Source organism: Triticum dicoccoides, chromosome 6B (genome assembly GCF_002162155.2).
Source record: "Triticum dicoccoides isolate Atlit2015 ecotype Zavitan chromosome 6B, WEW_v2.0, whole genome shotgun sequence".
NCBI lineage: Eukaryota > Viridiplantae > Streptophyta > Magnoliopsida > Poales > Poaceae > Triticum > Triticum dicoccoides.
The window spans coordinates 153,932,424-154,004,512 of NC_041391.1; the positions used below are offsets into that span (position 1 = coordinate 153,932,424).

Below are 72,089 nucleotides of genomic sequence, written 5' to 3' on the forward strand. Positions count from 1 at the left end.
CGCCGTGCTCACGCCGTGCCCGCGGACACCACCGCTCCGCCCGGTGCCCCGCCGTGGCCGCGTCCCGGCTCCCTCCGCCTCCCTACCATTGCCGGCCCCGCCCCGGGCTACCGTGTCTGCCACTGCCATGCTGGCCGCCTCCGCCGGGGCTCCTCGATGGCTGCCGCACCGCGGCCGTCCGCCGGTGGCGCCCGGTGGCCTCGCCCCATTTTTTCCCCTGTCGGGCTCGCCCCCCCCTACTCGGGCCATCGCCCGTTCGGGTGGCGCCCGTAACCCGCACGCCCGCATAGGCTCCAGTGGCCCTATGACAATGGGCCCCACTCCAAAACGTTTTAAAAAAACGAAATAAAAATAAATATATAAATAATTAATTAATTAATAATTAATTAATTAATAATTAAAATAGTTAATGAATTAATTAAGTTAATTAATCATGTTTAATTAATCTAATTAAGCAGATAGTTTAATTAAACCCTAATTAGACTAATCAGTCAATGACGAATGGGACCCATAAGTCAGGTTGACCAGTCAACTCTGTTGACTGCTGATGTCAGCCTGACATCATGCTGATGTCATTAAATCATTTTCGAATTAATTAAATAACTAATTAAATTCCAGAAATTAATAAAATCTTTAGAAAATCATATCTTTTAATCTGTAACTCAGATTAAAATATTTTCAACATGAAAGTTGCTCAGAATGACGAGACGAACCTGGATACGTAGACCGTTCGTCCACCACACACCCCTAACATATCAAACCCGCAACTTTCCCCCTCCGGTTCATCTATCAGAAAACACGAAACACCGGGAATACTTTCCCGGATGTTTTCCCCCCTTCACCGGTATCACCTACTACCGTGTTAGGGCACACCGAACACCGCGTATTGTCTTGTTACGCTTTGTGATGCTTTGATTGCTCTGTTATTTATTGTGTTCCCTCTCCGTTACTTCTTTCCGATAGACCCCACGACTGCCGGCGACCCCCAGTTCGACTACGGTGTTGGTGACTCGTCCTTCTTGCCAGAGCAACCAGGCAAGCCCCCCCCCCTTGATCACCAGATATCGCCTATTCTTCTCTCTACTGCTTGCATTAGAGTAGTGTAGCATGTTACTGCTTTCCGTTAATCATATTCTGATGCATAGCCTGACATTGTTGCTACATCTGTTGATACCTTACCTGCAATCCTAAATGCTTAGTATAGGATGCTAGTTTATCATTATTGGCCCTACATTCTTGTCAGTCTGCCTTGCTATATTATTGGGCCGTGATCACTCGGAAGGTGATCACGGGTATATACTATACATACATACTATACAGATGGTGACTAAAGTCGGGTCAGCTCGTTGAGTACCCGCAAGTGATTCGGATAAGAGGGCTGAAAGGACAGGTGGCTCCATCCTGATAGAGGTGGGCCTGGGTTCCCGACGGCCCCGACTGTTACTTTGTGGCGGAGCGACAGGGCAGGTTGAGACCACCTAGGAGACAGGTGGGCATGGCCCTGTTCGGCGTTCGCGGATACTTAACACGCTTAACGAGATCTTGGTATTTGATCTGAGTCTGGCCATTTGGTCTATACGCACTAACCATCTACGCGGGAGTAGTTATGGGTATCCCGGCGTCGTGGTATCAGCCGAAGCCTTCTTGATGTCAGCGACGGAGCGGCGCGCGCCGGATTGGACCGCGTAACGTGACTTCCTTTGTAATGGAGGTTGCTAGGTCTGCTTCCGGCCGCCCTCGCAACGTGCAGGTGTGCAATGGGCGATGGGCCCAGACCCCTGCGCGCATAGGATTTAGACCGGCAGGCTGACCTCTCTGTTGTGCCTAGGTGGGGCTGCGACGTGTTGATCTTCCGAGGCCGGGCATGACCCAGGAAAATGTGTCCGGCCAAATGGGATCGAGCGTGTTGGGTTATGTGGTGCACCCCTGCAGGGAAGTTAATCTATTCGAATAGCCATGATCTTCGGTAACAGGACGACTTGGAGTTGTACCTTGACCTTATGACAACTAGAACCGGATACTTAATAAAACACACCCTTCCAAGTTCCACAGACAACCCGGTGATCGCTTTTCCACAGGGCGACGAGGGGAGGATCGTCGGGTAGGATTATGCTATGTGATGCTACTGGAGATGCTACTTGGAGATGCTACTTGGAGGACTTCAATCTACTCTCTTCTACATGCTGCAAGACGGAGGCTGCCAGAAGCGTAGTCTTTGATAGGACTAGCTGTCCCCCTCTTATTCTGGCATTCTGCAGTTCAGTCCACTGATATGGCCTCCTTACACATATACCCATGCATATGTAGTGTAGTTCCTTGCTTGCGAGTACTTTGGATGAGTACTCACGGTTGCTTTCTCCCCCCTTTTCCCCCCTTTCCTTTCTTTCTGGTTGTCGCAACCAGATGCTGGAGTCCAGGAGCCAGACGCCACCGTCGACGATGACTCCTACTACCGGAGGTGCCTACTACTACGTGCAGCCCGCTGACGACGACCAGGAGTAGTTAGGAGGATCCCAGGCAGGAGGCCTACGCTTCTTTCGATCTGTATCCCAGTTTGTGCTAGCCTTCTTAAGGCAAACTTGTTTAACTTATGTCTGTACTTAGATATTGTTGCTTTTGCTGACTCGTCTATGATCGAGCACTTGTATTCGATCCCTCGAGGCCCCTGGCTTGTAATATGTTGCTTGTATGACTTATTTATGTTTTTAGAGTTGTGTTGTGATATCTTCCCGTGAGTCCCTGATCTTGATCGTACACGTTTGCGTGCATGATTAGTGTACGATTGAATCGGGGGCGTCACAGCTATCTTCTGACCCTCCGCAATGAGGGCGAGGCGGCGTGCCTCCAGCGTCTCAGCGTCGGCATCGGCCGGGATGGGGGCGGACAAGTCGTGCAGCGCCGCTTGCAGGGCGTCATGGGCGTTCTCGTCAGAGGTGACACCGTGGCTGATGACTAGTACCTCGGTGACGGTGTTGCCACCGCTGTTGGCTCGAGGAAGAGGGTCGTCGAAGATCACCACGTTGGTGGGGAAAACATCAAGCGATGTCGTGTCGGAGTCGACAAGCATCGGGTCGGTGGAGCCAACCGACTCCAAATCCGTAGTAGGCTCGCTGGAGACATGGAGTTGGTTGAGGAGGCTGATGAGGCGGCTCTTGGGGCAGCCTGTGCCCGCGTCGGACGCGGGCTCGTCGGAGATGCGGGCCTCGCCGAGAAGATCGGCGAGGTAGCTCACCACGCAGGAGTCGTCGACGCCTTGCAACACTTCGGGGCAAGCGCCATCGGGCGTGCCGGGCTGGCTACGCTCGCTGGGAAAGAAAAGGGTTCCCGTACAGAGCAGGTCTCTGGACAACGCTGCACCTGGCCCCACGGTGGGCGCCAAATGTCGGGTGGTAGGTGCGACATATGCCAACGGGTGGCTTATCATTGTGGGAGCCAGTAAGACATCGCCGGTGCCTAGAAACGGGATGAGGTGAAGACATGCACGCCGGCGGATCTTACGCAGGTTCGGGGCTCTCCGTGGAGATAACACCCCTAGTCCTGCTCTGCGGGGTCTCCGCATGATCACTAGATCAACAAGTGGCTACAAGAGGCTCCTTGAGCTGTTTGGCGAGAGGAGGAGGAAGGGCAGGGCTAGCTCTCTTCTCCCCTCAATGTAGTGTCTAAAACTCTCAGAGATCAACCCTTTGCATGGGTGCCCTAGGGAGTTTATATAGGCCTACCCCCAGGGGTACAATGGTAATCCGGCTGGGCATGGGCCCTAGCCGTCAGTGTCTATGTTCACCGGCTTCTCTGCTGGCCGCTGGGCCCGCCGACTGGTGGGTCCCGCAGGCTGCCGGCCTCTTGGTCGACAGGCGGGCCCCACCGCTTGGGTGTCTTGTCGGGGGCTGGTTATTGTTGCCTCACTCTTGATGACGAGGGCTTTGTCGAGGTAAGCATGGCTACAGTGCCGCCACCTGGCGGGCTCTCACTGTAGCCTTACCTCATCTTGTCTCCTTAATGGTGCGCGTGCTTCGAGGGAGGAAGCAAGCCGGCTATTGGGAGTCGGCCGCATCTCAGGCCGACTGGGGGAGGCCTGGCCGCCTTCGGGTGTCTCTCTGACTGAAGGGGCCCGCCGCCTGAGGGCCGTACTGACAGCCTGTCATGGGCGGCGTCATGGTCAACATGGCAACAGTGCCACGCCGGACGGGTGATGGCTGCCCCATACGGCGTACTGTGGCCATGCATGCTCCGGGATTCGGGGGTGGCAGGCTTCACTGTTGCCACGCCCTGTCTCATCACCGTTATGTGGGTGCAGACTTTGAGGGCACGATCTTGGCCGCTTGCCAGGGGGCGACTTCTTGGAGTCGGTCTTCTCGTGGCCGGCTCCTTGGAGTCGACCCTCTCGTGGCTTCCTTTATGAGGGTTTTAGAGCCGGGCCGCCTTCCGATAGTCGTCCTGTGAGTTAGCCGGCCGAGGGAAGGCGGCCCCACGTCTTGGGTGCTTGAAGGCTCGATGGGCCTGTCATTTTTTCGATGGGCCAAAGGGAGCCGGCTAGGCTACTCGTGGTCATTTACTCCGACACCCACCATCATTCTTGAAACAGTTACATCACATGATCTTTGGATTTGGCACGCTTTCTTTGGCATGCCCGAGTCTCACAATGACATCAATGTGTTGCAGCGATCACCATTGTTTGCGAGGCAGACTGAAGGAAAAGTTCCTCCTTGCCACTATACTGCCAATGGACATGAGTACAACATGGGCTACTATCTGGTTGATGGTATCTATCCTCCATGGGCTACCTTTGTCAACACCATCTCAAACCCAGTTGGACAGAAAAATGCTTACTTTGCCCAAAGACAAAAAAACAACTAGAAAGGATGTCGAGAGGGCATTTGGAGTTCCGGGGGGCCGTTTTGCAGTTGTTCATGGACCTGCAAAACAATGGGATCTGAAGACCTTGTGGGAGGTGATGACATGTTGTGTGATCATGCATAACATGATCGACGAGGATGAGGGTGACGATATTGCCACAACTTTGGAATTTGAGAACATGGGTGATCATATCCAACTTTCGGACCAGAATCCGACCACATTTATAGAGTTTATTCAAATGCATCAATAAATTCGGCATCGACCAACTCACGAGCAGCTGAAGAAAAATCTAATTGAGTATCCGTGGGCGGTAAAAAGGGACAACAATGTTGGGACGTAATACTTAAACTTTTTAAAGTTGAACTAGTATTGCATGTGGCTATTTGAACGTCTGTATCCTTTGCATGCGGCTATTTTATCATGCGAACTTGGAAAAAAATAAGGAAGGTCGGATGTATGATGGTGTCCTTCGCATCCGTGTTGTGGATTGGCCCCCTTGTCCGCAGACGGATGCGGGAGGATTTGTAGGTTGCTGTTAGAGATGTTGTAATACCACTTAATATTTGCTCCCTCCTTTAAGAGCATCTCTAGCAGACCCCTTAAAACGCACGGAACTGTAAAATAATCGCCGGTTTACAGTTTTAGGCAGAAAAAGCGACCCGAATAGAACCCGTAAACGATTTCGATCTGTAATTTCTTTAAGGGGCACGGAAAACATCCCCGCCGAACCCGTGAAAATAAGGATTTTTGAGCCAACCCGAGGGTGTCCTGTATGCGCGAAAGAACGTTGGCGAAAATCCAACTGCCATCGGAACCTTCATGACTCGCCGGTCGGCCGTCCCACGCCCTCCCGCGTCTCTCCCGACGGAGGAGCTAGCAGCTAGCGAGCCAGCGAGCTCGAATCGATTCGGCGGGCGAAGGAGCTAGCTAGCTGAATCGATCGATTCGGCAGACGAAGGAGCTAGTTAGCTAGCTAGCTGAATCGATTCGAGCTCGCTAGCTCGCTCCTGCATTGATTCAGCTTCTGTGTTGTATTTGGTCGCCGGGCGGCTTCGTATTTGGTCGCTTCGAGCTAGCTGGACGCTGCAGTTTCGTACTTGCCCGGTTCGTGTGCTGTCCGTCAGTTTCTTAGGAGCGAGCTAGCTAATCGTGTACCCACGTGAAAGAAAGAAGACGTAGAAAAAATATAAACGAATACTTAGTTTTACAGTTTAAGTCTAAGGTGTCTATTCGGCCGCACCCCAAATCGATTCTTAAAACACGTTTTTCGTGAATTGAAAACGCGGTTTAAGGGGTGTGCTAGGGATGTTTTAATATGTTCTAACTTTTTCTCTGATATACACAGGTGAATGTGAAATGTGTTCCATGAACCAATCTGAAAAAACCGTAATCCCCACATCCTCCCGGTCCCAGCAGCCCGCGCCTCCCGGCGGCGCGTGCTCCCCGTCGGCGCACTCGCTTCTCCCCGGTTCCTCGGCGCCGCTCGCTCCACCCCGTTGTCTCTCGGGCGCAGCCTCGCTTGCCTCCCCCCTCGTCGCCCTAGCCGGCCGCGGGTGCGCCCGCGCCCGCGCCCCCACCGTTGCTGCGGCCTGCTGTCCGCACGCGCCCGCGTCCTGGTCCCCGCCTCGCCGTCACCGGAGTCGCGCTGCGCCGTTCGCCTCCTCGCCTGAGCCCTCGTGCCCTCCTCCTCTCTCCTGCCTTAAATCGGTTCTGCGGGTTGCGGATTTCGCATGTCGTCCACCTCCTGCCTAGCCCCTCTCGCTCCGCGGACCCCCTGCGGTAGGGTTAGGCTCCCACCTCCCTCCTCCGCCGCCGAGAGGCCATCACTCAGATTTAAGCCTCGCGGAGCTGCTCCCACCAAGGTAAGGCCGAAACGACCCCCTGCTCTCGGGTTCAACCGTTTGACTTTGTTTCTGCGTAGCCGGTCGTGGTTGTCTGCCGCAGTTTCAGCAGCCAAGCCTTGTATGGGTATCACAGTGCTCGGTTCTGTAGCTGCAACATTGCTATCCACATGGCCAATCTGAATGTCATGCCCATCAGTTTGCTCTGCTAGTGTCAAAATGGCATGCTGCTTGCGATTATAATTTGAATTTTTTTTGTTTGCTTCTTGTGCTCATGTGCATTTAGGGATGGAGGCTGGTTCACATCTCGTGCTTCAGGCAGGAGCAAGACGTGTCAACAACATCTGATGATGGCACCGGCTTCAAGTACAATGAGCAGGCAGAGATCTCAGGGGACCCTGATCTGAAGGAGGAAGACGGTGGAAGCCCCAACAGGGATGATCAGAGTTATGTAAATGGAAACTGGTTTGTTAGAGCGCAGAAGGTTCGTCTGGTTTATTTTTCGCATTCCAACTTCATTGTGTTTTGACAAATAGGAATTTCAGATGTAAATTATATTACGTATTACGTTGATATATTGCAAAATGAAGCACAGTATGCACAATACAATAGAAGTAAAACTGCCAGTTTCTATGCTCAGTTGCTCACTTGCTCACTTGAAATACTATTTGAGAGCTTAAGAGATGAGATGGCAACACATTTTTCATGATCGATAAAGTAGACATCGTGAATTACTCCATCAAATTGAGTTACTGAATCACATTGTTTCTACTAGCATTAACTGGAGGCGTCCTGATAACAAAATTAGTTGTTGCACTTGAATTGATTTTCTTACCGATATAAACATGTGCTTTTCTCTGTTTGTGTGGTGCCAGTCAATGTGTGGACCGAAGGAAAATAGATATCGACATATCGTTGTGCATGTTTTTTTCCCTGTGCTACTGTATTGGGTTGCATGTCTATCTGAGTTTGTAAGGAACCTTTTGGATGACCAATTGATCATATCAGTATTTAATAATATATAGGAAAAAGTGCTTGTTGTTTATAAGTTTATGAATACCTGCCAATTTTGGGCTGCACTACACTTTCTCATCAAGCCCAGTTATTGTATGATATGATATCTTGCACGGTCTCTCACAAGTATATCTAAATCCTAATATCCTCACTGCCCAAAAACTAAATAAATTATAATATTCTCCTTTTGTGTTACTCCCGTTGCAAAGATTGTGGGATGTGTACTTATTTGGCAGAATATTCTCATCTTATCATTAATATACTTTGACATTAGTTGCAACTATCATTGGATATTTGATTGGTTAAGGCGTTCATATTTGTTCAGTGCCAGTGTCTAATTTGCTATCACCTCTGTTCAGAATTATAAGACGTTTAGGATATTTCAATATGGACTACATACGGACTGAAATGAGTGAACAAACACACTAAAACGCGTCTATACATCCGATTCAGAAAAAAAGTTAGAACATCTTATAATTCGGAACGGAGGGAGCAGATATTAACTATTGGTCCTTTTCATTGTTATAACTTATAAGACTTTGATTTTGTCCTATGAATCAATGAGAATTCTGAATTTATGTCACAGATAAAGGAAAATCTACAGGAAACAATATTCAGATTTTGGAATGGGCGCTGGGCGGTACCTTGGACTGGACAAACAATTGCCCAGGTTAGTTCTCTACTTATTCTATTATGTTTTGGTGTTATCAGACATCCATTTTGCTAATTCAGCAGATATCTTCTGGATATCCTACGGGATGTAGGGCCGGCTGTTGTTTTTCTCATAACGTAATTCGTTCATGTTCTGTCAGATTTTCTGTATATGAACACAGACATATTAAATGTGAACCTGATCTATAAGATGCCGAAGCCACGTGGAGACTTTATTTTGGATATGATATGAGACATCAGACAGATATTAATATTGCCCTTATGTGTCCACCTATTATTTTCTTACTCCGTAGGAGATCTTATAAGTTATAACAAGTTACTCTGCATTACCATAATGTTCTGTTTAATATTTTGTGTGGTCCCCAACTCAGCTCCTGCTTGGGACATGCTATTCATGCATAGCACCCTGCTTAGAATTTTGCCGCTTCCTCTTGTTAGAGGGCTACAGGGATGGGGGACGACACAACAAGAATTACATAATCATGTCACTCGCCTTTAGGCCTCTAATTCTAATGTGGGACTAAAGTCACAACCACGACACAGGGGCCACTCCAAACAGGCTGGGTATAAAAATGTGTTCCCCTCTAAAGAAAAATAAGTTATGTTGCATGTGCTAGGATATTATGTACACATATAATAGAAAGGAATGGATGACTGTTCCTGCTGGTTATTGGTTGTCTTTGTAAAGATATCAGTTAAACAGGGAATGCTGATCGAATATAATGATGTCTTAGCAGTTTACATGAATTTGTATTAAGGGTAACCAGTTAAATTTTTTGAATACAGGTCATGTTTTTGTGGATTGCGACATTTTGGTTTGTGGGTTCCTGGATAGTGCCATTCTTGGCTCATGCTGCTGGCTTTAGCAAGGAAACATTGACGCACAGAGGACAAGCATTATATAGCCTCGTGACAGACATAACTGAAGGCCTTGCTGGGATTGCTATCCTTCACCAGTGCCTTGGTAGATTCCGTCCCCTTCCTCCAGGCTGGTTTGAGTTCAAATTAAAGGGCAGATGGCATTGGGATGTAGCGTTGGGGTGCCTGTTATTCCCACTGGTGAATTTGCTTTCTCACATCAACATCAGCCTAGTTCATATGTCATCAGGGCCAGTCGCAGGGGTATCCAGTGTAGAGCAATCCATTGTGGCCCGTGACCCGGTGGCAATGGCCTTGTATGCAGTGGTAGTCACTGTATGTGCACCTATATGGGAAGAGATTGTATTCCGTGGTTTCCTTCTCCCATCTCTAACACGATACATGCCTCTTCCGTGGTCGATCCTGCTAAGTGCCGCGGCGTTTGCGCTGGCGCACTTCAACGTGCAAAGGGTGTTGCCGTTGATATTTCTCGGGGTTGTGATGGGAGGCGTCTTTGCCAGATCACGCAACCTATTGGCATCGATGGTGCTTCATAGCCTTTGGAACGGTTTTGTATTCCTGGATTTGATGAAATGAGCTATGAAGCTATTGTTGTCCAGCTTTCGATGTCTCCTGTGGAGTTTTCTCCTTCCATTGTGTTCTCATTTTGCATGGAGAGTATATAAAGAAGCTAACGAAGGGTGGCGGTCAGGTTGTTTTATGTGGAGAATAGATAAACAGAAGACAAGATTTTGAAGATTTTTGTGTAGGGGTCAGATAGCCATAGGAATTGTGCCCAGAAGCATGTTTCTTACTCGTGTAAAATGTATACGCGTGGGAATAATTGGCTCGTGTATATAATTCCCTATTCATATGTAATTGTGCATTTTAATCTTGATTATGTGCCAAGAAATACAAATTCCTTGGTATATCTTGTCCAGTGACTTGCCTAGCTCTCATGATGTCTCTGTCGTGAAAATTGTACCACGTTTTGAGCTAAACAACCATGACAAATTCTAAATTCCAGATAAATTATAGGTACGCGTCCGCCGGGTGATCCATATGAAACATCCGCCACCTCGACGGCTTCTGGCGCGCGGCTCGGTCTCCTCCCCCGACCCATTAATTTTTGAAACAACGGTCGAGTTGCAGAAACAAGCATCTCGTGAGCCATTCGATGCGTGACACTAGCCGTTCAATCCTCCTCTCTAATTTCCTGCAACGATGCTCTTGTTGCAAGATCGGGTCTTCTCTGATTACCTGTAACAAGACCTTGTTGCGAAACCTCACCTTCTACAATTTTCCTGAGACAACGGTGGAGTTGCAGAAACAAGCGTCTAATTTTCTGCACATCTTTCACGCGTCTAATTTTCTGCAACAAGATCCTTGTTGCAAAAATTGCAACAACAACTTTCGTTGCGTCTAATTTTCTGCAACAAGACCCTTGTTGCAAAAATTAAAAGAACATCTCTGCCGCATCTAATTTTCTGCAACAGGACCCATGTTGCAAAATTAGCACGGCCATGGATGGGGAAGCGAGTGCAGCCATGGATGAGGGAGGCGAGCGTGGCTGCGGGGATGTAGAAGCACCGTTGTTGCAGAAAACTTGTAGCGGGAAACTGAGCTCGAGGAGGCGGCAGCCATGGCTGTCCACGCCGGTGCTCCCCGAGCAGCAGACACTAGTGCTCCGGGGGACGGCAGACGTGGCTCCAGATCTTGTTTCAGATGCGGCGGAGAAGGAACTTGGGCGGGATGGAGGCAGGAGAAGAAACGGAAGAGCGTGGCTGTGGGAGGTCGAGAAGATAAGGTTGAGAAAGGGAAGGAGATAGGCTTTGCATACCCTCAGCGCCACGTGTAGCACGGAGAAGGCGGCGGACGCAGACACTGTTTTCAGCCGGTTGAAGGTAAGTTTTTTCCTAAATTATATTTGGTCTATCACAATACTGAGAGAAATGTTGTACTCCCTCTAGTTTAAGTAAAGCTATACATACGCGATAATTCAAAACGGTACTCAGGCTCATATGATCCCGGTGAACAGTAAATATGGAGAGAAAAAAGCAAACGAATTTAAAAATTTCTGAAACTTTTACACATAAAAAATGAGAATTTTCTGAGTGCGTGCAAAGTTTCAAGGTGTTTCGACATTTGATGAGCTGGTGGTGAAAAAGAAACAAAATCCGGTCTACACAGTGCACTGGTTGAAAGTTTCATTGACAAGCCAAATTTGTTATTTTTACCACGAACTTCTCAAATGTCCGAATACCTTGAAATTTGGCAGACACCTAGAAGATTCTCTCAACTTTCATGTGCAAAAATTTCAGACTATTTTGAACATTTTTCTTTTTTTTTATTTTACTGTTCATCGGCAAGTGCAGCTCAAGCCTGGGTGCAGAATCGTTGCACTCATACGTACGATTTTAAAATTTCCAATCAAATCATCTAGAACGATATCGACAACCAAATTTCTACTCCGGAGTAAAAGTTTTGACCAAACCCCTCGAAAAATGTTGACTGAAAATAAGCTATGCCCGCTCCCCAACTTATATTCTAGAAGTCTAACCTATAATTTGGGGGCAACTTAAGCCATGTTTGGTTCATAAGTCTTAGGAGTTTTTTTAGTCCCAACTAAAAAGTCACTAGTCCCTAAAAAGTTCCTACCTGTTTGGTTCTTAGGAGTAAACATGGACTAAAAGACCATGTTACAACTAAAAGTCCCAAAAAAACTCTCCCTCAAAGTCTTTTTTCATAAGTCCCAAATGCCCACTTTAAGTCCCTATAAGGCCCTCATGTTTGGTTTAGATGGGACTAAAAGAGACTTTTTTAAGTCCCTACACTAATAAGTCCCTGTAAACAAACACCCATTATTTCCACAGCCAGCCATAACCAAAAAGAAAAAAAATGGCCCTTAGCACCTGGAATCAATTGCCATAAACTATAGGATCTTCTTTCAAATTCTGTAGATACAAATAGTTAAAATATGTCATTTTTTGGCGACGTTGTGTGACTTTTAGTTTTTTCTGCCGATGAAAGCACTGAGTGGGGACATCATTGGCTAACCATCTACGTATCTGTCATCAACCAAACGACATGGAACTTACCATGCCATGCATATTCACATTACAAACGGAACATCAGTCCGTCATCTACAGAGACGAACGTTAGCAGCTGTCGTAACCATTTTCTGTCAAACGTCTCGCATAGACACTATCAGCCATACAGAGCCTACGGTTCTGAAAAGAAAACATACAAAACCCACATACAAGATACAACAATGCTTGGACTGTGTAATCCACGACCACCGTGATCTCAGCTGCTTTGGCTCTCCACTCCTTGACCTCCTCCAACTGATGACAGTACGTCTTCTGAATCGACGACCACCTAATAAATGCCATGCAAACAAAATAAAGTCAGCACCGAATATGGCTAGAATTGGAGGCACCTTACTCGAGATGCACTAACTTGTTGCAGGTGGTTCATCAGGGCTCCATGCAGCAACTTCTTGAGCCTATCACATTGATCAGCACTGTGGCCAGCACTTTGCATCTCTTCAAGCTGACACCAAAACCTCTCGACAGTGGTGTACGGGAACCAGGCGGCAGACATCTTTTTGCGGTGCAGCACGTCCATCGGTCTCTGGAAAAAGAGAGATTCCAAAGGGCATAAATTTCTACATGCACTCATTAAGGTCTTCTATTTAGATATTTCGGGCCATCAATCCATTACCGATGAAGCAAAAGAATCCAGGTACTCCACCAACAAGTTGGCTGCTTCTGTGTGCCGGCCATAATTTGTATATAGTCGAAATAATGCAGCTGGATCTGCCTCTTTGCCAGACATTCCCCATGAAATCATCCTATTTCCACCCTTGGTGGTCTAAAGACACAATGAGCAAAACAAACCGAAGGTCAGCAGTGTCAAACAATAAAGTCAACCAAACTAATGGTCTATACAACAGGAAGTCACCTTGAACATCTGAACCAGCCAAAGAGGGAGCTCAATCTCAGGATCAGTGTAAAGAAGTGTTTCAGCAACAATGACAGGCAGCCTCGGATGCAAATCTTTATATTTATCCTGCACAATGAGGACACAAGTAAAATAACTGTAATATGTGCAGTTCATGGACAAGCTGCATTCTTACATTTTTTTACTAGCACGGAAGGCCTGGCCTAGTTTCAGGGAGAACATATAGGCAAGTTTCAGCAGTAGAGCGTAGGTTAAGCAGGTGGCAGTTTGTTTTCTCCAAAATGAAAGTTAAATTTCAGTATGTCAGATTTTCCAGTTATGATTGCTGACAGAACAATTACCAACCAACAATGGTGGTTAGTAGGTGGAAACAAGGTCAGGTGGTGGTCTGTTGTGTCAATGCAGCAGCACAAAAGTAGTACTTTTCATTTTGCTGTTGTGATCATTGTTACCAGGATACCAGGTTAACCTGGCCAATGAACGGGGTCACAGAAAGCAGCAATCTCTGAGACACTAATTTTAAATGAGGAATTTGACGCCAATGAATCCAAGTGGATGACCCAGTTACTGAACTATAGGGGTACTAAGTGTATCTAAAAAATAAAGGATAAACGAAACGAAAGAAGAATGTTCTCACCTTCTAGGAAAAGTAATGGAAGTAAAATGAAATAAGATTAAGAAAAGGAGAATAATCTTGCAGCTGGGCTTGCTTGGCCCAATTTCTCTTCCCTCCACAACACAACAGACCCAGACTGCTCCCTGCTCCCTGCTACCCAACAAAACCGCTGCACGGCACCAGGCAGCAACCACCCCAGTCTGATGTTGCTGCCGTGCCAGTTAAGGCCTGGATGGTCGAGGTCATGTGACCATTCCAGATATGCAGCTACGGCAACAACTTGAGCAACGGTGACAACTAACAGACTTATATCTCTTCCTCCCAATCATCCTGTCCACTCTGACAGGGATGCACCGCGGAAGAAATCTAGAGTGCCATTGACCCATGCCATGACACAGGAAGCACGGATCAGGTCAGGGTCGTGGGTCGCAGCGTCAAGTAAAGATGACGGTGACTTTGGTTAGACTGCTCTCAGTGGTCAACAACAAAATAAAGTTCCATGTAATACTTAGGAGGTTTACTTAACCTAGTAATCTAGTATGGGATGAAGCTCATTTCCTTTGAAAAAATCACTTCAGTTATACAAAATAAAACACAGGCAGAACAAAAATACACATACCAAACATAGTTCAAGAGTTTCCCACTGGCAACTTCCCTGCACTTGATGGGCCACAGCAATAGTCTTGTTATTGTCATCCCATCCATCATCCTCAGAAGAAGGCAGAAGTAGCAGCTGTTGAGTGTCAGTCAAATTTCTCCTGTAATAAGGTCAAAAGTATTTTTCTTAGTATACAGCAGTTACTATAATCTATAGCCATACATTGCCGATTAGATGAAAAGTTGAAAACCAGAAGAAGAAAAATACAGCTAAACGCACCCTGAGTTGCCTACTCTGTTTGGGCAGCATTGCTGTGCAATAGCTGCAAAGACACGCTCCAATTCTCTATCATAGAAAAGTACAAACATCAACAGTCAGATTAGTTCACAGACATAAAAGTGATGAAGAAGAATTTACAAATACACAGCTACAAGTAAAAGGCCAAGGGAAAAGAAGGTTATGTATCAGAGTACAATCCACCTTTTCATTCCTGACTCCTTCCAAAATTTCAGCACGATGGTGAATGCCAGGTCATACAAATTCTCAGTTACAAGAATGTCCGTCAAGGCTTCGATAGAATAGCTTTCTGCAGTACGACAAAAATGAATTGGCCACAGCTTGTTTAAATATTGATCTTCAAAATCAATAAATTTGTGTGTGATTATGGGCACGTACCAGAAAATTTGGATTTAGAATTTACAGTACTAAGCATATAAAGTGCTTCTGTTAGTGTGTATTCCTTTTCAAGAATTTCAATGTCAACACAAAATTGCAATGTAGAGAGTTCTGAATCTGTGCCAAAAGCAGCTGTATACAGGAAACAAAGTTTAATCAAGCTCATTGTTGTTGACAGGTATAAACTAAACAGGGATTGAGAGCTTAAGTCAACATACAGTTCTCCATCAAAAGATTACGAGGCTTTTTGCTTGGCGAAATTTGATCATCAGCTTCACAAACCGAATCAAGCCAGGCACATGAGGGTTCAACAAGCTGCAACGAGTTGATAGCAGTAGACAAAGCATGCAACTTCTCTTGTAATACGTGAGTGAGTTGGCGGCCTCCACCTGCTTCCCCCTCTCTACCCAATCTAACAAAATACCTGTACATGCATCCAGCTGCCTTCCTCCAATTGTTCCTATAAGCTTCAAATGAATAAAGGACTTTGTATAGATTTGGTTTAGAAGAAAGATCTGAGCGCTCAGCCTGGCAAACAAAAAAACAAACAAATGACCGTCTGTGCTAGACAAACATATGTTGTGGTTAAAATGGTAATTATATGCACCAACCTTCCAGAAGAGCTCTTGCTCCACCTTTTCCACCAAACCAGTGAACGGTATCTCACCATTGCAAATGACCTTGATTAGACAAATCCAAAATAAGATATGATTGCACCAAATGTCAGAACAGGATGTGGCACACAGTTCGGTGTACTCAAATGTGCAATAACCAACCTACAAGTCTTATAGCACATATACATGGATGGCTGGTTAACAGCTGTAATGTACATTAATGGGTGTATATGAACATCAGGCAGAAGAAGTGGTTAATTTTATTCACCAGGTGCAAGGAAGAATAAAGGTAAACAAACAATGAAACAATGTCAAACCTTAGTCTCGCCGAGCTCACAAAGAACTATGATGAAACGCCTCAAGCAGACATACTTGCTATCATCATCTGGATTTGAGATTATAGCACAATACGCATCACGAAAGTTTTTCAAATCTAAGCTGTACTTGAATACATTGGCCCATAGCCGTCCTTTAATCATCGCTGTAGTCTCTGGGAGATCCTCGACTTCACTTCCATTGTCCAAATCAACAATACTATCAACTTGTTCAAGAGCAGCGAGAGCAAACTGGCATGCTCCCTCCCTCATTGAGTTTTGCTCAAAAATTTGCATTGCCCACTCGTAGTAATGAAGCCTCCATAAAGAAATAGATCTGCACTCCCCTGGAAAATCCGATAAAAAGTCAAGATATGGTTGAAATGGATTTACACTGCATGAAAGGTCAGGAAAATGAAGTCACCGGAAATTTGAAACCCTGTTTCTGAAGAGAACTTCTTCAGCGCCTTCGGAGCTTCTTGCCCAGATGCAGCTCTGTTATTCTCCCCAAGCACGACATTAACACAATAGAATTAATTAGTCAATGGCCCAATACAGCACAAGATATTAGAAATGTGAAAGAGATAAAACCAGATACGTATATATATTTAAGCATTTTGCTCATGATGATTTTTTGCCTTTTCTCCACGGTTTCCTTCTTGAATTTTGGATTCCCATCCCTCCCCTCAAAAGCCCCCCAAAAAATTGCTGCAATTTTTATCACAAGGTGATACTAGCCATGATATTTGATCTGATGGGAGAAACTAATAGTTGGTGCTGCCTCAGTTCTACATTAATTTACCAGCTCCATAAGATACTGCATAGTACTCTCTCTGTAAACTAAGACCTTTTAGATCACTGAAGTAGTGATCTAAAAGGTCTTATAGAAGTTTACAGAAGAAGTAACTAACAACCAAGAACATCACAACTTCACAAGTAATAAAGATTTCCTCGTAGTATTGAACATATATCATCATGAAACATGTGCCCTTCGGAAATCTATTCACAGGTCCACAGAGTAAATGCCCTAAGAAGTAGCATAGCAGAAGGTAGTACCTAAAGAAACATCTGATAGCTTCCTGAACCTTGGATTCTCTCAAAACAATGTTTGCTTCATCATGTGCAAGCATCAAAAGGCAAAATCCACTGAGATGTAGGCGAGCCAAACATGCAATATCAGTATCCTGATCAGTTTGGGATGCTCCCGCATAGCCCAAGTATGTTTCAAGAATGCCCAGCAGATTCTTATGTAGAGAGAAAATCGTAGAAAGATAAATTAGCATTAACATCACGACAGATTAAATATATCTAATGACTTTCAGGACCACAAGCAGAAAAAGTAATACCTGAGCAGCTTCATATTGACCATGTCGGATGAGAACTGCTGCCAGATTTATTGTGGAACCCAAGAAGCTGTCTACACGGTCAACACTATTTCTGCACATAATCGAACTGCTAAACCTCCTGACCAAGTTGATCACCTCGGTTGGACTAGGAAAGCAAGGTGACAGATCATCCCCTTCCGCAGATTTAGGAAAATCAAGCAAACAAGCCAATGTAAAATCAGAGGATCCAAGCTTTCTGTGCAAAGAGAGCTCATCGGCTATACCTGTCAAGATAAGCAAAAACAATAGTTTCTTAACTCGAAGTTACATAAACAATGTGCCCGACTACCCATATTTACAACATATGTATAGACTGCAATACAAGTTGAAGATGAAAACTGTAACCTACTTGCAGAATGTACAGTGCCTCTACTGGCAGAAAATAATTAAGAGCTAGCCCCTTTGCAAGCAAAAAGATAGAACAAAATACCTACTTAAATGATTAGACAAAATCATCTAATACACACTCCCTCCGTTCCTAAATATAAGTCTTTTTAGTGATTCCAATACTGACTACATACAAAGCAAAATGAGTGGATCTAAACTCTAAAATACGTCTATATACATCTGTATGTAGTCCTTACTGAATCTCTAAAAAGACTTGTATTTAGAAACGGAGGTAGTAGTTTCTTAGCAATCTATCTGCAAGGTTTATGCTCCAAGTCATCTCATCATATTCCAGTTATTCATATGGAATTATAAATGTTAGGTTGAACCGTTGAAGGCGTATTTCAACACAATAAGGTTCTGATCGTTAGTTTAGGATTTGCAGGGAGTTACATGCTTAATAGTGTAGTGCTGGTGTTAAAAAGGTAGAATGTGTTAGCAGTAACTATGTCTTTTCTGCATATATAAATTTGTGATTAACCAAAAGCAGAACATTGCTTCCCATGGCACCCTCGTCCTCAATTTTGATCTACAGTCACACAAACATGGATAACAATTCATTCTTTAGATGGATAAAAGAAACAATTTTCTGATCACTTGCAAAGGCAATACATAGTAGGCTAATTGGCTTCGCAGTCTTCTAATGCAGAGTCCTCAATAGCAATAAAGGCTAGGGTATGCATTGTCCCATTAAACACAGCCACTATACCCTGAACCTTACACGTATGCCATTTTTTACTTTAGAATAAATCCAAATTGCATACCCATAGTCCTTTTACATGTACTTCTTATGAAGTTATTATTTTGTCATAAAAGAGCAAAATGGAATACTCATGATTGTGGAAAAGCCACTGACAAAAAAATCACCACGTTAAACAAAGTGTAAGAACACAACTGTTTCTTTTAAGCAACTCTTACCTAGCTGGAGGGAAGAAAGTTGATAGCTGAAATCCTCGATGGTTGGTGGTGTGGTTGGTGAAATTCCCACAAAATGGAGAACGATCCACCGTCCCAATATGTCTTGAATCATTGGAAACAACTGCAGTTTGATTCTAGCAACATCGCTTTGCAGCAAGGAGACCTGATTTAAAATTTACCTTATCAAAGGTTGCTCACATTCTTAATAGCTTGTACTCTGCTTGATTTGTACTTCAACAACACAGAGACCAACAGATCCAAGAAATTAAGTGCTCGTAGTCTCAGTAACAAAATCTATTCAAGAACAGATGACTTTTGGGATATGGCAAGAGTGTCCAAGAAGCAATTTTAACCAATACTCTTTTTGTATGAACATGCAAGCAAAACAATTTAAATTCATGTATTGTGAAAATGTGTTTAATGACAATCAAAGTAACTATTTTCTATATTGCTAGTCAAAGTTGGACATGTTTGATTGCATGCTTTGTAAAACATCGTCTATTCCTGAATTGAGGTAGTATATATCTCCATACTATACGGCAGTCAATTGAGTACTTAGCGGAGGTTGTTGTTTTGTGATACAAAGACTAGTTGCAGAGGTGGCAAAGTTGAAAGCCGCATATGTACAGCAGACAGAAATGTTGAGACCCTAAAAAGATAGCATACCTGCCCACCGACGCCAACCAAATAACTGAGGAACAGAAATAGATCAAAAGCAGCCTCAAACATGGTTCTTGCAACCTGTGAAGTAGCCTGAACCACTAAGGCAGAATTTACATTACAAAGTCTTCTCAATTCAAACTCTTGTATAGTGATCTTTGTATCCAAACACTTCATGAACTTATCAATCACATCAAATACAGCCGACCAGGATGTGGATCTTGATTGCAACTTATGGAAAGATAGTAGCATCTCAACAGAAAACTTCCTTTGGCTTTTGTGAGCCGTCTGCCTTCTTTCTACATAAGCATCTGTTCCAAGCAATGTAATGAGGGGCGACGAAGATTGAGGACTGAACCCACTCTCTAGAATCTTTAATATCTGAGAAGTAACTTCATCTGGTGATATAACAGAACTGATGAGGGACTCATAATATATTGCAGCAGAAGATCTCCCAAGCAAATGGTTTATATGGCCCATGCACCTGAGAACTTCAATAAGGGTTTCACCGTCAGTATCATCCGATAAGTTCATCCCAAGGCCAATGAAATTTCCCAAGTCATCAGAGGAACCTGATATGTTAAGCTAGTCAGTATCCCCTCATAAATGATGGGTTGAAATTTCAGTAAGAGGTGTCAAATGCTAGGGCAGAAACATACCATAAATAAGTTGCTCCACACCCTCCAAACAACGGAAGAGAGAAAATGAACCCTTTCTAATTAAACCAAACACTTCACTGTTCGTATCAAGAAGCAACCCATATGGCCTATTATTCCAGCACCAGTTGTGGAGATACCGTGCAGAAAACTTTTTCCAGTGATAAACAGTAGAACTTGCGACCTGTGAACTTCCCTACATAGAAAAGGTGATTGTGGAAATTCAGCTATACACTACAATCAAAAATTAGGAGGCCTAAATCACAAAATAGAAAAATAGAGTACCTCTTGTTCTATAATGGATAATATTTCTTTCCGTAGCCCACTAGTTGTAAGCGACTGAAACTCAGAATCGGATAGAAACCTTTTGTACTCCAATAAGGTTTCGCGGAGAGCAGAACAGTGGTTCACTCCTGGTTGCAGCAGCCTCCGCAGAAACATGGATGAGATAAAACTGAAACTATGCTCCTACAGGTACCAAAGAAAACTACATGGTTAAAGAACATTGGAGAGCTCCACATAGGCATATATCACAAAAGAGGGAAGGTAAATACAAGAAAGAACTCTACATAGCCAAAGAATACTTAAGTATTATGGTATAGATCAAAATACTCTAGCCATGCGAATATGCCATATCAACATATGACATAATCCGAGAAAACAAATTCAAAACTTGCTAAAAAAATGACGAATTGCCACATGAGTTAAACTTGTCATGATTGATAGTGGATAGATTTTTTAGCCATTGTCAAAACACAGAAATTGTAAATAAATTGCCTGTAAATCTGTGACTCTAAAAAAAGGTTTAATAGTTGAGACTGTTTGGGATGTTTGGGAATCTCTAGTGTTGATATGACCTAAATAAAGCTTTGGTACTTGGGAGCAACTAGAACTTAGGAATCTATGGAGTTACTACAAATTAACATGCACTGAGAATTAAAGCAATTTAATACAGTACAGCACAAGAAAACCAAACAAAATAATGCAAAAAAGGGCCAAAGTTGAAACTGAATAAGCCATTACCATAATTGTAAGTTTAACAAAGAACTGTATCAGCACATGCCAGATTATATTAGAAATATGAATGAACTTAAGGGAATTACATTTACCTTCATAGATGAGAATACTGAATCAGCAGTCCAAACCAAATCGTCCAATGCACTCTCAGAACTTTGGAACATTTGCTCACTGATAGCGTCTTCTTGTAGCGCATATGAAGATATTTCCTCGCTGATCAATGCCATTTGAAGAAGCAATTCTTTAGTTCATGAGGCGATAAGGCAGAATAATCACCAGTTGAAGGATTAAAAGGGGTCAGTGGGACAGCAGACTTACCCATCAGAGTTACACTGCACTATTTCATAGAGCATTGGTCCAACTTCTTTAAGTATCCAAAGCTTTTCCGTGCTTATTTTCAAATCAACGATCTTTCCCTGAGTAAAAGGCAGTATACATCAACAGGTGAGAAATATTAGCTCCTCCGAGCTTCTAACATAATCGCTGAACTACGAGAAGTTGCTACAAGCCATCCTACACTAGTTAGTTGCTAAACTCGGGTAGCATATTTCAATAATATAAGGAACCATAATGCAACAAAATTGTCTTTGGGGAAACATATACTCAAAACTTGCTAACAAAATGACGGATTGCTACATGAGTTAAACTTGACATGATTGATAGTGGATAGATTTTTTAGCCATTGTCAAAATACAGAAATTGTAACAGTTTGAGTGCATAACTAAAAGGTAAGGAAATACATAAATTGCCTGTAAATATGTGGCTCTTAAAAAAAGGAAATACATAATGCAACAAAATTGTCTTTGAGAAAACATATACTCCCTCCGTACCGTAATACAAAACCTTTTAGCTTTTTCTTGATTCATATGTATCTAGACACATTTTAGTATGTATGCTCACTCATTTTAGTATGTATGCGGTCAATATTTTAAAATAGCTAAAAGGTCTTATATTAGGGAACAGAGGGAGTACACTTTGAACTCCACAGTACCAGGATTGACAAGTCCTGAGCTGAATCTCCTGCTGATTTTAAATAGTACTCAAATTTACCGATGCCAATGCCAATAATAAATAAAAAACAGGAACTATGGACGCACGAAGGTGATTCCTAGACAGCTACAAGCTACTAAATGCTGGCTTATCTCCTATTTCTCTTTTATTTTTCTGTTGGAGGGTGTATCTGTGTGCACATTAAGCAGACTTGATTGACTGCAGAGGTTATTCAATAGTGAGCGAGGAAATTCCTCCATATACAATATGGGTGGTAAATAACTACACATGGATAGTGCACACTGCACAGCATCAAATAGAAGCTTCCAGTTTTAGTGCTTTCAAAGTCCTAATGCAATTTCCTTGAATATTTGAGAAGGCGGGAACCGAGAAGACCAGATAATCTCAAGGAATATCATCATGAGTGATGCTTTTGATTACCTCTAGCAAAGGTACAGCAGAAACCGAAGGTTCAGGAGACAACAAGAATCTTTCGCCAGCACCAAAACTGAAGGCATATACACCAATATGATCACAAGCTGGAACCTTTACAATTTCAAAATGCAAACAGTCAGCTACTTCCAGCAACACTGATGAGAGAAGTCAATAGTTTCCATCGCATTATGTCATGTGGTCACAACCCACAATCAGCAAAAAGAGAATCATAGTGACTAACATAAGCATGCAAAAAACAAACGTTCAAACTGAAGGTCATGGCCCCAGATTTCTTTAAGGTGTCGCATCTAGCCATAGAATGCTGGCATGACAAGGTGTATCTATTATCAGATATCTATGGCCAGAAGTGTGACAGTTTACCAAAAGAAAAATAATCATGGAAACAAAGAAAAATGTTAGCATGCTACTATGCTAGACATCCAGGTGTAATAATCCATAACCAATAAACTGCGAGCAAAGTAGCAAACCATGTTTAACTACAGGAATCATATTCTCCCACCACTTACTGCCTTTCGGCATTTAGAACTCCACCTCACGCAGCAAAATTTAAGCAAAAATCACCATCAACATATCCTTCTGATTCCTCCATGACCTCGATAAATCTTAAACCCCTATTTGCTGATTTACTCCAACTACAAGTATCAGTGAGCGACTCATGAAGCAGGATGCCTTAGTTCGGAGGTATATGGGCACACAGTGAGCATACCAGGTAGACCAACTTCAACTCACATTATGCCTAGAACACTATATTGCCGTTTTAAACAGGTTTGGTTCTATAAGTAGTGTTTTGTTTTGCTTTCATTTTTATATATCAAATGGGAAGTACAGCAATAGAACTTGTGCATTGTAGACAAGCAAGTAAATGCAGCCCAGACATCGATGTGTGCATACCACGGTCCCTTGGTGCAGAACAGCCAAGGATATCAGCTCTTGATCATCATCAGCCTCACCAACCCATAGTCTAGAGGGTTGCCCTGAAGATAAAGAAAAAGGATTCAGTTAAAAGGCACTACTCAACAACAAAATATTCAGATACCCATGCAAGCAAAGTTTAAAAAATGTCCTGTTTGTTTGAACGCAATTATGCCAAAGTAAAACAAATAATTGCAGAAGCAGCTGCTATAATGTGAGGCAGTAAGAAAGCACGCCGACATTGATTCAGAGGACTATTGGAGACAAACAAGCCCCACATGGTAGCTACTGTCTTCCCCCTTTTTCCCTCATGGTACATTTTTTCCTCCGTCATGTAGAAATGGCAAGCAGTTCACTAAAATAAAAATGAAGACTATGCTAGCATCACCAGTGATTACCACACTTGGCCAACTACTAGGATATACTTTAGTACACCAACTGGAGATAGCCAATCATTTGTTCCCGAATCCCAAGGAATAGACATGTGCATGCCATGGCAGCAGCTTGTGGATCAGATGCAACTTAAGAAGAGTGACTTCAATACTATACATCAACTGACTTCAGAGTCTAGGTTGTGGCTTACATATGCATTACGGTAGCATTACATGAAACATATATAATGTAAATGAACACTAAGAACGAAATCTTTCAAGAAACCATAATACCGTAAATGACATCTCAGCGGAAGAAATTTGATCTTTCATGCAATAAATAAAGTCGGCACAGATATTACCTTCAAAATCCTCCAAGTGAACGGTATAATTAACAAGTTTCGTCTGACTAGAAATATCCCAGACACGCAAACTTCCATCCAGATGAAGAACAAATAACAGCTCCCTTTCATTTACAGTAGCTGTGTCAATATCTTGTACAGGCCCCAGAGCCTTTGTTCTGTTGAAGAAAATAGGCATATATTACACAAACTGATAAGCAAAAGAAAGTGTGACATGATCTGTTGATCTACTGGACAAGTTCTGACAGTGCACAGCATGAAGTATCAAGACTCAAGACTACACCAATCTTCTGCTAAAGCTACTACGGTATGATAGCTTCTAAAAAAACTATTTAGCTCTGGGTGAAGCCGATGGAACAAAAAATGAAGATGACACATTTTAGAGCCGCAATTTGAGTGGAGCTCGCAGACTTTTTGTTCTCGCGGTTGGGTGGAAAATAAGCAAGTACCTCGACATGAGAGTCCACAAACGCCCGATTCCAGCATCATCACGCAGCTCATTAGAGAAACCTGGAGCGGAAGACAACATACCAGTTAGAAAACCTTGGTGAGAGCAATATAAGGTATAATCGTTATAACTCATTAAATACGAATAAGCATACAGCTATTTTTTTTTTATTAAACTAAGAAAACTTGCCTGGTGAACTAGGAGCTAATTTGCCAAGACTGTAACAGCAGATTGACCCATCTTGCCGCCCAATTACTAGACATCCTGGCTTCGCTTTAACAGCTGTAACCTTAGCACTCTGTGTGTGGGTTTGAAGATTAAATCCAACTATGTCATTTTGAGACAGTATTGAACCAGATACATAGGAAAATGGGCTGCGCAAGTTGCACAGAATAGCAACTCCAGAAATAGTGAGCACATATAGCAGATATACAGACTCGCCTCGCCTGGCACCCTGCATTACCATGGAAGAGATTGAGTCTATTGTGTATTAATGTTCTAATATTGACATAAGATATCATAAAACTAACCTCACTTTCACACATAAAAGCGAATGGACATAGCGCCTCCTGGAATACCAAACGCAGTCCAGAGCTTGGGAACTCCTTCAAAGCACAGAGTTCAATGACCTCTAGCACATTTTGGTGTTCTTCGTGAATCCTCCTGTAAATACAGAAACCATCTTCTTCCTTTAGAAAAATGAAATCCACCAGTGAAGCTTTCATATTAGCATATCATTTTTCTGGTCTTTTTAGCCAGTTTATCTATATTAAGAAACACTTCACCAGGAAGCCAAAATAACATCATGGCTGGTGGCTCTCAAAAATTCTTCAAGGGGTACAGTTCAACACAATCTATCAGTAGCAGGATTTATCTTCGATTGCTTTGTCAGATTGTACATATAAAACACTTTAGTTAGGGTGTCAAACTATCAGAACATGACCATTTCTTAGATTAAACATTTCTGCAGTAATTTTGTATTGTTATGGTCTACCAGAGCGACAGTGTCACTATGTCATCGCTATGCCGATTTGATGTACATTTCCAATACAGTGTGTCAGGCTAGGCCTCCACAAGACCACCACGATATTGATGGTACAAAGCTCTATAATTAAATTGACACAAACAAATGCAATGGCAATTTCATAAACAAGTCTGCCTCTTCGGTGGAGCTACCACGGACCTAGGGTTTCTCTATGTGTGGCAACAACCACACAAACATGGGCGTGCAATGCAGTTCTCGGTTCTAACAAAATCTACAAACTGAGCACAATCCCTCTTAGCTATAAGCTTTACGACGCCCAGGTAGCACAACCGAACCACCCAATCAAACAGAACAAAACAAAAAATGGGGGAGAAAAGCCCGATACAGCACGAGGCGGCGGGGCAAAAGTGGTAGCACGCACCAGGCGAGGTAGCGTTGGGAGTCGCGGCCGGAGAACACGACGTGGCACCCCGAGGCGGCGCGCGGGGGCACGGAGACGAATGGGTCGGCGGGGCTCGCCGGCGCTGGGGAGGGGGGTGAGGGGACGGTGAGGTCGATCCACCGCAGCTTGTCCGAGCCCGTGATGGGGACCTCGGTGCCCGCTATCCTGCAGGAGGTAGAGGTCGCGGTGGCCATGGCGACCTCGCCGTCGGCGGCGGCGGCCAGAAGGAGGCCGGGAGGGTTTTGGTCGGGGAGTGTGGGTTTTGGGCGGCGACGATGTGGGGAAAAGCTCGGAGAAATTTGAGAGCCTGGGAGTTGGGGGCCTTGAGGTGGGTGGTGATGGCAAGTTGGGCTTTCGGCTTTACAGTCCCTTTAGTCTTTCAGCGATTCTGGCCCGTTTGTGTATATTTATTTGGTTATATCATTTTCAACCCCTCAAAAAAAAAGGTTACATCATTTTCAAAGGGAATTTGCAGGATTAAATTTATTTATTTATAGTGTCTATTATCAAAAGAGCTTGTGCGTTGCAATAAAAAAAATACCACATTCCCCTAACTCAATAACCATAATTGAAGACCGCAATAGGTCAACATCCTTTATTTCAACACATGGTGTCTCATCTGTGTTGCCACTTATCCTCCACACCCTCGCCAACGGGGGCTTCAGTGCTCACGAGATCACAAGCCGTTTGAATGTTTTCAATCCTAAGGCGACTCACTCTTGGCATAAGATGAGAAATATGATATTTTTTCTGTAAGGTTTTGTCGAGGCGTGCATGTGTGGTTATAGATGGGTTTTTCGTCTTCATGCTTAGGTGTTCATTTCTAATCCGGATCAGTGCCGGTATGAAAGAAAGAAGGATCATGCGCTATTGATTAAGTTTGTACCCTAAATAGCATTTTTGAAATGGTTAACATGTAAAATAACATCATATTAACTAAAACATCTTTCTAGTCAAATTTCATATATAACATGCTAAATTTGAAGTTAGGGTTTAAAAGTTATGAATATCTTTAAAAAGCATTTGATTTGATATGTAGTGCGGGTTGATTAATCCAAATATCAATGGGGGTCTGCGAAAGCAAAAATCTGACTTAAAACTGGCATGCGGATTGATTATCAGAACCATTAGGCGGGTTTCTACAAAAGTGAAAATCTAAGTTAAAACTGAATTGCGGGTTGATTACCAGAAATATCAAGAGGGTTTCTGCAAAATAGCATGACGTATTAAGAATATCACATCCCTTTATGCGGATTGATGTGTTTTCCATTTATGTGAACCAAAGAGTTCGTAATGTAGATATGCACGTGTGGCGTGTGCGCACACACGCAATGTCATGCATAGTCGTCTACCCGCATGATTTCTATTAAAAATGGCATTTTGGATACTGTTTCTTTGGATTGATGAGATTTGACTTTGAGTGAGTGATACGTCCATTTTGCATCATGTTTTTATATTGATATTTATTGCATTATGAGTTGTTATTACACATTATGGTTCAATACTTATGTCTTTTCTCTCTTATTTTACAAGGTTTACACAAAGAGGGAGAATGCCGTCAACTGGAATTCTAGACCGGAAAGGAGCAAATCTGAGAGACCTATTATACACAACTCCAAAAGCCCTGAAAATTTACAAAGAATTATTTTGGAATCTATAAAAAATATTGGATGAAGAAAGTACCAGAGGTGACCCACCAGGAAGCCACAAGGGTGGGGGCGCGCCCTGCCCACCTGGACGCGCCCCCTGACTTGTGGGCCACCCGGCAGGCCTCCGGTGTCCATCTTTTGCTATATGATGTGTTTTGACCTGGAAAAAATCATAAGGAAGCTTTCGGGACGAAGCGCCGCCATTTTGAGGTGGAACTTGGGCAGAACCAATCTAGGGCTCTGGCGGAGCTGTTTTGCTGGGGAAACTTCCCTCCCGGAGGGGGAAATTGAAGACATCATCATCACCAACGATCCTCTCATCGAGAGGGGGTCAATCTCCATCAACATCTTCACTAGCACCATCTCCTCTCAAACCCTAGTTCATCTCTTGTATCCGATCTTTGTCTCAAAACCTCATATTGGTACTTGTGGGTTGCTAGTAGTGTTGATTACTCATTATAGTTGATGCTAGTTAGTTTATCCGGTGGGAGATCATATGTTCAGATCCTTAATGCTATTCAATACCCCTCTGATTATGAACATGAATAGGCTTTGTGAGTAGTTACGTTTGTTCCTAAGGACATGGGAGAAGTCTTGTTATAAGTAATCATGTGAATTTGGTATTCATTCGATATTATGAGATGTATGTGGTCTCTCCTCTAGTGGTGTTATGTGAACGTTACTACATGACACTTCACCATGATTTGGGCCTAGGGGGAGGCATTGGGAAGTAATAAGTAGATGATGGGTTTGCTAGAGTGACAGAAGCTTAAACCCTAGTTTATGTGTAGCGACCAGACCTCAAACAGTCTAGTCTCTGTGCATCAGTGTCATCCCTGGATCGGTAATGTTGACACGCACAATACTCGAAAATTTATAACAGGGTTTCAATCACACACTTATTACATCGAATGTCTCAAAAGAAAACTTATTACAATAATATGGCTTAAGGCCATCTAAATTAGATAACAGCGGAAGGCTTGGAAGATAAAGTGAGTCCATCAACTCCAACGGCATAGCTGAGTGAACGACAAGTCGACAACGACCTATGGCACCTTACTCGTCATCTGAAAAGTCTGCAACATGATATGTTGCAGCCCGAAACGGGTCAGCACATGGAATATGATGGCAATGTAACACAAAGGAGTAATGAACAGAATAAATGCTATCACTACATGCATATTTGGCTGGTGGAAAGCTCTATGGTTAAAGTTTTTGCATAAAGCCAATTTTTCCCTACAACAAAGGAATACATTTTATTTAACTATCATGGTGGTTGTTAAACATTGAGAAGGTTCCTCCAACTCAATCCCAATTAAACAATAACATTAACCCAACAAAATTAATTTAGAGTGATGAGATCAACATGATAATCCAAGAACCAGATACTCAAGATGTCCATAACTGGGGACACGGCTAACCATGATTAGTTTGTACACTCTGCAGAGGTTTGCGCACTTTTTCCCACAAGATTCGATCTCCTTCGTTAGATTTCTCACACAACATGGTGTTTGAGAAACGGATGACCGAGACACAGTCTTTCAGAAACATGAACTCTTTACTCTGGATGGACAGTTACACCTACTTTCCCCTACATCTGCTAGCCCACCACTGAAAGAGGTCATGCAACCTACTCAACTATGCTAGAGCCCATAATAGCTTGTGGCTGCACATGGAAGTTTCTAGTATGAATAATCTTATGATCCCTTTGAGCCTGGGTGACATTCCATAGGGTGATCACACGGGTACTCCGGGATCCCCTTGGGCAAACATTGGGTTCTCCAGGTGCCTAGACAACCATTGGGTGCTTCGGGGTGCCTCAACCAATCCACCCAGATGTGTATTTAAGTAGCCACCTTAAGTTAACCATTAATTGACAATTCTCACATCTGTCATGGATACACTCAACCAATCCATGTCTACGAGCATAGCATAGTAATCCTAAGCATAACGTAGAAGTAACTCCTAAAGGTTTGATAATAAAAGGACAATAGGTTCTACATCATCATCTACTTCCCAAAACCACATGTTAATCAGATCCTAACCATGCAATGTTTGAGGATAGGAACTAATGCATAAAAACTGGGTAATAAAGGGATATAATCAAAGTGTTATTTGCCTTATTGACGATCTGCAAAACCTAGAGACTCGTAGTAGCATGCTTCGCACTCCGAGAATTCTATCACAAACAAACAATAACATACATAAGCACTCAAGCAAGAAGCACGGGTAAAACTCAAATAAGAAGATCTAACCAGAAAGTTCAACTGAAGAACTCCGGTTTGCAAAAAGAATCAACTCAAACGGAGCAACGAAACTCAAACTACGAACGAAACAAGATTCGCTTGCTAATCTGGACTAAAGTCAAATTTTATAGTACCAAAACCTTGTTCAAGTTGGTTAAACAGAAACAGGTCTTCGAGACGAAGATCTAGGCACTGGTTTCATCTAATTTTGATAAATGGACAAAAGTACTAGATCGAAGATCAGGGCAGAAATCGTGATCGAAAATAATTGCAGATAAACCTTGGAAAAAAACGAAACAAACAGGCTAACGAACATCCGCTAAATAAATAAACCACCGAAAAACCGAACCGATCTATTCTAAAAAAATAGATCTACTGTTTTCTAAAAAACGATGGTTTTTACTTAACTGGGAAAAAACGAAGACGGCGGCGGTGGCTCCCTCCGGTGAGGTTGGCGACGGTGGCGGCGGGGTCGGGTGGCGACGGCGGCGGCTCCGGTGGCGCTGCGGGGCGGCGACGTCGTGCGGGACGGCAGCGGCGGCGTGAGCGGCGGGCTGTCGGGCCTCGCCTTATAAAGGCCGGCCGGGAGAGTCCGGCTTGGGCACAACTCGTTAGGTCGGTGCGCGTTTAAAAAAACACAAAAAAACAAACAAAAGAAATTCTAAACAGAGTCCAAAAATTCTGAAATAAATTTTCTCAGTCCTCTAATAATATTGCGGACAAAGTGAAAATTTACTTGGGCTACTAATGCAATTTTGAAAAACGCATTTTTTCCTGATTCAAATAAAATAGCAATAAAAGTCCAAATAAAATCTTTAATTCATTTTAACATTTTTCCTCCAATATTTCTTTTATTTTGGAGAAGTCATTTTATCCCCTCTCTTCTATTTTATTGGAAATATTTTTGGAGAGGAAAAATAATTAAAACCAAAATGATCCTCTTTTCAAATTTGAGAAAATTCAAATATGAAAATAAATGAAATCCTCAACTCTCTCCCTGGGTCCTTGAGTTGCTTAGAATTTCTAAGATCAACCAAAATGCAGTAAAATATGATATGCATATGATGACCTATGTATAACATTCCAAATTGAAAATTTGGGATGTTACAAACCTACCCCCTCTTAAAATGAATCTTGCCCTCGAGATTCGGGTTGGCTAGAAAATAGGTGTCGGTGGTCCTTCCGTAGGTCCTCCTCTCGTTCCCAGGTGGCTTCATCCTCGGTATGGTGGCTCCACTGAACTTTGCATAACTTGATAACCTTGATGCGTGTGACTTGGCTGGCAAACTCGAGAATCTTCACTGGTTTCTCTTCGTAGGTCAAATCACTATCCAGCTGAATCGCTTCTAGCGGCACTGTATCTCTCAGAGGAATATCAGCCATCTCCGTGTGTCACTTCTTCAACTGGGAAACGTGAAACACATCGTGAACTCCTGACAATCCTTCTGGCAATTCCAGCTTGTAAGCAACTTCTCCTATATGTTCCAAAACTTTGTAGGGTCCCACAAAACATGGTGCTAACTTTCCCTTAACTCCAAAACGCTTAACTCTTCGAAGTGGGGACACACGAAGGTGTACTCTGTCTCCGACTTTGTAAATTGGCTCCTTGCATTTAGAATCCGCATAACTCTTCTACCTGGACTGGGCTACCTTGAGTCTGTCGCGAATTAGCTTAACCTTCTCTTCAGACTCCTTAATCAAATCAGGTCCAAACAACTGACGATCTCCAACTTCATCCCACAATAACGGTGTCCTGTACCTCCTTCCGTACAAGGCTTCGAAAGGGGCCATCTTCAAACTGGCTTGATAACTGTTGTTATAAGAGAACTCTGCATACAGCAAGGTGTCGTCCCAACTAGATCCATAATCTAGTGCACAAGCTCTCAACATGTCCTCCAGAATCTGATTGACTCTCTCGGTCTGTCCATCTGTCTATGGATGAAAGGTTGTACTGAACTCTAGCCTAGTACCCAAAGTCTCGTGTAACTGATTCCAGAACTTTGAGGTAAACTGGGTTCCTATATCTGATACAATGGTCCTCGGAACTCCATGCAGACATACGATCCTGGTCATGTATATCTTTGCCAACTTAGCACTCATATAAGTGGTCTTCACTAGGATGAAATGAGCTACTTTCGTCAATCGATCTACAACCCATTGAAAATAAAGTACTACGCGCATGCTCCTAGGGGGATAGATTGGTAGGAAAAGACCATCGCTTGTCCCCGACCGCCGCTCATAAGGAAGACAATCAATAAATAAAATTGTGCTCCAACTTCATCACACAGCGGTTCACCATACATGCATGCTACGGGAATCACAAACTTCAACACAAGTATTATTTAAATTCATAATCACCCAACTAGCATGACTCTAATATTACCACCTCTATACCTCAAAACAATTATCAAGTTTCAAATTGATCATAGCATCCAATTCACTTTCTATGATAGTTTTTATTATACCCAACTTGGATGCCTATCATTATAGGACCAATTTTATAACCATAGCAAATACCATACTGTTCTAAGAGACTCTCAAAATAATATAAGTGAAGCATGAGAGATCAACAATTTCTACAAAATTAAGCCACGCCGTGCTCTAAAAAGATATAAGTGAAGCACTAGAGCAAAACTATCTAGCTCAAAAGATATAAGTGAAGCACATAGCGTACTCTAATAAAATATAATCAAGTGGGCTTCTCCCAAAAGGTGTGTACAGCAAGGATGATTGTGGTAAACTAAAAAGCAAAGACTAATATCATACAACACGCTCCAAGCAAAACACATATCATGTGGCGAATAAAAATATAGCTCCAAGTAAAGTTACCGATAGACGAAGACGAAAGAGAGGATGCCTTCCGGGGCATCCCCAAGCTTAGGCTTTTGGTTATCCTTCAATATCTTGGGGTGCCATAGGCATCCCCAAGCTTAGGCTCTTGCCACTCCTTATTCCATAATCCATAAAATCTTTACCCAAAACTTGAAAACTTCACAACACAAAACTCAACAGGAAATCTCATAAACTCCGTTAGTGCGAGAAAGAAAAACCACCACATAAGGTACTGTAATGAACTCATTATTTATTTATATTGGTTTTAAACCTACTGTATTTCAACTTCACTATGGTTCATACCCCTACATACTAGCCATAGATGCATCAAAATAAGCAAACAACACACGAAAAACAGAATCTGTCAAAAACAGAACAATCTGTAGCAATCTATAACTCTCGGATACTTCTGGAACTCTAAAAATCCTACCAAAATAGGATGTCCTGGGAAATTTATCTATTGATCTACAGCAAAAAGAATCAATGCAAAAGCACGTTTCTGTGAACTACTAAAATTATTTTTGTGCGCGCAAAGTTTCTGTTTTTTCAGCAGAATCAAATTAACTATCACCATAGGTTATCCTATAGGTTCTGCTTGGCACAAACACTAATTAAAACATAAAAACACATATAAACAGAAGCTAGATGAAAATTTTATTACTAAACAGAAGCAAAAACAAAAAACAAAAATAAAATTGGGTTGCCTCCCAACTAGCGCCATTGTTTAACGCCCCTAGCTAGGCATAGAAGTGATGATAGATCTAAGTAGTGCCATCTATGGCACTCAATTCATAGGTAGCTCGCATGATAGATTCATAAGGTAATTTAACTTTCTTCTTGGAAAGTGCTCCATGCCTTTCCTTAATGGAAATTGGAATCTAATATTTCCTTCCCTCATATCAATAATTGCACCAATCGTTCTAAGGAAAGGTCTACCAAGAATAATAGGACAAGAAAGATTGCAATCTATATCAAGAACGATAAAATCTACGGGCACATAATTCCTATTTGAAACAATAAGAACATAATTGATCCTTCCCATAGGTTTATTAATGGTGGAATCCGCAAGGTGCAAATTTAAAGAGCAGTCATCAAAATCATGGAAACCTAGAATATCACATAAAGTTTTCGGAATCGTGGAAACACTAGCACCCAAATCACATAAAGCATAACACTCATGATATTTAATTTTAATCTTTATAGTAGGTTCCCACTCATCATAAAGTTTTCTAGGTATAGAAATTTCCAAATTAAGTTTTTCATCATAAGATTGCATCAAGGCATCAACAATATGTTTGGTAAAAGCTTTATTTTGACTATAAGCATGAGGAGAATTCAACACGGATTGCAACAAGGAATACAATCTATTAAAGAACAATTATCATAATTAAATTCCTTGCAATCCAAGACAGTGGGTTCAATGCTATTTAAAGTCTTGACCTCTCAAATCCCACTTTTACCAAATTTAGCATCAAGATCTACAAACTCCGAAGCATTGGGACGCCTTTTAACTAAAGTTGACTCATCTCTAGTCCCATCATTATTAAGATTCATATTGCAAAACAAAGATTTAATAGGGGACACATCAATAACTTTTAGATCTTCATCATTATTTTCATGGAAACTAGAAGAACACGCTTTTACAAAGCAATCTTTCTTAGCACGCAATCTAGCGGTTCTTTCTTTGCAATCATCAATGGAAATTCTCATGGCTTTGAGAGGCTCATTGATATCATGCTTAGGAGGAGTAGATCTAAGTTTCAAAGAATCAACATCAAGCGAAAGTCTATCAATGTTCCTAGCCAAATCATCAACTTTAAGCAATTTTTCTTCAAGCAAAGCATTAAAATTCTTTTGAGAGATCATAAATTCTTTAACACTATTCTCAAAATCAGAGGGCATCTTATTATAATTACCATAAGAATTATTGTAGGAATTTCCATAATTATTAGAGGAATTACTAGGGAACGGTCTAGGATTAAAGTTTCCTCTATAAGCATTGTTACCAAAATTATTCCTACCAACAAAATTCACATCCATAGATTCATTATTATTCTCAATCAAAGTAGACAAAGGCATATCATTGGGATCAATAGGAGCACTCTTAGTAGCAAACAATTTCATAAGTTCATCCATCTTTCCACTCAAAACATTAATTTCTTCTATGGCATGCACTTTTTTACTAGTAGATCTTTCAGTGTGCCATTGAGAATAATTAGCCATAATATTATCAAGGAGTTTAGTAGCATCTCCTAAGACGATTTCCGTAAAAGTGCCTCCCGTGGCCGAGTCTAAAAGATTTCTAGAAGCAAAATTCAATCCGGCATAGAAATTTTGTATGATCATCCATAAATTCAAACCATGAGTAGGGCAATTGCGAATCATCAATTTCATTCTTTCCCAAGATTGGGCAACATGCTCATGATCAAGTTGTTTAAAATTCATAATATCATTCCTAAGAGAGATGATCTTAGTGGGAGGAAAATACTTAGAGATAAAAGCATCTTTGCACTTATTCCATGAATCAATACTATTCTTAGGCAAAGACGAAAACCAAATTTTAGCACGATCTCTAAGTGAAAATGGAAATAACTTCAATTTAACGTTATCATTATCCGTATCTTTTTTCTTTTGCATCTCACACAAAGTTGTTTAGATGGGTAGCGGCATCTTCACTAGGAAGGCCAGAGAATCGATCTTTCATAACAAGAATCAGCAAAGCAGCATTGATTTCACAAGACTCAACATCATTAAGAGGAGCAATCTGAGTACTAAGGAAATCATTATTATTGGTATTGGAAAAATCACACAATTTGGTATTATCTTTCGCCATCGTGACAAGCAATCCAACACACAAGCAAACAAAAAGGCAAGAGAAAGAGAGAGGAGATTGGGAAAGAAAGGGCGAATAAAACGGCAAGGGTGAAGTGGGGAGAGGAAAACGAGAGGCAAATGGCAAATAATGTAATGCGAGAGAGATGAGTTTGTGATGAGTACTTGGTATGTCTTGACTTGAGCGAAGACCTCCCTGGCAACGGCGCCAGAAATCCTTCTTGCTACGTCTTGAGCTTGCGTTGGTTTTCCTTGAAGAGGAAAGGGTGATGCAGCAAAGTAGCATAAGTATTTCCCTCAGTTTTTGAGAACCAAGGTATCAATCTAGTAGGAGGCTCCTCAAAAGTCCCACGGCCACTTGCAACCAACGCAATAAAGGGGTTGTCAATCCCTTCACGGCCACTTGCAAAAGTGAGATCTGATAGAGATAATATGATAAGATAAATATTTTTGGTATTTTTATGATATAGATTGGAAAAGTAAAGATGCAAATAAAAGTAGATGGAAAGCTTATATGATATAAGATAGACCCCGGGGCCATAGGTTTCACTAGTGGCTTCTCTCAAGATAGCATAAGTATTACGGTGGGTGAACAAATTACTGTCAAGCAATTGATAGAAAAGCGAATAATTATGAGATTATCTAGGCATGATCATGTATATAGGCATCACGTCTGTGACAAGTAGATCGACTCCTGCCTGCATCTACTACTATTACTCCACACATCGACCGCTATCAAGCATGCATCTAGAGTATTAAGTTCATAAGAACAGAGTAACGCATTAAGAAAGATGACATGATGTAGAGGGATAAACTCATGCAATATGATATAAACCCCATCTTTTTATCCTCGATGGCAACAATACAATACGTGCCTTGCTGCCCCTGCTGTCACTGGGAAAGGACACCGCAAGATTGAACCCAAAGCTAAGCACTTCTCCCATTGCAAGAAAGATCAATCTAGTAGGCCAAACCAAACTGATAATTCGAAGAGACTTGCAAAGATAACTTAATCACACATAAAAGAATTTAGAGGAGATTCAAATATTTCTCATAGATAAACTTGATCAGAAACCCACAATTCATCGGATCTTGACAAACACACCGCAAAAAGAGTTACATCGAATAGATCTCCAAGAAGATCGAGGAGAACTTTGTATTGAGATTCAAAGAGAGAGAAGAAGCCATCTAGCTAATAACTATGGACCCGAAGGTCTATGGTAAACTACTCACAACTCATAGGAGAGGCCTTGGAGATGATGTAGAGGCCCTCCGTGGTCGATTCCCCCTCCGGCGAAGTGTCGGCGAAGGCTCCAAGATGGGATCTCGTGGAATTAGGTTTTTGTGGTCTCTTCCGATGTACTCGGGGTGCGTGGGTATATATAGGAGGAAGAGGTAGGTCGATGGACGCTCGAGGGGCCCACGAGGGTGGGGGGCGTGCCCACCTGTAGGGGGCGCACCGGGCACCCTCGCGACCGCCTCGCTTGTTGCTTGACTTCCACTCCAAGTCTCCAGGTTCACATTTGTTCCAAAAAGATCGCTCCCGAAGGTTTCATTTCGTTTGGACTCCGTTTGATATTCCTTTTCTTCGAAACACTGAAATAGGCAAAAAAACAGCAATTCGGCCTGGGCCTCCGGTTAGTAGGTTAGTCCCAAAAATGATATAAAAGTGTAAAGTAAAGCCCATAAACATCCAAAATGGGTAATATAATAGCATGGGACAATCAAAAATTATAGATATGTTGGAGACGTATCAGGGCCCCACCGTTAAGTAAACTCTATTTAATTTTTTGGTTGGATTAGTTTAATTCCCATGGGCTCACATGTCAGCTTTGACTCTACTGACATGGCCTTTAACTAGGCCCAGCCATCAGTGACTGCGGCCAGATGACATGTGGGCCCCTTCGACTTCATTGACCAGTCAATGGGTCAATGTTAACTGCTGACTGGGCAGTCAACGGTCCACTGTCAGCCACTGTGCTGCTTTGTTGTGTACACTTTGTGTGTGCACGTAGCAATTTAATCTTTATTTTCGAATTAGTATTAATTCCAGAATTTTGATAGAACTTTGAAAATTAATATAAAATAATTCGTAACTCGGATGGAAATGTTTTATACATGAAAGCTTCTCAGAAAAATATGACGACCCCGAATACGCACTCCGTTCATCTATCACGTGCCCCTAGCATAGCGAACATGGAACCGTCCCCCTCCCTTTCATCTGTTCAGAAAATTCCAAACACCGGGAAAACTCCTCTGGATGTTTTCCCTCTCCGTCTGGAATGTGTAGCACCGCGTTAGAATACCCTAGCTTTGCATATCATCATGTCATGCTTAGTGATGCATCTGTTTGCTCTGTATTTACTGTTTCTTCCCCCTCTTCTCTCTGGTAGACCCCGAGACCGATGTTGCCCCTGTGATCGACTACATCACCGATGACTCTTCCTCCTTTTTAGAAGAGCTTCCAGGCAAGCAAACCCCCCATTGATCATTCCGACATCGCCCATTCCCTTCTCTCTTATGCTTGCATTAGAACTGCTACTGCTTTTTGTATGATCCTACTCTGATGCATAGTCTGTTTTTGTTACCTGCTTTCATACCTTACCTACTTATTCTAAACTGCTTAGTATAGGTTGGTTAGAGATCCATCAGTGACTCCCCACCTTGTCCCAGTTGCCCCGCTTTATGTTTGATGACTCGATCAATGTGATCAATGTCCAGGCCCCGACACCGCACATCACCCCCTTAGTTGTATGACTCTGCAGAGTTATTATCGACTGTTGAGGGTGATACCTCGTCAGCACTTCCGATGTTAACCCTGTAGTGTAGCTATTCGGTCGTGGTCATCGAGGGTGATTCCTCCTTCGCCACTCCTGATAACGGTTTTGTCGTGCAATCCCTCAAGTGTGGACCATCGAGGGTGATTCCTCCCAAGTCCACCTTGATGGATACATCGAGTGGGAATCCATTGAGGGTGATTCCTCGGGTTCCCCCCTTGCTGTTTCGGATACACGATTACTTTGAATTACAACAGAACCATGATTACATCGGGTCGGCCCCGAGGGGTACCCGCGAGTGATGTGAAGTCGGGTTGACCTGGAGGGTACCCGAGAGATAATTATGTGGCACGGCCGGGCATTATTAGCCCTTGCCATAAGTCCACGAGACGGGGCGACGGGGTCACATGATCGTGAGTCTCTGCTCGTTACTGCACACTACCAAGACACTAACAGTTTGGATATTTGATCCAAGTAGGCCTTTGGCCTTTTTGCACTAACCACCACACAAGAATAAGTATGGGCAATTTGCGTCGTACGATTCTTCTGAAAGCTCACTAACGTCAGCGACTGAGTGGTGCACGCCTGGTTGGACTGGTTAAGCCTTCACTTGTATAAGGGGGCTAGGTCTGCTCACCGACCATGTCTGCAATGCGTAGGATTGCAAAGGATGATTGGCCCATGACCCATTCGCATTTAGGATGTAGACTGACGTGTTGGCCTCTCTGTTGAGCCTAGGTAGGACTACGGCGTGTTGATCGGCCGAGGCCGGTCATGACCTGATGGTGTGTCCGGCCGAAGTTGATTGAGCGTGTTGGGTAAGTTTGTGCACCCTGATACGTCTCCAACGTATCTACTTGTTGGGGAACATAGTAATTTCAAAAAAATTCCTACGCACACGCAAGATCATGGTGATGTATAGCAACGAGAGGGGAGAGTGTTGTCTACGTACCCTCGTAGATCGTAAGCGGAAGCGTTAGCACAACACGGTTGATGTAGTCGTACGTCTTCACGGCCTGACCGATCAAGCACCGAAAGCACGACACCTCCGAGTTCTTCCACACGTTCAGCTCGATGACGTCCCTCGAACTCCGATCCAGCCGAGTGTCGAGGGAGAGTTCCGTCAGCACGACGGCGTGGTGATGCTACCTCTTGAGCACTGCATTGGATTTCCCCAAAGAGGAGAGGATGATGCAGCAAAGTAGCGTAAGTATTTCCCTCAGTTTTTGAGAACCAAGGTATCAATCCAGTAGGAGACCACGCACAAGTCCCTCGTACCTACACAAAACGATAACAACTCACAACCAATGCTTAGGGGTTGTCAATCCCTTCACGGTCACTTACAAGAGTGAGATCTGATAGAGATAATATTTTTGGTATTTTTGATAGATAGATGCAAAGTAAAAAGTAAAATGCAAAGTAAAAACAAAGCAAGTAAATAAAGTGATATAGATTGATATGATGAGAATAGACCCGGGGGCCATAGGTTTCACTAGTGGCTTCTCTCAAGAGCATAGATATTCTACGGTGGGTGAACAAATTACTGTTGAGCAATTGAAAGAATTGAGCATACTTATGAGTATATCTAGGCAATGATCATGTATATAGGCATCACGTCCAAAACAAGTAGATCGAAATGATTTTGCATCTACTACTATTACTCCACTCATCGACCGCTATCCAGCATGCATCTAGAGTATTAAGTAAAAACAGAGTAACGTCGTAAGCAAGATGACATGATGTAGAGGGATAAATTCATGCAATATGATAAAAACCCCATCTTGTTATCCTTGATGGCAACAATACAATACGTGCCTTGCTGCCTCTTCTGTCACTGGGTAAGGACACCGCAAGATTTAACCCAAAGCTAAGCACTTCTCCCATTGCAAGAACTACCAATCTAGTTGGCCAAACCAAAAAGATAATTCGAAGAGACTTGCAAAGATAACTCAATTATACATAAAAGAATTCAGAGAAGAATCAGATATTTTCCATAGATAATATTGGATCATAAACCCACAATTCATCGGTCTCAACAAACACATCGCAAAAAGAAGATTACATCGAATAGATCTCCACGAGAGAGGGGGAGAACATTGTATTGAGATCCAAAAAGAGAGAAGAAGCCATCTAGCTACTAGCTATGGACCCGAAGGTCTAAAGCAAACTACTCACACTTCATCGGAGGGGCTATGGTGATTATGTAGAAGCCCTCCATGGTGGATGCCCCCTCTGGCGGAGCTCCGGAACAGGCCCCAAGATGGGATCTCGTGGATACAGAAGGTTGCAGCGGTGGAATTAGGTTTTTGGCTCCTGTTCTGATCGTTCGGGGATACGTAGGTATATATAGGAGGAAGGAGTACGTCGGTGGAGCTCCGAGGGGCCCACGAGGTAGGGGGCGCGCCCTCCACCCTCGTGACCTCCTCGGGCACTGCTTGGAGTAGGGTCCAAGTCTGCTGGATCATGTTCGGTTGGAAAATCACGATCCCGAAGGTTTCATTCCGTTTGGACTCCATTTGATATTCTGTTTCTTCGAAATACTGAAAAAGGCAAAAAACAACAATTCTGGGTTGGGCCTCCGGTTAGTAGGTTAGTCCCAAAAGTAATATAAAAGTGGAAAATAAAGCCCAATATAGTCCAAAACAGTAGATAAAGTAGTATGGAGCAATCAAAAATTATAGATACGTTGGAGACGTATCAGGCATCCCCAAGCTTAATTCCTGCTCGTCCTCGAGTAGGTAAATGATAAAAAAGAATTTTTGATGCGGAGTGATACTTTGGCATGATTTCAATGTAAATCTTCTTAATTGTGATATGAATATTCAGATCCGAAAGATTCAAGACAAAAGTTCATATTGGCACAAAGATAATAATACTTCAAGCATACTAATCAAAGCAATCATGTCTTCTCAAAATAACATGGCAAAAGAAAGTTCATCCCTACAAAATCATATAGTTAGGCTATGCTTCATTTTCGTCACACAAAGATGTTCCCAACTTCTATACCCCCGATGACAAGCCAAGCAATTGTTTCATACTTAAATAATCTCAAACTTTTTCAACCTTCACGCAATACATGAGCGTGAGCCATGGATATAGCACTATGGGTGGAATAGAATATGATGATGGGGATTGTGTGGAGAAGACAAAAAAGGAGAAAGTCTCACATTGACGAGGCTAATCAACGGGCTATGGAGATGCCCATCAATTGATGTCAACATGAGGAGTAGGGTTGCCATGCAACGGATGCACTAGAGCTATGAATGCTCAACAAAAGAAAACTAGTGGGTGTGCATCCAACTCGCTTGCTCACGAAGACCTAGGGCATTTGAGGAAGCACATCGTAGGAATATACAAGCCAAGTTCTATAATGAAAAATTCCCACTAGTATAAAAATACAACTTATGAGACTCACTACATGAGGAACAAGGTGCTACTTTGAAGCATAAGTGTGGAAAAAGAGATAGTAGCATTGCCCTTTTTTATTTTCTTTTTTTGGGCCTTTTTTTTTCTTTTTGGCCTTTCTTTTTTTTTATTTGGGCAATGCTCTAATAATGATGATCATCACACTTCTATTGATTACAACACAAGGATTACAACTCGAAACTTAGAACAAGATATGACTCTATATGAATGCCTCCGGCGGTGTACCGGGATGGTGCAATGAATCAAGAGTGACATGTATGGAAAATAATGCATGGTGGCTTTGCCACAAATACGATGTCAGCTACAAGATCATGCAATGGCAATATGACAAAAGTAATGTATGTCATGATGATGATGGTGGGAGTTGCATGGCAATATATCTCGGAATGGCTATGGAAATGCCATGATAGGTAGGTATGGTGGCTGTTTTGAGGAAGATATAAGGAGGTTTATGTGTGATAGAGTATATTGTATCACGGGGTTTGGATGCACCGGCGAAGTTTGCGCCAACTCTCAAGGTGAGAAAGGGCAATGCACGGTACCGAAGAGGCTAGCAAAGGTGGAAAGGTGAGAGTGCGTATAATCCATGGACTCAACATTAGTCAAAAGAACTCATATACTTATTGCAAGAATTTAGAAGTCATCAAAAATCAAGTACTACGTGCATGCTCGTAGGGGGATAGATTGGTAGGAAAAGACCATCGCTCGTCCCCGACCGCCACTCATAAGGATGCACAAGCCAGGTACCCTTCATGTTTCAAATTTGTTACACAACTTTAACCATACGTGCATGCTACGGGACTTGCAAACTTCGACACAAGTATTTCTCAAATTCATAATCACCCAACTAGCACGACTTTGATATTATCACCTCTATATCTCAAAACAATTATCAAGCATCAAACTTATCTTAGTATTCAATTCACTCAAAAGAAAGTTTCACATATCTTGAACACCAAGTATATTAACATTAAGCAAATTACCATGCTATTAAAGACTCTCAAAATAATCTAAGTGAAGCATGAGAGATCAATAGTTTCTTTAAAACAAATCCACCACCATGCTCTAAAAGATCTAACTGAAGTACTAGAGCAGAAATTGTCACGCTCAAAAGATATAAGTGAAGCACTATGAGCAAAACTATCAAGCTCAAAAGGATATAAGTGAAGCACATAGAGTATCCTAACAAATTCCAATTCATGTATGGCTCTCTCAAAAAGATGTGTACAGCAAGGATGATTGTGGTAGACTAACAAGCAAAGACACAAATAATACAAGATTCTCCAAGCAAAACACATATTATGTTGGTGAATAAAAATATAGCTCCAAGTAAATTACCGATGGAAGTGGACGAAAGAGGGGTTGCCTTCCGGGGCATCCCCAAGCTTTGACTTTTTGGTGTCCTTGGATTATCTTGGGGGTGCCATCGGCATCCCCAAGCTTAGGCTCTTGCTACTCCTTGTTCCATAATCCATCAAACGAATTCACCCAAAACTTGAAAACTTCATAACACAAAACTCAACAGAAATCTCGTGAGCTCCGTTAGAGAAAGAAAACAAAAGACTACTTTAAGGTACTGTAATGAACTCATTATTTATTTATATTGGTGTTAAACCTACTGTATTCCAACTTCTCTATGGTTTATAAACTAATTTACTAGCCATAGATTCATCAAAATAAGGAAACAACACACGAAAAACAGAATCTTTCAAAAACAGAACAGTCTGTAGCAATCTGTAACTAACGCAAACTTCTGGAACTCTAAAAATTCTACAAAAATAGGAAGTCCTGGACAATTTGTTTATTGATCAGCAGCAGAAAGAATCAACGCAAAAGAACGTTCTTGTGATTTATCATAACTAAATTCGTGCGTGCAAAGTTTCTGTTTTTCAGCAGAATCAAATCAACTATCATCGTAGGTTATCCTATAGGTTCTACTTGGCACAAACACTAATTAAAACATAAAACCACATCCAAACAGAAGGTGGATGGATTATTTATTCCTAAACAGAAGCAAAAACAAAAAACACAAAATAAAATTGGGTTGCCTCCCAACAAGCGCTATCGTTTAACGCCCCTAGCTAGGCATAAAAGCAAGGATAGATCTAGGTATTGCCATCTTTGGTAGGCAATCCATAAGTGGCTCTCATGATAGATTCATATGGTAATTTTATTTTCTTTATAGGGAAGTGTTCCATACCCTTCTTTAAGGGAAATTGGAATCTAATATTCCCTTCCTTCATATCAATAATTGCACCAATCGTTCTAAGGAAAGGTCTACCAAGAATAATAGGACATGAAGAATTGCAATCTATATCAAGAACGATAAAATCTACGGGCACATAATTCCTATTTGCAACAATAAGAACATCATTAATTCTTCCCATAGGTTTTTTAATAGTGGAATCCGCAAGATGCAAGTTTAGAGAGCAATCATCAAAATCACGGAAATCTAGCAAATCACATAAAGTTTTGGAAATAGTAGAGACACTAGCACCCAAATCACACAAAGCATGAAACTCAAAATCTTTAATTTTAATTTTAATAGTAGGTTCCCACTCATCATAGAGTTTTCTAGGGATAGAAACTTTCAACTCAAATTTTTCTTCATAAGATTGCATCAAGGCATCAACAATGTGTTCAGTAAAGGCTTTATTTTGACTATAAGCATGAGGAGAATCTAGCACGGATTGCAACAAGGAAATACAACCAATCAAATAGCAATTTTCATAATTAAATTCCTTGAGATCCAAAATAGTGGGTTTAGCAACATCACGGTTTTTATTTATTTCAATCCCACTTTCATCAATTTCATCATCAAGATCTAGAAACTCCGAATTCTTAAAACGCCTTCTAGGTAAAGGAAGATAATCTTCAGATTCATCAAGATTCATATTGCAGAAGAAAGATTTAATGGGCGACACATCAATAACTTTTAGATCTTCATCTTGATTTTCATAGGGATTGGAAGAACACGCTTTAATAAAGGCATCTTTGGAAGCACGCATCCTAGCGGTTCTTTCCTTACACTCATCAATGGAAATTCTCATGGCTTTGAGAGACTCATTGATATCATGCTTAGGAGGAATAGATCTAAGCTTTAAAGAATCAATTTCAAGAGAAATTCTATCAACATTCCTAGCCAAATCATCAACTTTAAGCAATTTCTCTTCAAGCAAAGCATTAAAATTCTTTTGTGAATTCATAAACTCTTTAACATTACTCTCAAATTCAGAGGGCATCTTATTAAAATTTCCATAAGAGTTATTGTAGGAATTTCCATAATTATTAGAAGGATTACTAGGATAAGGCCTAGGATTAAAATTCCCTCTATAAGCGTTGTTTCCAAAACTATTCCTAACAACAAAATTCACATCCATAGATTCATTATTATTCTTGTCGGTGTCAAAACCGGCGGATCTCGGGTAGGGGGTCCCGAACTGTGCGTCTAGGCGGATGGTAATAGGAGACAAGGGACACGATGTTTTTACCCAGGTTCGGGCCCTCTTGATGGAGGTAAAACCCTACTCCTGCTTGATTGATATTGATGATAGGGGTAGTACAAGAGTAGATCTACCACGAGATCAAGGAGGCTAAACCCTAGAAGCTAGCCTATGGTATGATTGTTGTTCGTCCTATGGACTAAAACCCTCTGGTTTATATAGACACCAGAGAGGGCTAGGGTTACACAGAGTCGGTTACAATGGTAGGAGATCTACATATCCGTATCGCTAAGCTTGCCTTCCACGCCAAGGAAAGTCCCATCCGGACACGGGACAAAGTCTTCAATCTTGTATCTTCATAGTCTTGGAGTCCGGCCAATGATGATAGTTCGGCTAGCCGGACACCCCCTAGTCCAGGACTCCCTCAGTAGCCCCTGAACTAGGCTTCAATGATGACGAGTCCGGCGTGCATATTGTCTTCGGCATTGCAAGGCGGGTTCCTCCTCCGAATAATTCATAGAAGATTTTGAACACCAGGATAGTGTCTGGCTCTGCAAAATAAATTCCGCATACCACCGTAGAGAGAATAATATTTACACAAGTTCAATGTGCTGACGTATTTCGTGGCACGACGTCACGCCACGGCCAAGCCTTTATTCGAATTATTTTTATTGTTCGACCTCAGCGCGTTTAGCGAAGCGGTTTCCTTGGCACGTCTTGTCAAAGCAGAGATCGTGTCCCCTTATTCCGGGATTCTCATCAATACGGACGTGGGTAACCCAACCGCGCCATTGATTGCGGCGCTTGGGAGATAAGCGAGTTTTACTGGGCCGGTGGGGACGCATAGTTTCGTCCGCTCATATATAGGGGATAAGGATCCACCTTTTCACCTATGCCTTCTTCCTCCTTTGCTTATCCATCTCCGTGCACCCGAGCTCCAGCGCCCAAGTCCGCACATCTCACCTCAACCTTCTCCAACCATGTCAGGAGCGGGAGGCAAGTGGATGGCCTCCTCCGTTACGGAGGGGCACATCAAGAAGTTGCGCAAGGCCAGATATCTATCCAACGACATCGCGCACCGGCTCCCTGACGAGGGGCAGCTCGTCCCCACCCCCGGGCCCCATGAGAGGGTGGTATTCCTTCCCCATTTCCTCTGCGGACTGGGCTTCCCACTCCACCCCTTTGTCCGGGGGCTCATGTTCTACTACGGCCTGGATTTCCATGATCTGGCCCCAAATTTCATCCTCAACATCTCGGCGTTTATCGTTGTGTGTGAGGCCTTCCTCTGCATCCATCCCCACTTCGGCTTATGGCTAAAGACTTTTAATGTCAAGCCGAAGGTTGTGGGCGGTAGCCAAGCGGAGTGCAGAGGCGCCATGGTGGGCAAAATGTCCAACGTCACCTGGCTCGAGGGCGCCTTCATGGAAACCATCAAAGGGTGGCAATCGGGGTGGTTCTACATCACCGAACCGCGTGACCCTGAATGGGCGGCGGCCCCCGAATTCAGATCTGGCATCCCCACGCGGCTCACCTCCTGGAAAGAGAAGGGCCTGTTGTGGGGCGATTCGGAGGAGCTGACCGGACTCCAAACCTGTCTCCAAACCCTGGTGAACAAGAAGCTCAAGCTTGTCAACGTGGTCCAGGTCATGCTCATCCGCCGAATTCTCCCGTGCCAACAGCGGGATTTCAACCTGTGGGAGTTCGATCCGGCACAACACCAGACCTTGAGTAGGCTCTTTGACACTACGTACGAAGAGGCCTGGAGGGTGCTATTCAAGGGCGCCAAGGCGCCCGCATCCGCTACCGAAGATCGCGGGTTCAGCTCGCAGCGTCCGACTGGCGAGGTAAGCTATATTATCCTTTACGGGACACTTGCTTTCCATAGTTTGACTCTATGTGGGATTTAAACTCCCAATACCTTTAACAGGCCTGGCAGAAGACATCCGGACAGGTTAACTGTCCGGCTCCCCTTCCAGAAGACCCAGCGGATGCCCGTTTGATAGGGCTGCTGGTCCCGGCGCCTTATGTGGTGCCGGAGAAGAAGGCCAAGAAGAAGGCCACGGGAACTCAGAGGAGTTCCCGGCACCAGGTGTTATCAGACTCATCGTCCGATGACTCCGAGGCGGACTCCTCCTATGAGGACGAGGAGGAGAAGAAAGAGGCCTCTCCCCCAGCGGGGGGAGAGAAGAAAAGGAAGGCTTCCCCGGCGGGGGAGGCCGAAGGGTCCAAGAAGGGAAGGACCCTCCCTCCGGACTGTTCTACCAATGCCGGCGACAGCGAGGAGGTGGCCTTCGAGGGCCAAGCCCCTGGCGATATCGTAAGTGTCCGGATCCCAAAATAACTTGTGTGTTTTCCTTTCGCTGCATAGTGTCTACTAATGCCGAACACGACCATACAACCCGCCCAAGGACGATCTTCCCGCTTCGTCGAGCGGGTCCCTGGGTTTGTCGGATGTGAATAGCGCTTCACTTCCGACGACCTCCTCCCCTCATGACGCAGACGACGCTGAGGTGGGGTCCCAGAAGGGGACCGGCCAGGAGGAGGAGGCCCCGGAGGTGCCGCAGGGCAACCTCCCGGATTTCGGGCCGGACTCCGCGCTGGAACCTTTGGTGGTTCCGGAGTCCGGCGGGCGGCCCCTTCGTAAGAAGGGTGAGACGGTGACGTCGGTGACCTCCGTCCAACCAAAGGCGCCGGATAACTTGCTAGAGGCGCTCAACGGTGCTTCCATTGAAGAGGAACACCGCACTGTTATGAGCGCGGTGATTCAAAAAGTTCAGTCTGCCAAGAGCGGGCTGACCGAAGCCTGCACAGCCTTCTAACAGGCTTTGAGGTAAGGGTTTCAAGATATGTAAAAATAGTACCGCATAGACAGTAGCCCCTGATGCTCGGTTCGGTGTTTGTAAAGAAAAGCCGAACTGAGGATCTAAAAAGATATACGCAGGAGTCTAACACAAATATGTTAATATGGGGATGCAGGCTGCACTGCTGACCTCTGCCGCACTGACTGCGGAGGTCGGTGCTTTGAAGGAAAGTCTTGAGTGGTCCAAGAGCGAGCTCGGCCGTGCCAAGAAGCAGCTCGAGGACAAGGAAGGTAAGTAGCACCTTATTAAAGTTGTACCTTATAAAAAAAGGATTTGGTTGCAAAAAATGACAGGAATAACGTGGGTATTGCATGGGCCACGAACGAGGTGGCGACCCTGAAGGAGGCGGTGTCCGCGGCCGAACGCAATGCGGCTGCGGAGCGCACCGAGCGAGAGAAGCAGGAGGCGCGGGTGGCGGAAGTGTGGCAAGAGCTCCAGGCTCTCGTGGAAAAACATGAGAATTTGGAGCGTGACTCGAAAACTCGAGAGTCCGAGCTTGCGTCCGCTCTTGAGAGTGCCAAAGCCGCTAAGGCCGAAGCCCAAAAGGCCCTCTAGGAAATCGAGGCGGTGAAGAAGATAGCGGCGGGTAAGGCATTCTTCATGCAAAGCAAGCATGTAAAAGTGAATTACCTATTACTTACCCGAATTCGGAGCTCTCCAGGAGCGTTCGCAGATCTGCCCCGCAGCGTGTCCGATGCTGCCGCATTCTACAGAGCCAAGGAGGGGAGCTCGACGGAGAAGGTGTTCTGGTCTCAGTATGCTGAGGCCGGACATTCGGTGCCCCTGAGCGACCAGCTGAAGCAGCTGGTCGAGCTCCACAAGGTGGCCGAACAGGCCATGAAGGGCCTTATAGTTCGGCTTTGGCCCAAAGAGGCCATGCCTGGGAGCTACTTCGGTCTGGTGCGGCGGCTGGTGGACGCCTGTCCATGGGTTGACGTCATCAAGCACTCCGCCTGTATTGAAGGTGCCCGTCGGGCCCTTGCCCGTGCTAAGGTGCACTGGGGCAAGATGGACGCCGAGAAGCTTGTGACGGACGCGCCACCGCCAGGCAAGGAGTATCGCACGCCCGAGTTGTATTATAAGGGTGTCCTGAAGTGTGCCCGCATTATTGCGGGTGAATGCTCCAAAGATGTAATTTTTGAGTAGATTCGCATCTTGTTATCCTGTGCGCTGAAAACTTTGTTCATATGCGCTAAGCAACTCTTGTTAATTTAAAATATTACCTTCTGTGCGGCTGTTTATCAAATCTGAGAGATGGCAAGTCGTTGGCTTCGGCCCCCATGCCACGAGTGCTGGGGTGTTCGGGATAAACTTGAGTGCTCTTGTTCCCATTTTTGGGTCCTTCTAGGGAGGCGCTCAACACAACGAACGAGGCAACCGGACTTATAATGCTTGAACACTCTCAGTTAGCCATAGGATTCTATAATTTTAAATTTCGGCGAAGCCCCTAGTGTTCGGAAGGCCGAATTTGGGGCGCTATCCACGCCTGGGCCGGACAAAGCCGGTTCCTCGCTCTAAGCAGCATAAGTCTTTATGGACTCGAAAAAACCTCTCGAACAGCGACCGGCTCTCGCCCATCATGACGGTCAGTTTTAGCTTTCTCCACTGAGGTGCTCACCCAGCTCAACTAGGGCACAATCGCAGTGGTTCTCCCAGCACTACCTTAGCCGATATAACGGAACGTAAGGTACCAAAACATGGGAGTCGGGCAAACCCAACTATTGACCCAAGACATGATTCGGAGCCGATGCATATAATGCTATAAGTTCGGGGTGCCGCACTTGTGAAAGTGTTCGGACTTATCACACCATAATTTGGGGAACTTAAGCCCCTGGTGTATTTAGCCGTACCAAAGCGTACGGATGCAACATGTCATAAGTGAACATATGTATATAAAAAAAGGAATGCAATGATAGGCAAAAAAGAGATGCATTGTTTATTCAAAAAATACTGCAATGAGTGCAGAACGATACAAATAGTGCGATAAGCAAGGGGTGGGACTATTTAACATGTCCCCCTCCAGGGGTAGGCTGCGGAATGGTGTATAAAACAGGTATAATGCCCGGAATGGAGACCACCTGGATACTCGTCGTAGCTTTTCTGCTTCCCTGGCTATTACATCGTGAGTTTGGAAAGTCTACTGCCGAACAGGGCTTCTGGGAAACGAAGTCCTGAAGATAAGGAAAAAAGAAGAAAGAAAATGATGACCTATTTGAGAGCCCCCGGTGTGGTTGAGCCGCACTCTGGGCCTGCCGTGGTCGTGCCCCTCCCCCTATGCCCATGGTATCTCCAGAGCGTAGTGATGTACGCGTAGTACTGGTCTTGCGATTTTGCGAGGGCTGGGGTTGGGGCCGTATTGCTACGCGTGCTCGGAACGTGCCAGGTGGTCTTGTTGTAGGTTACTTTGGGCGCGCTTGACGGTGTCCGGTCGCTTAACAGCCGGACTCGAGAATTGCCTTAAGAGGCTACTCTGTACTTCCGCCGCGAGAGCCGCTGTATGCTCCTCCATTCGGAGAGAGCGTTCGATGTTTCCGTTGACCGTGATGACTCCTCGAGGGCCTGGCATCTTGAGCTTGAGGTATGCGTAGTGCGGCACCGCATTGAACTTTGCAAATGCGGTTCGTCTGAGCAGTGCATGATAACCGCTGCGGAACGGGACTATGTCGAAGATTAGCTCCTCGCTTCGGAAGTTATCCGGGGATCCGAAGACCACTTCAAGTGTGACTGAGCCGGTACAATCGGCCTCTACACCTGGTATGACGCCTTTGAAGGTCGTTTTTGTGGGTTTAATCCTTGAGGGGTCTATGCCCATCTTGTGCACTGTATCCTGATAAAGCAGGTTCAGGCTGCTGCCGCCGTCCATCAGGACTCTAGTGAGGTGAAATCCGTCGACGATTGGGTCTAAAACCAATGCGGCAAATCCGCAGTGGCGGATACTGGTGGGGTGGTCCCTTCGGTCAAAAGTGATCGGGCAGGAGGACCACGGATTGAACTTTGGGGCCACTGGCTCCATCGCGTATACGTCCCTGAGCGCACGCTTCCGCTCCCTTTTGGGTATGTGGGTTGCGTATATCATGTTCACCGTCCGCACTTGTGGGAGGAATCCCTTCTGTCCTCTATTGTTCAGCGGCCGTGTCTCCTCCTCATCGTCGCTATGGAGCCCCTTGTCATTGCCTTCGACGATTAACTTGCCTGCCTGCTTGAACACCCAACAATCTCTGTTGGTGTGATTAGCTGGCTTTTCGGGGGTGCCGTGTATCTGGCACGAGCGATCGAGTATCCGGTCCAAATTGGACGGGCCTGGAGTAGTTCTTTTGAATGGATTTTTCCGCTGACCGGGTTTAGAGCCTCTGAATCCGGCATTGACTGCCATATCTTCAGTATTGTCGCCGTTAATGCGGCGTTTGTGCTTATTGCGATGCGACCTGCCATTGCTGTCCTTGGTATCCGGACTACCAGAATTTTTGGTTAGGTTGTTACTGCAGGCTAGCCAGCCATCTTCTCCCGCACAGAAGCGGGTCATGAGTGATGTGAGGGCTGCCATTTATTTCGGCTTTTCCTGTCCTAGGTGCCGGGCCAGCCATTCGTCGCGGATGTTGTGTTTGAAGGCTGCAAGGGCCTCTGCATCCGGACAGTCAACGATTTGATTTTTCTTGGTTAAGAACCGAGTCCAGAATTGTCTGGCCGATTCGTCTGGCTACTGAATTATGTGGCTTAGGTCATCGGCGTCTGGTGGTCGCACATATGTGCCCTGGAAGTTATCAAGGAATGCAGCTTCCAGGTCCTCCCAACACCCAATTGATTCTGCTGCCAAGCTGTTGAGCCAATGCCGAGCTGGTCCTTTAAGCTTGAGTGGGAGGTATTTGATGGCGTGAAGATCATCACCGCGGGCCATGTGGATATGAAGGAGATAGTCCTCGATCCAGACCGCGGGGTCTGTTGTGCCATCGTAGGATTCAATGTTCACAGGTTTGAACCCCTCGGGGGTTTGATGATCCATTACTTCATCTGTGAAGCATAGTGGGTGTGCGGCGCCTCTGTATTGGGCTATATCATGACGCAGCTCGGACGAGCTTTGTCTACTGCATTCGGCCCGGTCGGGGTTGCCGTCTCCAGTGCGACGGTTGTCGTCGCGTATTGTAGGGCGCCCGCGCGATCCATAGATTGATCTTGTTTGCCTTGCCTTATCCTCCAGTATGTCTCGCAAGTCCGGCGCATTCCCCCATGGCTTTGTACTTTTCGAGCGATGTCGGGGTGCGGCTTTGATGGGGGGCCTAGAGGCCTCTCTGTCGCAGCCACGAGGTGGCCGGTCGGCTGTATTGTGCACTGGCGATGTAGGTTTATGTGCTTCCTCCTCTAATCGGGGCAGCAGCTTGCGTTTGGGGTAACTTTTGGAGGGGCATTCGAGTTCATACTCTTCGGCCGCAAGGACTTCAGTCCATCTGTCGGCTAGCAAGTCTTGGTCAGCTCTAAGCTGTTGCTCCTTTTTCTTGAGGCTGCTTGCCGTGTCCATAAGCCTGCATTTGAAATGCTCTTGTTCGACGGGATCCTCAGGCACGACAAATTCGTCGTCGTCGAGGCTTGCCTAGTCTCCGGAGGGAGGCATGTAATTATCGTCCTCTACCTCTTCGTCTGCCGCTCTCTCGTGAGGGCTGGCTTCTCCATCCTCCTGTGCTGAATCTTGCTGGAGGGGGTTGTCTTCGGCACTATCCGAGGTGTTATTATCTCTGGTGCCGGAATCTCCATTCTTGCTGTGGCGGGATTTGGAGCGGCACCGCTGACGCCGGCGCTTAGGCTGCTTTTTGGAGGGGTCATCCTCCGCTGTTCCATCGCCATTCCCATCCTTTGGGATGTCCACCATGTATATGTTGTATGACGAGGTGGCTTTCCAGTGCCCAGTAGGCGCTGGTTCTTGGTCGTCTCCGGCATCGTCGTCCATACCGTCGATGTCTTCGGAGTCGAAGTCTAGCATGTCGGTTAAGTCATCGACAGTGGCTACGAAGTGGGTGGTGGGTGGGCTTTGAATTTCTTCGTCGTCCGCATCCCAACCGTCCTGGCCATAACCCGGCCAAGGCTCTCCTATCAAAGAGAGACACTTTAGTGAATTCAGGATGTTGCCGAAAGGCGAGTGCTGAAAGATGTCTGTAGCGGTGAACTCCATGATCGGCGCCCAACCGGATTCGATTGGCAGGGGCGCGGAAGGTTCGGGGTCCGGAGAGGAGTCCGGCACCTTGGAGTCACGAGCTTCATGAGGGACATGGTCGGTATTCAGCTCCATCGCCGTAGAGGTAGCAGCCCCCGAGGTGGTGTCCAACCACCCATCCTCGATTGGCGCCGTCTGCTCCGAACCAAGGGTCGGAGCGGACTCTTGTGTGGCCTCCAGGGCACTGTCCGGCAGCAGAGCTAAATCATGCCCATCAAGACAGTGCGGCACACCTGGATGTGGCTCAAATCCGTCGAAGATCAAGTCTCCGCGGATGTCGGCCGTATAGTTCAAACTTTCGAATCTGACCTGATGGCCAGGGGCGTAGCTTTCGATCTGCTCCAGATGGCCAAGTGAATTGGCCCGCAGTGTGAAGCCGCCGAATACGAAGATCTGTCCGGGGAGAAAAATCTCACCCTGGACCGCGTTGTTGTTGATGATCGAAGGAGCCATCGGGCCTATAGGTGACGACACAGAGGAACTCTCAATGAAAGCACCAATGTCGGTGTCAAAACCGGCGGATCTTGGGTAGGGGGTCCCGAACTGTGCGTCTAGGCGGATGGTAACAGGAGACAAGGGACACGATGTTTTTACCCAGGTTCGGGCCGTCTCGATGGAGGTAAAACCCTACTCCTGCTTGATTGATATTGATGATATGGGTAGTACAAGAGTAGATCTACCACGAGATCAAGGAGGCTAAACCCTACAAGCTAGCCTATGGTATGATTGTTGTTCGTCCTATGGACTAAAACCCTCCGGTTTATATAGACACCGGACAGGGCTAGGGTTACACAGAGTCAGTTATAATGGTAGGAAATCTACATATCCGTATCGCCAAGCTTGCCTTCCACGCCAAGGAAAGTCCCATCCGGACACGGGACGAAGTCTTCAATCTTGTATCTTCATAGTCTTGGAGTCCGGCCAATGATGATAGTTCGGCTATCCGGACACCCCCTAGTCCAGGACTCCCTCAATTCTCAAGCAAAGTAGATAAAGGCATATCATTGGGATCAAGAGGAGTATTTTTAGGATCAAACATCTTCATAAGTTCATCCATCTTTTCACTCAACACATTGATTTCTTCTATAGCATGCACTTTCTTACTAGAAGATCTTTTGGTGTGCCATTGAGAATAAATAGCCATAATATTTCAAGCAATTTGGTAGCATCCCCTAAAGTAATTTCCATAAAAGTGCCTCCCGCGGCCGAATCTAAAAGATTTCTAGAAGCAAAATTCAATCCGGATAAAATTTTTGTATGATCATCCATAAATTCAAACCATGAGTAGGGCAATTGCGAAGCATTAATTTCATTCTTTCCCAAGATTGGGCAACATGCTCATGATCAAGTTGTTTAAAATTCATAATATCGTTCCTAAGAGTGATAATCTTTGCGGGAGGAAAATACTTAGAGATAAAAGCATCTTTGCACTTGTTCCAAGAATCAATACTATTTTTAGGCAAAGATGAAAACCAAACTTTAGCACGATCTCTAAGTGAAAATGGAAATAACTTCAATTTGACAATATTGTTATCCGTATCTTTCTTCTTTTGCATATCACACAAATCAACAAAATTGTTTAGATGACTAGCGGCATCTTCACTAGGAAGGCCGGCGAATTGATCTTTCATAACAAGATTCAGCAAAGCGGTGTTGATTTCACAAGACTCATCATTATTAAGAGGAGCAATCGGAGTACTAAGGAAATCATTATTATTGGTATTCGAGAAATCACACAATTTGGTATTATCTTGCGCCATGGCAACAAGTAATCCAACACACAAGCAAACAGAAAGGCAAAGGGAAAAAGGCAAACGGGAAAGAGAGGAGGAGATTGGGAAAGAGAGGGCAAATAAAACGGCAAGGGTGAAGTGGGGGAGAGGAAAACGAGAGGCAAATGGCAAATGATGTAATGCGAGAGATAGGGATTGCGATGGGTACTTGGTATGGTTGACTTGCTTGTGTGAGCCTCCCAGGCAACGGCGCCAGAAATTCTTCTTGCTACCTCTTGAGCACTACGTTGGATTTCCCCGAAGAGGAGAGGATGATGCAGCAAAGTAGCGTAAGTATTTCCCTCAGTTTTTGAGAACCAAGGTATCAATCCAGTAGGAGACCACGCACAAGTCCCTCGTACCTACATAGAACGATAGCAACTCGCAACCAACACTTAGGGGTTGTCAATCCCTTCACGGTCACTTACGAGAGTGAGATCTGATAGAGATAATATTTTTGGTATTTTTGATAGATATATGCAAAGTAAAAAGTAAAAGGCAAAGTAAAAACAAAGCAAGTAAATAAAGTGATATAGATTGATATGATGAGAATAGACCCGGGGGCCATAGGTTTCACTAGTGGCTTCTCTCAAGAGCATAGATATTCTACGGTGGGTGAACAAATTAGTGTTGAGCAATTGACAGAATTGAGCATAGTTATGAGTATATCTAGGCAATGATCATGCATATAGGCATCACGTCCAAAACAAGTAGATCGAAACGATTCTGCATCCACTACTATTAATCCACTCATCGACCGCTATCCAGCATGCACCTAGAGTATTAAGTAAAAACAGAGTAACGCCGTAAGCAAGATGACATGATGTAGAGGGATAAATTCATGCAATATGATAAAAAAACCATCTTGTTACCCTCGATGGCAACAATACAATACGTCCCTTGCTGCCCCTTCTATCACTGGGTAAGGACACCGCAAGATTGAACCCAAAGGTAAGCACTTCTCCCATTGCAAGAACTACCAATCTAGTTGGCCAAACCAAAAAGATAATTCAAAGAGACTTGCAAAGATAACTCAATCATACATAAAAGAATTCAGAGAAGAATCAAATATTTTCCATAGAGAAGGCTGGATCATAAACCCACAATTCATCGATCTCAACAAACACACCGCAAAAAGAAGATTACATCGAATAGATCTCCACGAGAGAGGGGGAGAACATTGTATTGAGATCCAAAAAGAGAGAAGAAGCCATCTAGCTACTAGCTATGGACCCGAAGGTCTGAAGTAAACTACTCACACTTCATCGGAGGGGCTATGGTGATGATGTAGAAGCCCTCCGTGGTGGATGCCCCCTCCGGCGGAGCTCCGGAACAGGCCCCAAGATGGGATCTCGTGGATACAGAAGGTTGCGGCGGTGGAATTAGGTTTTTGGCTCCTGCTCTGATTGTTCGGGGATACGTAGGTATATATAGGAACAAGGAGTACGTTGGTGGAGCTCCGAGGGGGCCACGAGGTAGGGGGCGCGCCCTCCACCCTCGTGACCTCCTCGTGCACTGCTTGGAGTAGGGTCCAAGTCTCCTAGATCACGTTCGGTTGGAAAATCACGATCCCGAAGGTTTCATTCCGTTTGGACTCCGTTTGATATTATGTTTCTTCGAAATACTGAAAAAGGCAAAAAACAACAATTCTGGGCTGGGCTTCCGGTTAGTAGGTTAGTCCCAAAAGTAATATAAAAGTGGAAAATAAAGCCCAATATAGTCCAAAACAGTAGATAAAGTAGTATGGAGCAATCAAAAATTATAGATACGTTGGAGACGTATCAGGTGACGATGATGATGTTCTACCGTCGCAGGGCTTCGCCTAAGCACCGCTACGATATTATCGAGGAGGACTATGGTGGAGGGGGGCACCGCACACGGTTAAGAGATCAATGATCAATTGTTGTGTCTATGGGGTGCCCCCCTCCCCCGTATATAAAGGAATGGAGGAGGGGGCCGGCCAAGGGGAGGAGGCGCGCCCTAGGGGGGAGTCCTACTCCCACCGGAAGTAGGACTCCTCCCTTTCCTATTTGGAGAGGGAGAGGGAAGGAAGAGGAAGGAGGGGGGAAGGAAAGGGGGGGGGGGGCGGCCCCCCTCCCAATTCGGATTCGGCTTGGGGGGGCGCGCCCCCTCCCTTGCTCCTTTCCCCTCCTTTCTACTAAGGCCCATTAAGGCCCATATACCTCCCGGGGGGTTCCGGTAACCTCCCGGAGCTCCGGTATTGTCCCAATCTCACCCGGAACCTTTCCGGTGTCCAAATATAGTCGTCCAATATATCGATCTTCATGTCTCAACCATTTCGAGACTCCTCAGCATGTCCGTGATCACATCCGGGACTCCGAACAACCTTCCGTCATCAAAACACATAAACTCATAATATAACTGTCATCTAACTTTAAGCGAGCGGACCCTACGGGTTCGAGAACTATGTAGACATGACCGAGACACGTCTCCGGTCAATAACCAATAGCGGAACCTGGATGCTCATATTGGTTCCTACATATTCTATGAAGATCTTTATCGGTCCAACCACATAACAACATACGTTATTCCCTTTGTCATCGGTATGTTACTTGCCCGAGATTGATCGTCGGTATTTCAATACCTAGTTCGATCTCGTTACCGGCAAGTCTCTTTACTCATTATGTAATGCATCATCCCGTAACTAACTCATTAGCTACATTGCTTGCAAGACTTATAGTGATGTGCATTACCGAGAGGGCCCAGAGATACCTCTCCGACAATCGGAGTGACAAATCCTAATCTCGAAATATGTCAACTCAACAAGTACCTTTGGAGACACCTGTAGAGCACCTTTATAATCACCCAGTTATGTTGTGACATTTGGTAGCACACAAAGTGTTCCTCCAGTAAGCGGGAGTTACATAATCTCATAGTCCTAGGAACATGTACAAGTCATGAAGAAAGCAATAACAACATACTAAACGATCAAGTGCTAAGCTAACAGAATGGGTCAAGTCAATCACATCATTATCCTAATGATGTGATCCCGTTAATCAAATGACAAATCATGTCTATGGTTAGGAAACTTAACCATCTTTGATTCACGATCTAGTCAAGTAGAGGCATACTAGTGACACTATGTTTGTCTATGTATTCACACATGTATTATGTTTCCGGGTAATACAATTCTAGCATGAATAATAAACATTTATCATGATATGAGGAAATAAATAATAACTTTATTATTGCCTCTAGGGCATATTTCCTTCAGTCTCCCACTTGCACTAGAGTCAATAATCTAGATTACACAGTAATGATTCTAACACCCATGGAGCCTTGGTGATGATCATGTTTTGCTCGTGGAAGAGGCTTAGTCAATGGGTCTGTCACATTCAGATCCATATGTATCTTGCAAATCTCTATGTCTCCCACCTGGACTTGGTCCTGGATGGAATTGAAGCGTCTCTTGATGTGCTTGGTTCTCTTGTGAAATCTGGATTCCTTTGCCAAGGCAATTGCACCAGTATTGTCACAAAAGATTTTCATTGGACCCGATGCACTAGGTATGACACCTAGATCGGATATGAACTCCTTCATCCAGACTCCTTCATTTGCCGCTTCCGAAGCAGCTATGTACTCCGCTTCACATGTAGATCCCGCCACGATGCTTTGTTTAGAACTGCACCAATTGATAGCTCCACCATTCAATATAAACACGTATCCGGTTTGCGATTTAGAATCGTCCGGATCAGTGTCAAAGCTTGCATCGACATAACCATTTATGACTAGCTCTTTGTCACCTCCATAAACTAGAAACATATCCTTAGTCCTTTTCAGGTATTTCAGGATGTTCTTGACCGCTGTCCAGTGATCCACTCTTGGATTACTTTGGTACCTCCCTGCTAAGCTAATAGCAAGGCACAAATCAGGTCTGGTACACAACATTGCATACATGATAGAGCCTATGGCCTAAGCATAGGGAACTTCTTTCATTTTCTCTCTATCTTTTGAAGTGGTCGGGCATTGAGTCTGACTCAATTTCACACCTTGTATTACAGGCAAGAACCCTTTCTTTGCTTGATCCATTTTGAACTTTTTCAAAACTTTATCAAGGTCTGTACTTTGTGAAAGTCCAATTAAGCGTCTTGATCTATCTCTATAGATCTTGATGCCCAATATGTAAGCAGCTTCACCGAGGTCTTTCGTTGAAAAACTTTTATTTAAATATCCTTTTATGCTATCCAGAAATTCTATATCATTTCCAATCAATAATGTGTCATCCACATATAATATTAGAAATGCTACAGAGCTCCCACTCACTTTCTTGTAAATACAGGCTTCTCCAAAAGTCTGTATAAAACCATATGCTTTGATCACACTATCAAAGCATTTATTCCAACTCCGAGAGGCTTGCACCAGTCCATAAATGGATCGCTGGAGCTTGCACACTTTGTTAGCATCCTTTGGATCGACAAAACCTTCTGGTTGCATCATATACAACTCTTCTTCCAGAAATCCATTCAGGAATGCAGTTTTGACATCCATTTGCCAAATTTCATAATCATAAAATGCGGCAATTGCTAACATGATTCGGACAGACTTAAGCATCGCTACGGGTGAGAAAGCTCATCGTAGTCAACCCCTTGAACTTGTTGAAAACCTTTCGCAACAAGTCGAGCTTTGTAGACAGTAATATTACCATCAGCGTCAGTCTTCTTCTTGAAGATCCATTTATTCTCGATGGCTTGCCGATCATCTGGCAAGTCAACCAAAGTCCACACTTTGTTCTCATACATGGATCCCATCTCAGATTTCATGGCCTCAAGCCATTTTGTGGAATCTGGGCTCATCATCGGTTCCTCATAGTTCATAGGTTCGCCATGGTCAAGTAACATGACCTCCAGAATAGGATTACCGTACCACTCTGGTGCAGGTCTTACTCTGGTTGACCTATGAGGTTCTGTAGTAACTTGATCTGAAGTTTCATGATCAACATCATTAGCTTCCTCACTTATTGGTGTAGTCATCACAGGAACCGGTTTCTGTGATGAACTATTTTCCAATAAAGGAGCAGGTACAGTTACCTCATCAAGTTCTACTTTCCTCCCACTCACTTCTTTCGAGAGAAACTCCTTCTCTAGAAAGGATCCATTCTTGGCAACAAATGTCTTGCCTTCGAATCTGTGATAGAAGGTGTACCCAATAGTTTCCTTTGGGTATCCTATGAAGACACATTTCTCCAATTTGGGTTCGAGCTTATTGGATTGAAGCTTTTTCACATAAGCATCGCAGCCCCAAACTTTAAGAAACAACAACTTTGGTTTCTTGCCAAACCACAGTTCATAAGGCGTTGTCTCAACGGATTTTGATGGTGCCCTATTTAACATGAATGCGGCCGTCTCTAAAGCATAACCCCAAAATGATAGTGGTAAATCAGTAAGAGACATCATAGATTGCACCATATCTAGTAAAGTACGATTACGACATTCGGACACACCATTACGCTGTGGTGTTCCGGGTGGCGTGAGTTGCGAAACTATTCCGCATTGCTTCAAATGTAAACCAAACTCGTAACCCAAATATTCTCCTCCACGATCAGATCGTATAAACTTTATTTTCTTGTTACGATGATTTTCAACTTCACTCTGAAATTCTTTGAACTTTTCAAATGTTTCAGACTTATGTTTCATTAAGTAGATATACTCATATCTGCTCAAATCATCTGTGAAGGTGAGAAAATAACGATACCCTCCGCGAGCCTCAATATTCATTGGACCACATACATCAGTATGTATGATTTCCAACAAATCAGTTGCTCGCTCCATAGTTCCGGAGAACGGTGTTTTAGTCATCTTGCCCATGAGGCATGGTTCGCAAGTACCAAGTGATTCATAATCAAGTGATTCCAAAAGTCCATCAGTATGGAGTTTCTTCATGCGCTTTACACCAATATGACCTAAGCGGCAGTGCCACAAATAAGTTGCACTATCATTATCAACTCTGCATCTTTTGGCTTCAACATTATGAATATGTGTATCACTACAATCAAGATTCATAAAAAATAGACCACTCTTTAAGGGTGCATGACCATAAAAGATATTACTCATATAAATAGCATTATTCTCAGATTTAAATGAATAACCGTCTCGCATCAAACAAGATCTAGATATATTGTTCATGCTCAACGCTGGCACCAAATAACAATTATTTAGGTCTAAAACTAATCCTGAAGGTAGATGTAGAGGTAGCGTGCCGACGACGATCACATCGACTTTGGAACCATTTCCCACGCGCATCGTCACCTCGTCCTTAGCCAGTGTCCACTTAATCCTTAGTCCCTGTTTCGAGTTGCAAATATTAGCAACAGAACCAGTATCAAATACCCAGGTGCTACTGCGAGCTCTGGTAAGGTACACATCAATAACATGTATATCACATATACCTTTGTTCACCTTGCCATCCTTCTTATCCGCCAAATACTTGGGGCAGTTCCGCTTCCAGTGACTAGTCTGCTTGCAGTAGAAGCACTCAGTCTCAGGCTTAGGTCCAGACTTGGGCTTCTTCTCTTGAGCGGCAACTTGTTTGCTGTTCTTCTTGAAGTTCCCCTTCTTTTTCCCTTTGCCCTTTTTCTTGAAACTTGTGGTCTTATTGACCATCAACACTTGATGCTCTTTCTTGATTTCTACCTCCGCAGCCTTTAGCATTGTGAAGAGCTCAGGAATTGTCTTATCCATCCCTTGCATATTATAGTTCATCACGAAGCTCTTGTAGCTTGGTGGCAGTGATTGAAGAATTCTGTCAATGACGCTATCATCTGGAAGATTAACTCCCAGTTGAATCAAGTGATTGTTATACCCATACATTCTGAGTACATGCTCACTGACAGAACTATTTTCCTCCATCTTGCAGCTGTAGAACTTATTGGAGACTTCATATCTCTCAATCCGGGCATTTGCTTGAAATATTAACTTCAACTCCTGGAACATCTCATATGCTCCATGATGTTCAAAACGTCGTTGAAGTCCTGGTTCTAAGCCGTAAAGCATGGCACACTGAACTATTGAGTAGTCATCAGCTTTGCTCTGCCAGACATTCATAACATCTGGTGTTGCTCCTGCAGTAGGTTTGGCACCTAGCGGTGCTTCCAGGACGTAATTCTTCTGTGCAGTAATGAGGATAATCCTCAAGTTACGGACCCAGTCCGTATAATTGCTACCATCAGCTTTCAACTTTGCTTTCCCAAGGAACGCATTAAAATTCAACGGAACAACAGCACGAGCCATCTATGTACAACAAACATAGATAAGCAAAATACTATCAGGTACTAAGTTCATGATAAATTTACGTTCAATTAATCATATTACTTAAGAACTCCCACTTAGATAGACATCCCTCTAATCATCTAAGTGATCACATGATCCAAATCAACTAAACCAGAACTGATCATCAGGTGAAATGGAGTAGTTTTCAATGGTGAACATCACTATGTTGATCATATCTACTATATGATTCACGCTCGACCTTTTGGTCTCAGTGTTCTGATGCCATATCTGCATATGCTAGGCTTGTCAAGTTTAACCTGAGTATTCTGCGTGTGCAAAACTGGCTTGCACCCGTTGTAGATGGACGTAGAGCTTATCACACCGATCATCACATGGTGTCTAGGCACGACAAACTTTGGCAACGGTGCATACTCAGGGAGAACACTTTTATATTGAAATTTAGTGAGAGATCATCTTATAATGCTACCGTCAATCAAAGCAAGATAAGATGCATAAAAGATAAACATCACATGCAACCAATATAAGTGATATGATATGGCCATCATCATCTTGTGCTTGTGATCTCCATCTCGGAAGCAACATCATGATTACCATCGTCACAGGCGCGACACCTTGATCTCCATCGTAGCATCGTTGTCGTCTCACCAACCATTGCTTCTACGACTATTGCTGCCGTTTAGTGATAAAGTAAAGCAATTACAGGGCGATTGCATTGCATACAATAAAGCGACAACCATATGGCTCCTGGCAGTTGCCGATAACTCGGTTACAAAACATGATCATTTCATGCAATAAAATATATCATCTCATCTTGACCATACTACATCACAACATGCCCTGCGAAAACAAGTTAGACGTCCTCTACTTTGTTGTTGCAAGTTTTACGTGGCTGCTATGGGCTGAACAAGAACCGTTCTTAGCTATGCATCAAAACAACTATGATAGTTCGTCAAGTTAGTGCTGTTTTAACCTTCTCAAGGACCGGGCGTAGCCACACTCGGTTCAACTAAAGTTGGAGAAACTGACACCCGCCAGCCACCTGTGTGCAAAGCACGTCGGCAGAACCAGTCTCGCGTAAGCGTAAGCGTAATGTCGGTCCGGGCCGCTTCATCCAACAATACCGCCGAACCAAAGTATGACATGCTGGTAAGCAGTATGACTTGTATCGCCCACAACTCACTTGTGTTCTACTCATGCATATAACATCAACGCATAAAACCTAGGCTCTGATGCCACTATTGGGGAACGTAGTAATTTCAAAAAAATTCCTACGCACATGCAAGATCATGGTGATGTATAGCAACAAGAGGGGAGAGTGTTGTCTACGTACCCTCGTAGACCATAAGCGGAAGCGTTAGCACAACGCGGTTGATGTAGTCGTACATCTTCACGGCCCGACCGATCAAGCACCGAAAGCACGACACCTCTGAGTTCTTGCACACGTTCAGCTCGATGACGTCCCTCGAACTCCGATCCAGCCGAGTGTCGAGGGAGAGTTCCGTCAGCACGATGGCGTGGTGACGATGATGATGTTCTACCGTCGTAGGGCTTCGCCTAAGCACCGCTATGATATTATCGAGGAGGACTATGGTGGAGGGGGCCACACACGGCTAAGAGATCAATGATCAATTGTTGTGTCTATGGGGTGCCTCCCTCCCCCGTATATAAAGGAGTGGAGGAGGGGGCCGGCCAAGGGGAGGAGGCGCGCCCTAGGGGGGAGTCCTACTCCCACCGGGAGTAGGACTCCTCCCTTTCCTATTTGGAGAGGAAGAGGGAAGGAAGAGGAAGGAGGGAGGAAGGAAAGGAGGGGTCGACCCCCCTCCCAATTCTGATTGGGCTTGGGGGGCACGCCCCCTCCCTTGCTCCTTTCCCCTCCGTTCCACTAAGGCCCATTAAGGCCCATATACCTCCCGGGGGGTTCCGATAACCTCCCGGAGCTCTGGTATTGTCCCAATCTCACCCGGAACCTTTCCGGTGTCCAAATATAGTCGTCCAATATATCGATCTTCATGTCTCAACCATTTCGAGACTCCTCAGCATGTCCGTGATCACATCCGGGACTCCGAACAACCTTCCGTCATCAAAACACATAAACTCATAATATAACTGTCATCTAACTTTAAGCGTGCGAACCCTACGGGTTCGAGAACTATGTAGACATGACCGAGACACGTCTCCGGTCAATAACCAATAGCGGAACCTAGATGCTCATATTGGTTCCTACATATTCTACGAAGATCTTTATCGGTCAAACCACATAACAACATACGTTGTTCCCTTTGTCATCGGTATGTTACTTGCCCGAGATTTGATCGTCGGTATCTCAATACCTAGTTCAATCTCGTTACTGACAAGTCTCTTTACTCGTTACGTAATGCATCATCCCGTAACTAACTCATTAGCTACATTGCTTGCAAGGCTTATAGTGATGTGCATTACCGAGAGGGCCCAGAGATACCTCTCTGACAATTGGAGTGACAAATCCTAATCTCAAAATATGTCAACTCAACAAGTACCTTTGGAGACACCTATAGAGCACCTTTATAATCACCCAGTTATGTTGTGATGTTTGGTAGCACACAAAGTGTTCCTCCGGTAAGCGGGAGTTACATAATCTCATAGTCATAGGAACATGTATAAGTCATGAAGAAAGCAATAGCAACATACTAAACGATCAAGTGCTAAGCTAACGGAATGGGTCAAGTCAATCACATCATTCTCCTAATGATGTGATCCCGTTAATCAAATGACAACTCATGTCTATGGTTAGGAAACTTAACCATCTTTGATTCATGAGCTAGTCAAGTAGAGGCATACTAGTGACACTATGTTTGTCTATGTATTCACACATGTATTATGTTTCCGGGTAATACAATTCTAGCATGAATAATAAACATTTATCATGATATGAGGAAATAAATAATAACTTTATTATTGCCCCCATGGCATATTTCCTTCACTACTTTTCCAAAACTTTTGCCCTTGTTTTGGACTCTAACTTGCATGATTTGAATGAAACTAACCTGGACTGACGCTGTTTTCAGCAGAACTGCCATGGTGTTGTTTATTGTGCAGAAAACAAAAGTTCCCGGAATGACCTGAAAATCCACGGAGATAACTTTTGGAAAATATAAAAAATACTGGCGAAAGAATCAAGGCCAGGGGGCCCACACCCTGTCCACGAGGGTGGGGGGCGCGCCCCCTGTCTCGTGGCCCCCCTGGAGCTCCACCAACCTTTCGCAGAGAAAAAAAGCAGAGAGAAAGTTTCATCGCGTTTTACGATATGGAGCCACTGCCAAGCCCTAATCTCTCTTGGGAGGGCTGATCTAGAGTCCGTTCGGGGCTCCAGAGAGGGGGATTCGTCACCGTCGTCATCATCAACCATCCTCCATCACCAATTTCATGATGCTCACCACCGTGCGTGAGTAATTCCATCGTAGGCTTGCTGGACGATGATGAGTTGGATGAGATTTACCATGTAATCAAGTTAGTTTTGTTAGGGTTTGATCCCTAGTATCCACTATGTTCTGAGATTGATGTTGCTAGGACTTTACTATGCTTAATGCTTGTCACTAGGGCCCGAGTGCCATGATTTCAGATCTGAACCTATTATGTTTTCATGAATATATGTGAGTTTTTTATCCTATCTTGCAAGTCTATAGTCACCTATTATGTGTTATGATCCGACAACCCCGAAGTGACAATAATCGGGATACTTCTCGGTGATGATCGTAGTTTGAGGAGTTCATGTATTCACTATGTGTTAATGCTTTGGTCCGGTACTCTATTAAAAGGAGGCCTTAATATCCCTTAGTTTCCAATAGGACCCCGCTGCCACGGGAGGCTAGGACAAAAGATGTCATGCAAGTTCTTTTCCATGAGCACGTATGACTATATTCGAAATACATGCCTAGATTACATTGATGAACCGGAGCTAGTTCTGTGTCACCCTATGCTATAACTATTACATGAGGAATCACATCTGACATAATTATCCGTCACTGATCCAATGCCTACGAGTTTTTCACATATTGTGCTTCGCTTATTTACTTTACCGTTGCTATTGTTACAATCACTACAAAACTGCTATCATTACTTTTGCCATTGTTACCATTACTATCATACTACTTTGCTACTAAATACTTTGCTGCCGATACTAAGTTATCTAGGTGTGGTTGAATTAACAACTCAACTGCTAATACTTGAGAATATTCTTTGGGTCCCCTTGTGTCGAATCAATAAATTTGGGTTGAATACTCTACCCTCGAAAACTGTTCCGATCCCCTATACTTTTGGGTTATCAAGACTATTTTCTGGCGCCGTTGCCGGGGAGCATAGCTCTATTGTTTGAGTCACTTGGGATTTATATCTGCTGATCACTATGAGGAACTTGAAAGATGAAAGAACTAAGATTTTTCCCTCAACTACGAGGGGAGGTAAGGAACTGCCATCTAGCTCTGCACTAGATTCTCCTTCTGTTTTGAGTAAGCTTGCGACACCTAAACCTGCTACTGCTATGAATTCTGATATGTCACATGTTATTGATGATGCCACTTTTGTTATGCATGATACTTATGATGAAACTACTTTTGTGCTTGATACTACTGTGCCATTAGGTGAATTTCTTGATGAACAACTTGTTAGGGTTAGAGAGAATGAAATTATTGAAGATAGTGATGATGAAGGTTCTCCCCCTAAGTATGAATTGCCTGTTGTTCCTGAGGGTTATGTTATGGATGAAGAAACTGCTAGAGATCTTCTTGCTTGCAATGATAGATCCAATCTTAAGAAGTTACTAGCTAAACTTAAACAGAAAACTCTAAATGCTAGAATGAAATATGACCCTGCTTTTGCTACTTCACCTATCTTTGTTACTGATAAGGATTATGAATTCTCTATTGATCCTGAGATAATTACTTTGGTTGAATCTGATCCTTTTTATGGCTATGAATCTGAAACTGTAGTGGCACATCTTACTAAGTTAAATGATATAGCCACCCTGTTCACTAATGATGAGAAGTCTCGCTATCATTATATCCTTAAGATATTTCTGTTCTCATTAAAGGGTGATGCTAAAACTTGGTTTAATTCTCTTGATCCTGGTTGTGTGCATAGTCCCCAGGATATTATTTATTACTTCTCTGCTAAATATTTCCCTGCTCATAAGAAACAAGCTGCCTTGTGGGAAATATATAATTTTGTGCAAATCAAAGAAGAGAGTCTCCCATAAGCTTGGGGGAGGCTTCTCCGATTACTTAATGCTTTGCCTGGTCATCCTCTTAAGAAAAATGAAATACTTGATATCTTTTATAATGGACTAACCGATGCTTCCAAGGACCACTTGGATAGTTGTGTTGGTTGTGTTTTCACGGAAAGAACAGTCACCCAAGCTGAATTGTTATTGAATAATATGTTAATGAAAATAATTGGACTCTTCCTGAGCCAGTTCCTGAGCCAATTGAGCCAACTCCTGAGCCTATTCCTAAACCAACTCCGAAGAAGAGGGGTGTTCTATTTCTCAGTCCAGAAGATATGCAAGAGGCAAAGAAATCAATGAAAGAAAAAGGTATTAAAGCTGAAGATGTTAAGAATTTACCTCCTATTGAAGAAATACATGGTCTTAATATACCTCCTGTTGAAGAAACACATTGTCTTGATAACCCGACACAGGTAGTAAAGGTAAGTTCTCTCTATAGATATGATAAAGTTGAAATCCCGTCTATTAAATTTCCTAGCCAATGCTTAGATGAATTTGATGACTTTATGGCTAGGTAAGAACGTTTTAATGCTTATGTTGGTAGAGAATAAAGAGTAATGCTTCCATGATTGGATGCTTGAGTGATTATGTGTCTAGAGTTAAAGGTGAACTTAAACTCATTAGCAAATATGCTTATATGGTTACCACTCAAGCTAAACAAGTACTTAATGCTCAAAGTGATTTGCTCGATGAATTAAATAATAAACATGACTTTGCTGTTAGAGTGGCTACTAGAACTGGTAGAATGACTCAGGAACCTTTGTATCCTGAAGGCCACCCTAAGTGAATTGAGCAAGATTCTCAAAGAAATAATGTAGATGCACCTAGTCCTTCTAAAAGGAAGAAAAAGAAAAACGATAGGACTTTGCATGCTTCTAGTGAACCTGTTGTAGACACACCTAAGAATCCCAATGATATTTCTATTTCTGATGCTGAAACACAATCAGGTGATGAACATGAACCTAGTGATAATGTTAATGATAATGTTCATGTTGATGCTCAACCTAGCAATAATAATGATGTAGAGATTGAACCTCGTGTTGATCTTGATAACCCACAATCAAAGAATCAACGTTATGATAAGAGAGACTTTGTTGCTAGGAAGCACGGTAAAGAAAGAGAACCATGGGTTCAGAAACCCATGCCTTTTCCTCCTAAGCCATCCAAGAAAAAGGATGATGAGGATTTTGAGCGCTTTGCAGAAATGATTAGACCTATCTTCTTACGTATGCGCTTAACTGATATGCTTAAAGTAAATCCTTATGCTAGATATATGAAAGATATCATTACAAATAAAAGAAAGATACGGGAAGCTGAAATTTCCACCATGCTCGCTAATTATACTTCTAAAGGTGGAATACCAAAGAAACATGGAGATCAAAAAGTACCAACTATACCTTGCTCCATTAAAAGAAACTATGTTAAAACTGCTTTATGTGATCTTGGAGCCGGTGTTAGTGTTATGCCTCTCTCTTTATATCATAGACTTGAATTGAATAAGTTGACACCTACTGAAATATCTTTGCAAATGGCTGACAAATCAACTGCCATACCTGTCGTTATTTGTGAGGATGTGCGTGTTGTGGTTGCAAATGTCACTATCTTAACGGACTTTGTTATTCTTGATATTCCCGAGGATGATAGTATGTCAATTATCCTTGGTAGACCTTTTTTGAATACTGCAGGGGCTGTTATTGATTGCAACAAAGGCAATGTCACTTTTCATGTTAATGGTAATGAGCATACGGTACACTTTCCGAGAAAACAACCTCAAGTCCACAGCATCAATTCTATTGGAAAAATTCCAACTATCATTATTGGAGGTTTTGAATTTCCTCTTACTACTGTCAAGAAAAAATTATGATATTCTTATTATTGGGGATGTTCATATCCCCGTTGAGGTAACCTAGTGTTATTCAAAATTTCTCCGGTTCCGTGTTAATCAGAATGAGTTTGTTAATAAGACTTGATCAACCTTGTTAGTGGATTCATTTTGATGATCATGAGATGGATGAAACTAGAAGGCACAACCTTTTGTACCCTCTTTTTACTTTCTGTTATTTAGAATAAATAAAGCAAAAATAGTATTATCTGTCGTTTTCTAATTTATCCATGCAATAAAAAATATCCCGAAAATAAAAGTGCTCCAAATGCCCTGCAAATTTAGTATGATTTTTTATGGAATATTTGAGTATTTTAGGCACTGAGAACACAGCAGGGGGCAAGCACTTGGCCACGAGGGTCCAGGGAACACCCACTCTGACTGGGCGCGCCCCCTACCTCGTGGGCCCATGGTGGCCCCCCTCCACTTCCTGCACCCACACACTCCATCTTCCTCCCAAAAAAATCCCCATCCAGCTCAAGCACGAGTTCTAGCTCATTTTGCTGCAATTTTCGATCTCCTTGCTCAAAGCTCCTTTCACCAAAACTGCTTTGGGATATTGTTCTTTGGTCTGTGACTCCTCCAATGGTCCAATTAGTTTTTGTTCTAGTGCTTTATTCATTGCAAATTTTTGCTGCATAGGTGACCCTGTTATTGAGCTTTCATGTTAAATTTATGAGGTCCCACGTAATTCTAATGCATGATATCGGCTCTAGGCACTTGTAGGAGTAGTTGCTATCAATCTTGTTTACTTTGATTCACTTTTATTTTGAAGTTACTAAAAATTTCAGAAATTTCCAGAAAAAGATGAAGAGGTTGTTCTTGAGGGGCTCTTCTAGCCAAAGCTCCAAGGATAAACAAGCTAAGGAGAAAGAAAAGGTCAAGTATAATCTTCCTTGCGTAGCGGAAGTAAGGCCGTGTGAGTGGCCTTGTGTTAATTTCTTGAGAGCAGCCGGGATTTATGAAGACTTTTATTCTTTGGCTGAAAATGCGGGCCTCACCGACTTTCTCCACGACCGGATCGAACAGTATCTCTTACTTACCAATACTTTCGTGCAAAACTTATACTATTATCCTAAGAATTCACCTCCTTCAGTATCTTTTCATTTATATGATGAGGCTAAGGAAATATCATTACGTAATTTTTTGCGCGGCTTGTAGAATACCCTTTGAGGGCAGCTTATATGAACCACATCGTAAAGATGTGGAAGGTTTTATTGACACTATTACTATAGGGGAATCGAGGAAGGGTCCCGATGCGAGAATCACTAGCATACATTTTCCTGTTTTACGCTACTTTGCCATATTTGCTAGTCGATGATTAATTGGTCGTGGAAATAGTGGAAACTTTAGTGTTCCTGATATTATTATTCTGCTCCATGCCTTATTCGGTGATAACACTTTTAGTATGGGTGCCATTATTGCTAAATGGTTAAGCCTAAACCGTACAAAGGGCCCCATCTTTGGAGGTATCTATGTAGCACGCCTTGCTAAACATTTTGAGATACCTATTAGGCATTACGAGAAAGAGGAGACACTACTGCCCCCTACCTTTTTAGGTTACATGAGCATGGTAGCGCATCAGTTTATTGTTGACAACGATGATAAGATGCTTCTGTATAACCTGAGATTTAATAAGAAACACAATGAGATTATTACCCTGCCTACGCCTTCTTTGTTTGATTTAACTGCAGGCCATTACTTGTCTTGCCGAAGGCTGAGTACGCGCATCGAGGCTAGACATCCGCTCCAGAGCCTGAGCCGGAACCTCCACTGGACCCTTATCGTCCATCCTGTTATCAGTGGGATCCGGAGGAGATCGCCAGCCAGTGTATCCAGATGACACTCCTCAGTACACCGGGGAAAGTAGCCGCGATCCTTGGCATTAGACGAACTTAGGCCAAAAGCCTAAGCTTGGGGGAGTACGTATTTCTCACCGACTTTACATTCATGTTCACACACTTATTCTAGTTGCCGGTGCTCATACTCTTTCATTGTATTATCCATGCTAGTTTAATTTCTTTTTCTAGCTTTCTTCTTGTGTGTTTGATAAACCTTAAGAAAAACCAAAAAAATTTAGTTAGTTTAATTTCCATGCTTGTGGTAGTAATTAAAAAGAAAACCCAAAAAATATTTCTCATTCTTCTTTTGCTTGTTGGGAGCTTTCCCATGTAAATAGTTTTATTTCTTTTCTTTCGTTTGGGGGTCGAGAGGAGAAGACCGTAATGAAAATGTTTAGTGGCTCTCATATGCATGATTGTTGATTTAACTTAGAGCCCATATTACCTTGTCTTCTCCCTTGAATTGAATGCTTGCAGATTCCAGCTTAGTCCAATGCACATGCACTATTATTATTATATACACCGTTCGGTCGTGCAAGTGAAAGGCAATAATGACGATATATGATGGGCTGATCAAGATGAGAGAAGCTGGTATGAACTCGACCTCTCTTGTTTTTGTAAATATGATGAGTTCATCGTTCCTGATTCAGCCTATTATGAATAAACATGTTTGCAATGACAATTAGAGATTATAGTTGCTTCTGCCATGTTTAATTAGCTAGGAGCTTATAATGGTTTACCTTGCGTGCCAACATGCTATTAAAATGGTTGTGATGTGGTATGATAGGGTGGTATCCTCCTTTGAATGATTCG

The 72,089-nt window shown here is 43.5% G+C and overlaps 2 protein-coding genes across 2 annotated transcripts; one reads left to right on the forward strand and one right to left on the reverse strand.

The window, feature by feature from the left end:
- The first annotated feature begins 6,229 nt into the window (after window positions 1-6,229).
- On the forward strand, window positions 6,230-9,849 carry LOC119324726. Its single transcript, XM_037598498.1, has 4 exons — window positions 6,230-6,716; window positions 6,982-7,179; window positions 8,296-8,379; window positions 9,168-9,849. The coding sequence occupies exons 1-4, from the start codon at window positions 6,585-6,587 to the stop codon at window positions 9,834-9,836; spliced, it is 1,083 nt and encodes a 360-aa protein (XP_037454395.1). The 5' UTR covers window positions 6,230-6,584; the 3' UTR covers window positions 9,837-9,849.
- Window positions 9,850-12,287: 2,438 nt separating this feature from the next.
- On the reverse strand, window positions 12,288-26,316 carry LOC119320197 (nuclear pore complex protein NUP160-like). Its single transcript, XM_037594305.1, has 27 exons — window positions 25,988-26,316; window positions 25,112-25,244; window positions 24,771-25,035; window positions 24,583-24,643; window positions 24,134-24,291; window positions 23,380-23,462; window positions 22,474-22,578; window positions 21,361-21,458; window positions 21,135-21,255; window positions 20,311-20,493; window positions 20,029-20,221; window positions 19,376-19,941; window positions 18,710-18,872; window positions 17,366-17,628; window positions 17,076-17,263; window positions 16,444-16,514; window positions 16,023-16,366; window positions 15,703-15,771; window positions 15,310-15,619; window positions 15,092-15,223; window positions 14,897-15,002; window positions 14,696-14,761; window positions 14,438-14,576; window positions 13,203-13,310; window positions 12,963-13,112; window positions 12,699-12,872; window positions 12,288-12,617 (listed from the first exon to the last, which is right to left on the reverse strand). Exons 1-27 carry the CDS (start codon window positions 26,200-26,202, stop codon window positions 12,546-12,548), a joined length of 4,536 nt encoding a protein of 1,511 aa, XP_037450202.1. The 5' UTR covers window positions 26,203-26,316; the 3' UTR covers window positions 12,288-12,545.
- Between the last annotated feature and the right edge of the window lie 45,773 nt (window positions 26,317-72,089).

Coding starts and splice junctions, on each gene's coding strand:
- LOC119324726 (XM_037598498.1), top strand. CDS start 6,585: ATGTCGTCCACCTCCTGCCTAGCCCCTCTCGCTCCGCGGACCCCCTGC. Junction 6,717..6,981: donor GCGGAGCTGCTCCCACCAAG/GTAAGGCCGAAA, acceptor ATGTGCATTTAG/GGATGGAGGCTGGTTCACAT. Junction 8,380..9,167: donor CTGGACAAACAATTGCCCAG/GTTAGTTCTCTA, acceptor TTTTGAATACAG/GTCATGTTTTTGTGGATTGC.
- LOC119320197 (XM_037594305.1), bottom strand. CDS start 26,202: ATGGCCACCGCGACCTCTACCTCCTGCAGGATAGCGGGCACCGAGGTC. Junction 25,036..25,111: donor CTTTTATGTGTGAAAGTGAG/GTTAGTTTTATG, acceptor ATGGTAATGCAG/GGTGCCAGGCGAGGCGAGTC. Junction 24,292..24,582: donor TTGTGGACTCTCATGTCGAG/GTACTTGCTTAT, acceptor TTTCTTCAACAG/AACAAAGGCTCTGGGGCCTG.